This window comes from Eretmochelys imbricata, chromosome 11 (assembly GCF_965152235.1).
Source record: "Eretmochelys imbricata isolate rEreImb1 chromosome 11, rEreImb1.hap1, whole genome shotgun sequence".
Taxonomy (NCBI): Eukaryota; Metazoa; Chordata; order Testudines; family Cheloniidae; genus Eretmochelys; species Eretmochelys imbricata.
The window spans coordinates 49613627-49685715 of NC_135582.1; positions in this window are offsets into that span (position 1 = coordinate 49613627).

Genomic DNA, 72089 nt, shown 5'->3' on the forward strand with positions numbered 1-72089 from the left:
TTGATTTCTTTCTTTCAAAGCAACGGCGTGATCGCTTTTGATCCCCAAACATGCATTCCTCTGTGTACAAACAAGGCTTGTCCTGCAACAGTTATCCATTTTAGATATTTTACTTTCTTTTACTGGGAATGGAGAGAGACAAATGGCAAATTTCCATCTTTCTTAAAAGATCTGAGACCCAATTGTGTCACAAGGCAAAAGAAAATTATTAACTATATAATGTCAGCATTAAAATGCTTATCTCCAGATACATTTGTGGGAGATTTTTAAGCTATTAGTGGTAATGAATATTAATCATAATTCACTTTCAGTTTGAATTTAATAAGTTGTTTTTCTCATACATTGAAAGAGTCGTTTCCAAATAAGTGGTTTATCATTACTTAAACAGCATAAAGACTAGAATTTTAATGGCTTCACTTCAGAATGTGACAGTACTCTCATTATTACACAAGTGTCTCAGACACCTAGCTATCCCTTTTAGCCTTGACCTCACCTTTTTTGAATAAGCACGGTATTACACTGCGTAAAGACAACCTTCCTTTATTCATTTTAAATACACTGTCCTTTTATTTTGGATGTTCTTTTATTTTACTATTATGGGGAAACAGATAAGATCATCAATTTAAGCAGACACATTTAAGAATAGTAGGCTCTGGGTCCCATTTACAGAAATGGAGATCATGAGCTGAGGTTTACAAAAAATAAATAAAATGGGATGTTTTCTTTGAATGAGTCTGATCTTGCATTCCAGCACACAACTCATCTATACTGTATACATGTACCACTATGTACAATAGATACAATAAAACAGACCATGCTGCCATTGTTTGAGACCCAATGCGAACATTGAAATCAATTTGTTTAATACAATGCATCAAACAGTTGCATCTCAACAGCTCCTAGAACTTTAAGGGCCTGATTCAAAGGCCAGTGAAATCAGTGGAAAGATTCCTATCAGCTTCAGTGAGCTTTGGATCAGGCCCTGTCAATGGGCCTGATCCAACAGCAACTGAAATCCATGGGAATTTTTCCACAGATTTCATTAAGTTTTGGATAAGGCCCTTAGATTTTCAGGCTTTGGATAAGAATCATTTAGGCCCATTGTAAACTTTCAGACATACAAGTCTACTCCCGTATATTCAATGTTATTTAAAAGGAAATTATTCTACTTGCTTACACTGGTGTTGTGAGGAACATTAACAGATACTGGCAATTTTACAGTATTTATTAGCAAGTAAATGTTAGAAGTTAGGGGAAAATATACACCAAACCTGCTGTATTTGATGTAATTTTTTCTAATACATTTTATTATTTCTTAGGCCCTATGTTTGTAGCTATTTCAAATACCCATTTCATCTGAATAAATGAAAGAACACTGGGGACAAAGTGTTACTTAACATAAATAAGGGTACTAGAATCTGGCCCATAGATGATATTCAAAATATAAATTGTTGAGATTACAAAATTACTGCAAATTGTTTCCAGTTATCATTCCCCCGTCCCCACCCCCCAAGTCTCCACCCCACCCCCATGCCCTTTCCATACTATTTATCTAAAGACTGTTTTTCCTGGAAGGTGTTATAAAAAGTAATTTTAATCTCTTTGTTCATACCTCTCCTGAACAGTGAAGATGATCATAGTCAGCAGTAGTTTTGTGAAGATGTATTTTAATTAACACCAAAGATCCTCCTGGGTCTCTAGACTTAAAGGCTGGGTTTATTGGACACAATCGTTTATAGTGTAGATGTGAATCATAACCTGAAAGACTGAAGCAGTTTTTATGTTAATAGTGTAATGGGGGTCACAAAGTAACATCACGCTTGAGCCTTGTGTGAAATAAACCATGGACGACTGCATACCAGAAGACTTATACAAAGGCACTTGACTCCAAAACCTCATCACAACAAAACATTTCCAGTTCCTTAAGCAGAATCATCAGCTTGCACTGTCTACATATGTGGCAGAACTGAAGAAGTTAAGGCAGCACTATGAATTTGGGGAAATGATGATGATTCTTTGAGGGATCATTTGGCATATGGTCTCATAAAAGCAAACATTTGTTGACAAAGGTTGACCTTATTTATTCCTAAACTGTGGTTGCTGCTTTCCAACTGGAAATTGAAGTAAGAGAAAAACCAGAGGAAGTGATCCAAGATACAAATCATGTAAACCAAATTAACTCCGTGTTAGCTGTGTCAGATTAAGCATCCCAGTTAAGTATTTTCTTTGTGGCCAGACCATTAGAGAACTTATTTAAAAGGGGAGTTATACTGGAAATACTGTAAGAAAGGACCTATATAACGAGCTATGTGAAAACAAATACATCAGGGACAAAATCCACAGGGAAGAATAAAGCTGTTCAGCCAGCACATGTGAATGTGTGCAACACAGTACCCTCCCAAGAGAGTCTAAAGATACCACTTTCAGCAGAAGCATCCATGTGCATCAAGTGATTCGACTGCAAGATAAGAAATGAGCTTTACCATATCAGGTACTGAACTGAGTAGAGAGTTTACCCATATTTAGCACAGGTAAACTAGAGCAAATTTCTTGGGTGCTTCAACACAGCACAGAGAGGAGATTCATGATCAACGGCAGGCATAGTCTGGATATGTAAACTATGCACAAAGCCAGCCCAAAGGCATAAGTATATTAGGCATATGCATTTGTGTAAGCAAAGAATTTGGTAGGCACTAAGAAGCCCTCAAAGCACTAAGATCCACAGCAGAACAGGATTTGAATATGCAGATCTCTGTGACTAGGAAGTCATTTTACTCTGTGTTATTATTAATTGCCCAGCATGGCTAAGATTCCAGAATTATGTAATACTAAAGCAGGTTTTTACTTTTCTCTGCCTCTCTTCTTCCTTCTTGTATGTATATTCTTGCTCATTCCAGTGTCTATTTTCACCCTTATTCTTCTAGTGGTAATAGTGTTCACTGATCCACTGCATTTCCTGGCCCTCTTACTGATACTTCCAGGTACAACCTTAGGCTTAAGCTGCCTATGCTTTGCATAAGACACAATGAACCCCTGTACCATTGCACCTGCCCAACCCAAGATTCATTCTTTTGCGCTACGACCATGACAACCACCACCACCCTGGCCCCCGCCTATCTTCCACTGTACCAGGAATTTCCACTACTATTTGCTTGGAGGTGGAGGGAGGATGTTATGGTTTTACAGAGTGGTGACGGGGACCTGGATAAAATCCCACATTAACTTCACATATGGCTCCACAAATATAAAAGCAGGCTATACTTCCTTCTCCCTATTGATTTCAGGTATGTCCCCTCTTTTTCCCATTACTGATGTATGTCTGCAACTCCCCATTCCACTCAGGATTTAACAGTAAGTATTGTTCTGTGAGCTATTGCAACAGAACCCACACATTCTACATTCCTCAACTGCTATTCATCAGGATTTAGAAAGGCTCACTAACAACGTGACAAGCTATATTAGGGTTTCTTCCCATTAGCAATTTTTAATAAGTCTTGTGAAAGACATCCAATTTCACAAACTTACTATGGCTTTTCCTCCTCAAGTTCTCAGTATTTTCCTATTCTGCCCTCTATCTCCTGGCCTTTACATGTCCCCAGCCCACTCTGATTGCTAATTAATTATTTCAGCTCAGCAGGAGTCAAGTTAGCTTTGTTCACTATGTTAACTAAATGAATGAGCATTTAAAAAAAAAAACACACTTCATTTTATCAGCCATCATTAAATTAAAGTTCAAGGATTTGACCTATGTACTGTACACAACAATATGTATACATAGTTCTCTATTCCAGTATGTATATCCTTAATATTATTTTGGAATGCTTATTAACATATCTGTCTTCATTTACAGTATAGCAGTTTGCCTTCTTGGACACCAAAAATTGACATAATGAAGTTATTTTTCCAAAGCCTCTATATAGTATTTATAGTCAAAAATGGGACAGATTTTTAACAGCATTCAAAAAAAATAGTTTAATTTAAAGAGACAACCCCTACTCTCAATATGATTTGTTATTTCAAGAACTGAGGTTGTCGTCTTTGGATTTACTAGTGCAACTGCTCAGCAGCTGTGCTTTGCTTCCAAATATTCATGCCTTTTAATTGCCTTTATCATTATTGGTCTTAAATGGTTTGCTTCTCAGTCTGACTTTAGTATGTCTGAAGTGTGACTTTTTGGAGACATGACTCAGCATGGATATTTTTAAATTGTATGAAAAATTTCAAAAACTTGCCAAAGTTCACACTTCTAAATGTCACCTAAAACATTAATTAAAATTCTCTTCCAGAGGGGTCAGAGAAACAGTGTTATACAATAAAAAAAGAAAAGGAGTACTTGTGGCACCTTAGAGAAACAAATTTATTTGAGCATAAGCTTTAATGAGCTACAGCTCACTTCATCGGGCATCTATCCTCGCACATCAGAGGTACTCTGGATGAGTTTCAATCTCTACTGTCTGAATCCCATTTATAAGACTACAAATGCTCTTCAGAGCTACAATAGTGGGAATAAAAAAATACAATGGTAATCAGTCTTAATGCTTGACCACACAAACTGACCAAGTTTCCTCTTGGTAGTGCAACTGGATACATTATGCCTCTATCTAAAGTGTTGGGTACTGCCCAGTTCAGGATACAGGACTAAGTGGGGGTTATTTGCATCTATTCCAGTATAGCAATTCTTATACTTAACAGCCCAATTAAATGCTCATTGAAGTAAAATGGAACCTTTCCATGAACACTGGATCAGGCCTCATATTTCTTTTGGGGAATACTGAAATGACAGATATTGTTGTCCCTTTGACCCAAGTAGTTAGCCAAAATTCAGGGATGTGCAGGGTTATTTCAGTTTGGATGAATCATCAGTGACAGAAGTGAGGCATAATCTTTGCATACAGTTTCATAAACAAAAAAGATTACATTAAGCCCTGTTTCCCTGAGCAGAGAGGATGCAAACATCAGGCAGTTTCCTTGCTCAAAAATTCCATAGTTTGCCATTCCAGGAAGCTCGGTGTCTAGCACTTGCTGTCTCTTTTTCTTTTCAGGGTCTTGCTCACAACTCCTTCTGCTCTCTTGTCCTTTCAGCACACACACAGCCTGCTATCAGGTAAACCCCCGTTGCGTCACCTACTTTAGCTCTGGCTTGGTCATGCAGTCTAGTGCCTGGGTATGCAGTGCCCCCATGTCTACAGCTGGTTTTCCTGTATAATGGCTTCATTGCTCCGCCCATTGAGGCTAAAAAAAGAGTACTTTGCACATATATTGGCTTTGGATCCAAGAACCCCATAAGGGTAGCCATTAGAACTTTTCATCATAACAGTTTCATCCTACTTGCCTGCATATTTTATTATAGGAAGTTATTAACAGTCACTCGAGTTTGACTCCCTGTTCTTCCCTCAGAATATGCACCTATTTCAACAAGTGGAGTTATACACACCTTCAAAAGAGGAACAGAGACCCAAAACATAATATCTAGTGTAAGAGGAAGAAAATATTACAAGTTTTTGTTGATGTTTTAAAGCAGTGGAAAAAGTGAGATTATTTCTTAGACACTGACTTGCTACTTTCTTCCTTCTTCCACTGGTCTCACAACAGATTCCACTACACTAACCAGAGATGACTTTTCTGGATTATTAGCCTGTACTTTGTTCTTCTTGACATCCAACATACAATGATGTTAAATATAAAGAAGAGCTGTGGGTGCAGTTGTGTGTTTATATATGAAATGGAATAGGATGGATAAATGTAAAGTTCTTCTTTAAAAGCAGACATCCGATCCACTAAAGTGTGAACATAAATTAGACAGCAGTGAGTGATGAAATTAGGTCATGTAATTTTCAAAAGAACGATACATTTATCTGATTGGCTTCCCTCTATCGATTTTAGGTTGCAACCTAAACTTTTCTTAGCTGAGGAAAGCTCAATATATCCTACAATGTCAACTGTGCAGTGAATAAACAATTTGGAAAGCACCTGAATTGTTTTCATGCCCTTCAGTGCATCTCTGACCAAATGAAAGATTTATAATCAATGGTGATTTTGTCTGGATAATTATTACGTTGTTAAAGAGCGAGGAGTGCTTTGAAAATGATGACTGATGTGGTGAAAGAGCAATTTCTGGTGTCATCACACCACATAAGCTCCTCGTTTTGAAATGTCTTCATTTCAGCTCAGCTGGACTACATATAACCTTTCTAGGCTTACTTAATGCTGCACCTAAAAGCATTTCAGCCCTCAAGTTCAGGCAACCTGTATGTCAGGCAGGAAAAAAAAATAAAAACAAACCTACACAACTACTCACATTTGTGTTTCTCTGGGGGGAAGCAAACAGTTTTGTGCAATTTGTCAAAAGCCAGAATAGAATTGTGCTTTGATGGACAATTTACGTTAAATGGCTGCAGTTATTGCAGAGCAAAGGATAAAAATCATTTCCAATTGGTTTTTCTCAGATGGATTTAATTCTGTACAATTAACTAAAAATCAAACCTTTTATATTTCCCCACTATCTAAAAGCAATCAAAGAAGTAGTCAAAAAACTTCTCCTTACTTGCTGGGCTATTTCCCCCCCCACTATCATTGGTATGTAAAAGCTACCACTTTGCTACACCTGAGGCTTGGAGAATGCACAAGAGACTGGGGGACTGCTTCAACAAGTGTTGGAGGGGGGGCGGAAATTACCTTTGTAATTGTACATTTAAATGTTACTGTTCAAGGGTTGAAAATAAAACTAGAGAGAGTTTTTCTTCCCAAGGCAGTGTGAATACAAAAAATTCACACCACTTCCCTTTCCAAAATGAAAAAAATAAGAATGATTAGTTGTATACAAGGTATGGACCCAATCCAGTGCCTACTGAATTCAGCAAGGATGTCAATATAGTCTCCATTAGCTGGCCCTGTGTCTTATTTTAGGGTGCTGTTGTATGGTGAGAGTATCAAAGAACACATTCAATACCAAACAGACCAGAACTGTCTGGACCCCGATATGCTTTGGGGGCACTGAAACCCGGGTTATGTCTCCCCTCCCTCCTTGATGAAAAACACCAAGGAAAAAGCAAATAGAGGCTCCAGCCACCAGGAGCCGCTAGAGAAGTGGCTAAAGCAGAAAGCTCTGAACATTCAGAGAACTTCCTAGAGTTTTGACTGGACTTTCTCTGCCCTGTACTGACGGTTTGCTCCCCCCTCTACTTCTCCCTCCCACTCCCTCAGTGTCACTCCACACCTGCCCCTTTCACCCCACCTTCCCTTCAGTGTCCCCTTTCCCTTCACCTCTCTTTCCATGTAGCTTATCCCCCAAATATGCGCCCCCAAAATGATATTTGCCATCACATTGTTCACTCTGCTTGTGTGTTATACCCTTTCCACCAGCCTGTGCCTTTCAGATCTGTTTAGATTGTAAGATTTTTGTGGCAGGGATTGTCTGCTACTCTGTGTTTTTACAATGCCTACCACAATGGGGTCCAGTTCCTGGTTGGTCCTTAGGCACTAGTACAAACAACAAACATTTCCAGACCTCAGTGCTTAAAATTAAGCACCCATATGTATATAGAGGAACCTTAAAAAAAAAAGGTGGAATGATTTTCAGAGGTGCTAAGCAACTACAACTCTCATCAGAAGATGTGGGTGCTCAGCAACTTTCAAAAATCAAGTCACTTACCTAGGAATAGAGGGTACGCTTCTGAAAATGAAGCCACTTTTTAGGCATCTAAAATATGGAATTTCGCAGCCAACTTCAGACACTTGGGTGTGAAGGTTTGGGCCTTACTACTTCCATGCTACCTCCATACACAGCACAGAAAAATACAAAACAAAACCACAATTATCGGTATGCTCTTTCAGGACTCCAATTCCAACCTATTTATAATTTTCACCACTTCCATTTGCGGTGAGCAATCATAAGCTCCTGGGTTTTTTACAGCACTTTATGGTCTCTTTTCAAATTTTTTTCTTCCATTTCTGCTTGAATTAGATGTTTACACACTTACCTCAAGTATAATATACAAACTATCCATTTGCGGCCTGTGCTGAATGCTTGATATTCTGGATCTAGAACCATCCCTCGTTTTTCACAAGTTTGTTTCCAGATGTTCCTGAGGTATGGCCAGCAGTAAGGCCCTTCAGCTGCACCTGCTCAGTACTCCTGACACCCTAACGAGCCAGCAAGGCTGTCTGATGGACCACCCTGCCTGATTGGCTGAGGAAGCCAGCAGACTGGTTCTTAAGCTCAGAAGCAGCAGCTTGCTGGCTGCTCAACACACACGGACACTCTCTCACCAAACCCTATTACTGCTTTGCTCCTTCACAGCTCCAGCCCAGATCCTGCCCTGCACCCACGCCTTGTTCCCACCCTGTACCAGCCTTGCTCCTGCCTCAGAACCAGCCCTGCTCCTGCCTCCCGGCAATCCAGTTCCGACCCTTGGCCCTGATTCCTGACTCCAGCTCTGTCTTGAGCCTGGACTCTGACATTTGGTCTCCAGCCACTAGACCCAACTCCCACTCTGACCACTAGGCTGACTGCTTGCAACTCAGTTTCCTAACAGGTGCACACCAGTAGGACTTGGCAATAAGTTGCATTGGAGGGGGCGGGGATGGGAAAGGAAAAAGAAAAGTGTGTATATAATGCTAACCTCACAGTTTTTGTTCTCTAAATGTCACTTTTTCTGCCAGTCTTTCAGGATTTGTCCCCCTCATGAAGCTAGTTAAGTTGTTTTTGTGGGGGTTTGTTTATTTGCTATTCTTAAAGTGTGATAGCTACAGTGGAACCTTCTTCAACCATATTTTATTAACCCATACACCTTATAATTCACAGAGATAACACAAGAGGCTACGTGATTTACCCAAATTGCTGCCAATGTTAGAAATAAATCCAGAGTCCCTGCTCTAAGCATTAGATTGCATTTTAATACTCATGCTGGTCGTGCAACTAAAGAAGGTCACCACTATTTTAAGCTTTTGACAATTTGAATCTATAAAGAAGTGTGTACAGTATCTTTTCCTTTGATCCTCTCAAATACAGAACGAGCTAGCTGAGGCACTGCCTTTATTTATTAACTTTTTATATGAAAATGGTGTACACTACCTTTTCCAAACAAATACAGTCAAGCTTGATGAGATATATGACAAAAACACAATAAGCCAGATCCTCAGCTAGTGTAAATGGGCACAGTTCCATTGAAGTCCATGGAGTTCAGCCAGCTGAGGATCTGGGAGATTTATGGCCACTGGCTTCAGTAGAGCTAGGTCAAATTTACATCAGCTGATGATACAGCCCTCTTCCCCTTTTAGTTTTATGTATGGTCTTAAACTTAAGAGCATAAAAACATTGATACGCAGAAAAATATTCTAAATATAAGAAATATAAAGTGACAGGATATACCAAATGATATAAGACAGTCCTTCAGAGTCCAATTTTGGTTGGATTGAGTGCAGTAACAGTCTGTCATAAGACTGTTGCCGGGTTATTAAGTTTCCTTCTAAAGTATAGCAAAAACTGAGAGTTATGTATCCTCAGATAATTTTCTAGGTCAAGATCTGATCCACTGCGGGAACTATCTTTAACAAAACATATTGTTTTTTAAGCTGTAATCCAACCGTTCAAGTTCTTTGTGGCTGACAAGAAAAGTGTGTTTGGCAAGGACCAGACATTTTGCAAAGCTCTCTCCAAAAGCTTTGGATTTTGCGATATTATCACATTGAATGATTTTTAGGAAGGCAGGGTTGATCACTTATTACAAAACTTTGAGGGACAACTTTTGCATATTATTGCAAAGCCACATTGCAGTTAAGAACTTGGATAAAATAATGACATGCCATAGTGTCATACACAGCTATGACAGCTCATGAGACTTCATTCCAGCTAAGCATGTTTTTGTACTCTTAGCGGATGGTGTATTTTAGCTTGGAATTTAGAAAAGGTCATAGCAACAAGGGCTCGATAACAGAATGAAACATTTGTAGAGTGGCCCCCAGTTAATAGCAGTTTCTTCTGTCTGTCTCCCCATTTCTGTACCCTCCCTTTTACTCTCAGCAGGAAATCTGTGATCTGTACAACACCTAAATAGGATTGCCTAGAATAGAATTATTTAATATTAGAACAAGGAGAGAGAAGAACCATTTCATTTTGTGGAAGATCTGACAATGGTATCATTCCTTTTTGCAGTCAAAGTTGATAGATTGGCTGTTCACTTATGTTACAACAGATGTTTATTGTCAACAGATTAGCCATACATTTTGCCTTAACCTTGTTCCTCAGACGTATAAAATGCCATCATATATGGTATGTGACAGGGTCGGGCTAGATGGCTATAGGAGAGTAATAGAAGGCAGATATATTAGTCCCAGGCTAAGTAGGTCCCTTTTCCCTGGATAAGGTAACAGGGAAGGTTCCAGAACAATCAGGAACCTTCTGTAGACAATTAAGACAGGCTGATTAGAAACCTGCAGCCAATCAAGAAGCTGCTAGAATCACTTAAGGCAGGCTAATCAGGACACCTGGGTTTTAAAAAGAAGCTCACTTCAGTTTGTGTTGTGCATGTGAGGAGCTGGGAGCAAGAACGCGGATTGTTGGAGGACTGAGGTGTACAAGCATTATCAGACACCAGGAGGAAGGTCCTATGGTGAGGACAAAGAAGGTGTTGGGAGGAGGAAGCCATGGGCCATGGGGAAGTAGCCCAGGGAGTTGTAGCTGTCGCACAGCTGTTCCAGGAGGCACTCTAGACAGCTGCATTCCACAGGGCCCTGGGCTGGAACCCAGAGTAGAGGGCGGGCCCGGGTTCCCCCCAAATCTCCCAACTCCTGGTCAGACACAGGAGGAGTCGACCTGGACTGTGAATTCAGAAAAACGGCCAAGCTGAGAGCTGCCGTGAAGCTCCAAGGCGAGCAAATCCGCCAATAAGCGCAAGACCCACCAAGCTAGAGCAGGAACTTTGTCACAGGTAGCATATCACATTGAAAGGAGAAAATATATTGTTTGCTAAGTGGCAATATCCTGAAATATGCTATTTGTCTGTACACTAAACTGTAATTTGTTTATCTTAGGCCATTTTACCTTATATACTATAATTACTGGTGAGGCCCGGTAATATATTCCTAGATGTGCAAAAGCTCCCTTCAGCTCAGGGAGTGCATTGGGAAGCTGGTTCCAGCTCCATGATTCTGGGGCGAGACCTAACTCTGGTATCATGGAACTACTGCCAGTCTCCTCTAAGGTAGTGTCTCCAGTGTGAAAAAAAGTGTTCTGGAGTTACTAACTCGTGGTAAAATTCTAGTGAAAATAAGGCATCTTGTAATTTTCACTCAAGCTAGAAGGTCTAGGGAAACCCAACGCTCCCTCTTAGTCTTTAACTCTGCCAGCTAACACATATGGGAACTACAGATTGCCTGGTCTTCACTAGGATTTTACCTGGATTTAGCTGACTAGTTAAGAGCACAACTTTTTCACAGTGAAGATAAGGCCTAAAATTACACCACTAATTGTCATAATAGAGCAGCAGGGTATCAGCATTACAGAGCAGAGCTCCATCCTACTCCCATTCCACTCTGAACTGGGCATATACTGGGCCAGGGACTAGGGCAGGGCAGCAGAGGTTCCCAATGATTTCCCATATGCCAGGGGGATTTTCTGCTAGCAATGTGTAACAGGAGTATGGTCCCTTGACCCATAACCAGGCTTGAGAATCAAGCCCTTCATTCCTACAGCTAGGTGAACTGGTTCATTAACAGTCATTGATCAAAAGTCAATCCCCAACATTTTAAAAAAAAGTTATTAATGAAGTGTTCGGTTTTTAATTTTCTTATGTTTCTAAATTTCCTAATTTAACCTAGGACCAAAAGCACTAATACAATGAGGATAGTGACCATCACAGCATTTCTGGTACAGCTGAAATGAGGCTATATTGAAGATCTCATGACAAAGCAATATCCAATGAGATTGTCAGCTCAGTCTCCTACCTAAGGTGGTGTTCTGGATATCTTGAGATGAACTTTAGATAAGCATCCTAACTTTGAGGCACTCATGCAAACCAAAACACAGAACTTTTTGGAGATTCATCCATTGAGAGTTTTCTCCAAGAATATTAAAAAGGACCCATAAATGTCATCTTATGAGGAATTTTGCATTTTAATATTTCAACAGGAGGAAAGCAAAATGAGAAATAAGAGAGCCAGGACAAACGCATAACAAACTACCATTAGAGCTAAGGAAGTATCATTCAATGACACCTGGTTTTTACAGGATAAAAAATATTGAACATAAATGTATTATTTCATAAATACACATTTAATCAAATGCAGGATTTTGACCTTGGGCACTGAATTAACAGTTTTTCTTGACACAAGTCATGGAAAGTCTTTACTCATAAGACCTTGCATTTCATTTACGAAAGTACTGAAACTTTAAATCATAAAGTTTCAGTTCTCCCAAAATGTAGTGGAGAATTGAATAGATACTATCTAAATCCATATTTAAAGTCAATCAAATTGTGTAGAAAACACTCTGAAAACTGTAGCTTATTTATTGAATAAATTACATTTACATTATAAATACTATTCCAAAGATCTTAAGCATCAAATCCTGTATGACAAAATATAAAAGTTTCCAGGCAGAGTTCTTGTACTGAAGGAAAATATTCATTCAGTTTCACTATGTTTATAAACTCCTTAGTCTCCCCATTTAAAGTTTATGTTGCCGTTTAAAGAACATAACCAATTGTACCAATGCATCCTCAGATCCAAGGTTTCTGAATCATGTTTACTGGTACTGATTAAATTAAAAGCTCATTCGTTTGCTCTCTCTCCTTAAGAAGGTTCTGTAGATGTTCTGTGAGACCAGTTTCCCAGCAAATAAATTGAGATGGAGGGGAATGAGGATTGCTCAGCAAAAAATAATGTATTTTTGGAAGGAACAAAACCGATCTGAAGATAAAAGGCCTTTAACAGAAAGATTGAGGCCAAAACCTTTAGTATGTAGCAGATACATCTAGAATCAATTTAAGATGTTCTGTAGACTCAGGTGAAAAAAAAAATTGTTATTTGATCAATGATAGTGTTTCCAACACTATGATTTTCAAGCACTTTCTGTACTGATTCAATATATAACAACATTTTTAACTTATCTAGCATAACAAATGGCAATGAATTAAATCAAAACTATATGATGAAGGCTAACGGGTAGAGCACAACATGAATTTTATAATACAAGAACCACATGCTGCACTTAATGTCCATGACTTTCCATTTCACCAGATTGTGACTATAAATTAATACAGCAGCGATGAGCATCTTATTTAATCCTCCTATCATATGATCTTGAATATGGCAATAGGATATTTTTTTTTTCTTTACAGCATAATTCTGGAAGATGTCACATCATCTGGGTTACAGATCATTAGTGTTACATGGAGACAGTTGGCACTTTCAGGAATGACTGTTGAAGTAGTAACCCTGTCATGCCTATAGCAAGAATTAGGGTTCTGCAGACAGTGTCTGTGCTGTATAACAGGCATTATTATATAATGTATCACAAATAGTAGCAAAATCTACCTCGACAGAATTTGAAATAATCTGCTGAGGTTTTATAGCATTTTCAATGTTATCTGATAGGACTCAATCACATAGTCCTTGTTCATTCTAATCCTAGTCTTATTAGGACCACTCACATGAGTAAGGGCTGTAGCTTTGGGTTCATTATTCTTGCCTACAGGAGGGTATTTAAAGAAGGGAATTCCCAAGTGGCAATTGGGAACACCAGTTCAATTCCACCAGTATTGCTGTCTGGCTCTGACATCCATCTTAAGCACCATTTAATTAAATCTGCTCAGAGCAAATCTAATTAAGGCTGTAGTGTAAGCAACTGAGAGAGCTGTCTACTCCAGGGTTACTAATGTTGCTAACACCAGTGTAGCTGACCCTTGATTAGCAATTGTAGGAATTTGTTAGAAATATCTATCTAGACAAGATGTTTGTCCAGATCTGTTTTCCAGTTCTCTCCCTTTCACCACTCAAAATGCAATACAAGTTCTTGAACCGGTGCCAAAAAAAGTTCCAGTTTAGGTACCTAAATATAAAGGACCTGATTTTCAGAGCTGCAGCTGTCTTTACCTCTGAAAGTCAGGCCACACACTTTCTTAGATGTTCTGGATCACTGAATTTACTTAGAAAACTCTGACCTGAAATAGTAGTTTCTTACAATATTAAAAGGTATTTGGAAACTCAGTTGGATAATCTTTCACAATGGGATCCCATGCTGACAAATATCTGTTTTCAGTGGGATGGCCACCTCCAGGAGCCAGGCTCAAAATGTTAGCTGTAAGTAAAATCTTTTTTAACTCATTTCCAAGTTTATTCCTGCAGGGAAATATATCTTAAATTGTGACCTTTCATGCTATTGAGCCAAGCAGAATGGACACCATCTTCTCTTCTTTTACTACAGTTTTCAAGGAAACCATTTAGTAAGTTAAAATTCCAAAGGGAAAGGCATGTCCCAACAAAGCGACATTACTTATTAGTAAAAGTAAAATGAGAGATATGGAAATAATCTGGTGTGCATTTAAGTTAAGGCCCTGATCCAATCAAGCACTGAAACTTGTGCTAAACTTTAAGCACAGTGGGAAATCAGTCTAGATCCTCAACTACTGTGATTAATGTAGCTCCAAATTTCAGTGGAGCCACACAAATTTACACTGGCTAAAGATCTGACCTATTCTCAGTTTTCAATCCAGTTGACTATTCATGTATTTAAAAAGTTCAGCATATGCTTAAGTGCTTTTCTGGAATTGGAGCCTAAAAATATAAAGTCTGGGCCAGACCTCAGGTGGCATAAATTACCCTAGCCTCATTGAAATCTAAAGCTATACTAACTTACACTAGTTGTGGATCTGGCCCTTAATGTAAATATCTTAAGATATCAGCATGCAGATACTGCAACAGATTTAACGAGATAACCTGATGTTGTCGAGAAGATCGATGAACAGGGGAAGTTTACTGATGACCCATGACTGCTTTTAGATTCAGGAGTGAAAACAAAGAATCTGCAGGCACAACAAGGAGAAATAGGATGATGTAGCAGAGGTAGTAAAAGAGGAAGGATGTATAGTAAAAAATGAATGAAATAGAGATACGTATGCACACCCCCAGTAGCTTTCAGAATTGAAGGTCAGTGAGGGTGATTCAGTGGATGGGTTTATATAACACAAGACAATAAATAGAGGTAGCTATAGAACTAAGAAAAAGAAATTTTAGGAGGCGGCGGCTCACTGGTGTCAAAAGAGGCAAGCAATCAGACAGTGATTATTCTTTCAGTGGCAAACAATATTACTGGGAGTATTGACAAGCTAGTCAAGAGAACGAGAGGCAAGTATGGTGCATATATAATTGAGTATGTTGGAACAAATGGCAATCAGACATATTCAGAAGTTTAGAGTTTAGGCACCTCAACTGGACAAAGACAGGAATTTAAGACTGCGTTTTCTGTTATGGTACCACTTGCTGGTAAAATTGCTGACTTCAACAGAAGATTGTGCTGGGTCATTTATAGCCAGTGCGAATAACTGGGATTTTTAGACAACTGAATCTTTTTGACCTTTAGCGGCCCTTCTGGTCCAAATGAGGGGTTTTTTTATTTGTGGATGCACATGTGTGAGTTTAAGAGCCCATTTTCCCATACAATTCAGGGGAGGAAGAAAGAAAAGCCAGCTATAAAACTGGATTTTTTTTCTGGTTGCCTTATCTTAAAAGTGAAAACGCTAATGTTCAAGAACATTTTTACACATCACTTCTCTTCCAATCCTGTTTTTAGAATTTTTCTATTTTAAAGGACAGAGTTTTAAAGGCTAGGAAATGGCAAAAGCATATCATTGCTTAGAAACCAGCCCAAGACACTGCATAGCGCATCCTTTGTTGAGGAAATGCTTAACAAGTTGTGAGAGTCAGTAAAAAAAAAAAAAAAAAGCCTACCCGGAAAAGCATAGTTTTATTCCAGACTTGAAAAAATGTGGCATGCTTTACTGTATTTCCCGTCTCTGCCACTGAAGCATTAAGCACAAGCCTTTGCAGAAGCATGGCCTAAGTACCCACACTTAAGGTTATTCGCAATATAAAGGGATAGATTATATAGGGTGTGACAGTTTGCTGTGTGAAAATGCGGTCTTCAGCCTAGGAAGCTATTATGGTTGCATGCAGCTGATTGTCTGGCTATGCCAAAAGAACGACAGGAGACATTAGATATGGGTTTAATCAGGCCGCAACTTAATTATTAGGCAGATGTCTGGGACTAACCCAGCAGATAAAATGTGTGCAGTGCAGGTGCAAATTTATGTCCCTCCAGGAGATTCACTGCTGGGACCTAACCTATTCCAGCCAACTTTAGGGAGCATGGGGAAGGGCCTTCCACAGCTCCCACCCCTATTTATCCAGGTCCCTCCAGCAATTCCCTTGCCAGGACCTTACCACTTCCAGCCAGCTACGGGGGCGGGCGGGGGGAGCTTTCACCAGTTTCCCCCCCACCCCACCCCTTTGCATCCAGGTCCCTCCAGCAATTCCCTTGCCAGGACCTTACCGACCACCTCCCCTTGGATGAGGGATTAAGGTGAACTATAATGGTGGGGGTTGGCTCCCTGCTGTACCAATCATAGGAGTCCCCAACTGCCCCCGGCTTGCTCAGTTACCAAGCACTTCTCCTTAATTCCTTTATCAAACCATTTTTTCATTCTTTTGTGCCTTAATTTATGGAGTACCTGCACTGAACATCCACTGTACACTTAAATAAAGAGTTGCAACATATGGCCTACCGCCCATCATGCTATGCATGAACTGAGCCTACCTGAACCTGCTGTAAGGAAGGTGAAAAAAACCCCTCTGCACCTGGCCAGTATGGTGGTAAGGGAAAAATTCCTTCCCAGCCCGCCTTAGTGGAGCAGCTAGCGTAACGCCCACAGCCGATATAGCTAAAAACCTGTCATATTTGTGATTTAATTAGGGAGCAAGGGTGGGTGCTGCCCAGCCTGTTCCAAGGGATGAGGGGAGGGGCCAAAAGACTGACCTTTTTAAACCTCTCATTCCTAGGTGGTGAGTCATCCACCATGCTGACTGTTCTTTCTAGCAGTTTTATGTCTCCCCTCCTCCCCCAAGCCAGAAAGCATTGCCCTCTTCTCCTGGCCAGCCAGCCAAACCCCTCCCTGCTTAAAGTGCAGGGTGGTGATTGTCTGGCTATGCTGAAACAATGACAGGAGACATTAGATATGGGTTTAATCAGCCACAACTTTATTATTAGATGTCTGTGACTAACCCGGTGGATAAAATGTGTGCAGTGCAGGTGCAAAATTTATGTCCCTCCAGCAGATTCACTGTCGAGACCTTGCCAATTCGGGGGGTGGGTGGCAGGGGCTTTCACCATCTCTCCTCCCCCGCTTCCCTTTCATCCAGGTCCCTCCAGCAATTTTCTTACCGGGATCAGGTCCCTCCAGCAATTCCCTTGCTGGGACCTTACCGTCCACCCGCCCTCGTAGGAGTGGTTAAGGTGGACTATAATGGTGGGGGTTGGCTCCCTGCTGTACCAATCATAGGAGTCCCCAACTGCCCCTGCTTGCTCAGTTTCCAAGCACCTCTCCTTAATCCCTTTTCCAAGCCATTTTTTCATTCTTTTGTGCCTTAATTTATGGAGTACCTGTACATCAAATATGACCTAGCAATGTTTTCTGATGATGCCATCATAACAAGGAGTTTATCAAAAATACTATTCCAAATCAAATCTTTCTTTCTATAACCCCCAAAAAGGAGACAAGCCAAAGACTCGAAGAAGTCTACTGTCTACATAGTAGGCACAGAGATTGTGTGGTAGTAGACAGTAAACTCTAAAATGACGATGAGAAGAAGAAAGGAGGAAGACCAAAGAATAAAAATATACTGCAAGCCATTCCAGAAGCGTCTGGATCATTTAAGAGACTAGACTTGTAAATAAAATGTAGCTGGATTAACATGATTGTAAAACAACATCTACTATACACACACACGCATGTGCACACACCCGAGGCAGAAAACACGCATTTACAGTTTCACAATGATGACAAAGGGCCAAATCCAAAGCCCAAGTCAATGGGAGTTTGTTGGCTACAACGCGCTTTGGATCAGGCCTGAGGAGGTTGATGTAAGAGCTACAGAAAAGTTATTGGGGGAAAAAATCAGTTCACTATATGGCTGCATTGAAAAGAAGAGAGAATATTGGAATTTAGTCCACAAAGAAAGCACCTACAAGACAGTGCAGAGAACACTGCTGAGTACACAAGGCGGTGGTCAGATTGATCAGTGTGCAAGGGAGTCATGTGACACCCGAGTTTCATGCCGAGAGTTGCGCCAACCACAGATGGGTAGAAAAGCGTTCAGTCATAAAAAGTTAGCTCTGTTTCACACTATTTGGCACATAAACGATTCCTACTGAGTACGTAGTTTGTAAGGATCTGTTACTGGATAAGCCGGAATAAACTCAAGCTTGGCCGTCCTAAGAGCATATAGAAGGTTAGGGTACTTTAGACATGTCTACACGAAGGCCAGACGGCATAATTTCCAGTTTGAAGAGACCCCCACGCTAGCACTTGTAGAGCTAGAACACTAGAAATAGAAGTGCAGTCGCCGTGGCCTGAGCTGCCAGCCACCTGAGTACATGCTCATTCAATACACCCGGCATGTACTTGGGTGGCTACCTCAGGCCCCCTCACCCTTGCCTCTTTGCTGCTTGCACTGCTGCACCCACACTGTATGTGTGGCACACTTGTGTCTCCTTGAGCTGGAAATTACACCTTCCAGTTCAAAGTGTAAACAACCACTAAGGGAATAGCCTTATGACTCTGGGTGACACAGAGGCCCTTGGATGGATAACTACTCTGTGTCAGCAATTCTTATCAGGCGTGACAGACTCACTGCACCCAACAGACTTATGATATATACCCACAAGAGGTCACAGAGTATCAACGGAAAACTAATAACTCACCAATCATTAGAATTGTTGCATGATGTATGTACGTGCTACGCAAAGAGAGTTACACATGTGCTAGAATTATGTTCTTAAAATATGTTTAGCAAGCAATACATAAGCCCAGACTACCTTAAACAAAAGAATACGTATTTGCTTGTTTGACCAGTCTGGTCATCAGGCACCAACAATGAAAGTACATTTACCTAAGAGGTAAACAGACCCAGCAAAACAGTGAGTGAGGGAGATAGTTTCAACTAGAAAGACCAGGGGTCTGAACCACAAATGATAAGCAATTGAATCAACTGATTGTATACACTTTTATAATACAGTAATATGGTAAAATGTATGCATTAACACTACATGACCAATTATGGATACCTAATGCTTTAAAATCTGCGGCCAAACACAGAGAGAAATAAGTTCTCCCCCACACAGGAGGAAAGGTAACTATCTACCTGTCTCCACCATAAATTAAGCAGGGTAGAATCAAAACAATGAAAGCACAGTTTACATACAAATCACTAGGGGAACGGAGACCGCACTTGCAGGAACCTTTCTGCCTCTTGAAGCAGGGTCAATTAACTTTGGGAAGATAGCATGGCATCTATACCCCCTCAGGAAAGGGAAGCTAGAGCTAGGTTTACTTTCCAAAGAATACATTTCAGAGTTTTAGTGGACTATAGCAGAGTGGTTCCCCTTTCTTTTTATCTATCACTAAGGGGAACCAAGGGACTGGAGCGCTTGAAATTCCAGAACGTTAGGTCTTTCATCCAATGGGGAAGTCTCCTGGAACTAAGTTTAGGTAAGAAACTTGCTTAGGAAAAGACTAACTTACTGAAATTAAGTATTAAGTCTTAGAAGCATATTTTTACTTTTTATTTGCTTGTAAGCCTTTCTATCGTTATTCCTTATACTTGAACTCACTTAAACCCTCTGTCTTTTTAATTAAACAAACTTGTTTTCCTTTTTACCTAAACAACCCCTGTGCTTTGATTGAAATAAGCATGTTTGTCCAGTACCAATTAAATTAATGAGCTGCACTGTATTGACTCTTTCAAGGAACAACAAATTTAACAACTTCTGTGAGTGTTCCAGCAACGGGCTGGACATGACAGGGCAGGTAGTTTTGCAGAAATCCAGAACTGGGGGATCGGGGGGTCACTCTGTAAAAAAATAACTATGCAGTAAAAGCCAGGGTCTGACCTGCATGCTTGTAAAACTGGTTATTGGTGTCAGAGCTATGGAGCATAACATTTAAGAAATCTAGAGTTGCAGGCCAGGTGGTGACAAAACCCCTTACTGGTCTGGGTTGAACGCCAAGGCGTCACACCCCGTAGAGGCCAGGTATAATAATAAAGTCAGTAATCATGGGATGAGCCGGCTATTCCCCCTTTACAAGTTTTATTTCTAATCTAAACCAAAAGAGAGAGAGAGAGATTGAGCTTCAGGGGTCATGTTAAAAATGGCAAAAGCACTCTGGAAAAATATATTCCAACAATGCTTGAAATTCCCTTTGGAAGGGAGGAAAAACAGTTGCCTCTGATCATGGTAGCATTCAAAAAAATACAGTCAGGTAGCAAACGACCAGTATTTAAGGTTTGGGAACAAAAACAAAAAAGAACTGTTTCTTTTGCTCTTTCACAAACACACTATGAAGAAATCACAGTCACAGCTGGGTCCCAAATAATTATATTTAGTAAATATACACAAGACTAGAAGACCAAGCAACATATTTACGCTATTGTTCTGACTGGTTTCTCGTGGCTTCTAAAAAACAGAAGAGTCCCACTAGAGGGCTCACAAACTATTTAAGAACATACTTCCCAATTCTTATATCCAAAAAAGTAAAATTGGGTGTGTTTTTTTGTATATTAATAAGAATCATATTTATTTAAACATCCCCTGAAGTATTAGAATCCAAAAACATAATAGTTCGTAACTACTGTAGGAGAACCAGAAAGTAAAACTGACCCCAAAGAGTTTAATTAAGCCATCTAGTTTTACTTCCAAGTTGAGCAAAATCCAACACATAGTGACTTTCATCCACAGATCTCACTTCACACTGGATTCAGTATGGAGAAACTATGTGGGACCCTTACCACCATTTCAGCCCCATAGTGAGGCTGAGCAGCTATAGAGGTCAGCCGAGAAACTGCACAGGAAACCTCTGCACTGCTGAAAGTAGGAAGCCTGTATGCTGGCTGCAGTTAGGCATGGAAAGGAATTCAGGCTGAAATATTGCTTATGAGGGTCAGTGTTTAGTAGTCAGATAATCCATGTGGCCTTCTCATTGGTCAGGAAGGGATTCCATCCCCTGACCCTTTCAGCATTCGCCTCCCAAACCTTGATTACACCAGTTTTTACTTGAAGTGGAGACCATTTGTGAATTTCATCCATAAGCTATGGCACACAAGAGGGTCCAGATAAAGTAATAAAAGAACATACAAATATGAATTGAAGGCCCAGCTAGACTTTCCAGGTTGCATGGCAGATGAGAGATTGAGAGCCGATGGGCTCTCTCCAGATCAGGATATTTAGCAGATAGTTGCCTTAGTCTCACCCCTGGCTCTGGAAAGACTACCAGCCTTTTCCCAGGAGCTCTCTCAGCTCTCCTTCCTGGATGATACCTGCAGAACTAGACTCCACTAGACATGTGACTGGGAGTTGAGTTAAAACTGCATTCTCTCAGTCTTCAGCATAGTTAAGTCTCTCTGGTGATTTGCTTCCTGCACCATCTAGTTGCGGAGGTGATTTGGCCCTCGAGCTAAGCCCAGAAAGTCTACTCCTTCCACCATAGTCAGAGGACAATGGAAGACACCATTCTTCCATCCTCAGCTCATGCTGGGAACCCAACAGTCCCCATCCTGCCCTGTCTTTTCCCCTTAACATCCAGAGTCACCGCCTCATCTTACCAGGTGGCACTATGGGGGGGACCCAAATTCATCCTCTATCAGCTCCCAGCCCTGGGAACCCATAAGAAGCTGAAGAGTCACCATACCCAAACCAAATACAATACAATAAAAGACACTCATTCCCAGGGCCTCTTCCTACAGTACCAGCTTAGCTAGCTGGCCTCCTGCTCTAAGAACAGCTGACTTCAGTCATTGCCTCCACCGGGAGAGGCAGGCCAAATGTGGCACAGGTTCAGGTAAGCCCTCAACCCTCTTCAAGAACCAGCTCTGAGATACACAGTGGTAAAACATATTGATGGGTTTCAGAACAACAGAAAGGGGATGAACCTGTTCCAATAAATTGTCTTTTTTCTAACCATTACATGCTTCTGTCAGAAAAGAGTCAGATGTTTTCAAGGCAATTCAGTTTAACAACGGCAAATCTACATATTTTGCAGTTTTGTATTTTAAGTGATGGCTCTTCTAGATGTTTTGTTGGTCATTCTGTGATTGTGAAAAAGGTGTTGCAAGACACAAGGTTTGTGTGACTGCGGGAAGAATTATCTGCATTGATTTGGAGAATGGCATAAGCATTCCTTTTCTTCACAAAAGTAGTAACCCTTACTTCTGCTGCTTATTCTGGCAAGGAAAAAGGAAGAGTGTGAGTGTGGAAAGAGGAAAAGATGCAACCGGAAATACATCCATACCCTCAGATGGTAATATATTTCATGAGCAGAAAACAGAATGGAGTGGTTAAAGCGGGAGAGTTCTCTGTTTAACTAGACAATATTTGAAAAATACCCAAAACAGGAAAGGGAAAAAACACTAGAAATTTGTCAAAATTTGTTTCTCTAGAAAATTTGCACCAGAGGCTCTTTAACAGACTGGTGACACGGCAGTAAGAATTTACATTCTACTTCTGCATTCACAGTCTAAAAGGAAAAAGGTTTACCTGTGAGTGTAACATAACTATCAACACTCACACTTCACTATTGCCTTTCATTTTGCTTTGTTTTCAAGCACATCTCCCAGAGTGCAATCTTTGTTTGGATTGCTATAGTTCTGGAGCTTCTCTAAAGGAAATTCAGTGAAGTGCCATCATTAATGCTTTTTTAATTAAATATTAAATCTGCTGAGGCAGAAAGTATATGAAATGAAGCAGTTTAGCAGCAACCTAAGCAAAAGCTGAGTAAACACATAAATAATTAGAACATCATTTCTCTCGCTTTTCCCTGGGAGACAACTAAGCTGTATCAAAGAAATATAATGTATCTGGGTACTTTAAGACAGATTAGATGAAATTTAAAATGTTTTTCTATATACAGTACAAGTGAAGTGCTGATTGTTTTATTTATATTTTCATGTTTTCTGAACGCAAGGGGAAATTATTTCCTCTAAAGTTGCTAGCTAGATCTGAATGTTGCTTAATAGCATTTCATTCTGCAGTTTCTATTCTTACGGTCACCAACCAATACAAATAAATTAATTTTTTCAGTGATTGTTACAAAATTACAATATGACAAAATTTCATATCGATAGAGCTCAGGAAATAATTCATGGTCAATACCACATTTAATAGATTTCAACTCTTTTTCTGTTCATGCGTGGCCTGTGAACAGATTGAATAACAAATAAATCTGAGAACTGCATATTTCTGTGAATAATTCTCAGCCTATTTAGTTCAGGAGCAATTTGTGAGAGTATTTACAGTGTGAGTTGTTTTGATTTGACACACAGGTCATGTATGCGTATCAGATTCCTGACTGAACGGGTATAGCTGTTAGAAAGAGGTTTCTGGTACAAATAGTAATGATTATGAAGTCAAAATTCATTTCCATTAACTTTTTTTGCAGTATTTGCTCAACTCTATACCACAAACTGGGGCTAAGTGAGCTAAATTGGTATAACGTACATAAACAAAGGTTGGAATAAGATGTAAATTGTATTAGCAGGTAGTTTATTTTTATTTGCATTTCCTACTACATTCCTCTTTGGTCCATTGTGGTGAAAGTTACAACAACTTAGACTGAGACCCACTTACACTTCCCTCCTGATGGGTAATTGACTCCACCTTATATAGTGGCAAAATCTGAACCTGTAATTGACCAGTACTGCTCTATCAGTTGGAGCAACAGAGGAGGCTTGAGTGAAGACAAGGTGAGGATAAAATGTTCAAAAGCACCTAAGGTCCAGATTTTTAAGGTTTTATGCATTACTGTGCTCAGCCTTGTAATGCCTAACTGATTTAGAAGCCTAAATCTCACTTTCAGAAGTGATTTAAAGCACTTAGAAATTTAAGTACTATTCACTGTCATTGGGATTTTGGCTCTATTTGGGAGTTAGGCACTGCAATGCTGAGTGCAACAACGCCTAAATACCTTTAAAATTCTGGGTCTTAAGACTCAGGATCCTAAATCACCATTTTCAAAAGTGACTTCAAGCCTAAGTCTCACTTGAAACTTGTGTACGCTGCCCCTCAATTCGGACTACGGGGTGTGAATAGCAGTGTGCTGCAAAGTGCAGCTCTGTAACTCCTGCATATGGACACTGCGGGCGTAAATGGAAAGGCTCTTACAGTACGTCTACACTTCATTAAAACACCCATGGTTGGCCTGTGTCAGCTGACTCGGGCTCACAGGGCTAAGGCTGTGGGGCGAAAAATTGCAGTATAGGGTTTTGAGCTCAGGTTGGAGCCCGGGCACTGGGACCCCAAAAGGGGGTCCAGCCCAATCCTGAATGTCTACATTGCAATTTTATAGTGCCACAATCAACTGACCTGGGCCACCTGCAGGTGTTTTATTGGTTGGCAGTGTAGACGTAGTCTTAGAGTACTCCTCTTCAAACAGGATATTAATGCAAACTAAGAACCTTTTCGTTTGCACCTGCAGCATCCACATGTGGGCGCTACAGAGCAGCTCTTTGGTGAGCACTGCTATTCACACCCCCTGTAGACTGAACTGCAGGGCAATGTGGACACAGCCTTGGCTCATAAGTGCCTAAATCACTTTTGAAATAATTCTACCCACAGGGATTTTTACCGCCAGGTTAGCCAAATGTGGTCTACTGCCACTTCAAATTCAGGGTTTTATTCTAACTATTTACTCATAGGTTAGACATCTTTGTAGCTCAATATACACAAGCAACAGGCTAATACTGATGTCAGTCATGCTAATAAAGGCAATTCAACTACTCACATGCTTAAAAGTTAAGCATGTGCTTAAATACCTTGTAGAACCAATGCCTACATGAGCTAATTAAATAGAAAGATTGACCTTTAGAAATAAAGATGAGGTGACTTTTGCAATACACAATTTTATTTGTTATGACAAATCAGTCATCTGTTGTAACTCATCATACTGTATCTAATACTTTACATCCCATTCTAGTCATGTAGTACTGTACTTAATGAATTAAATGTTCTTAATCCTTGCTTGTTAAGTACTGCTGCTACCATACTATGCTGCTTAGTGACTTAATTACGTTAGACAGACTAAATTGTTTCAAACGAATTATTACAAAAAGGTCCTCACTAAAATGGATTTTATTTTTCCCTTTCTGCTTGCTGCCAGAAACCTCTCCCAGGGCCTTCTACATTTTCCCCCTATTAAGCAGCTAGCTGTATGTCATTGAGCCTATGAACCTTTGCAGTAGCTTGCACTGTTTCTTTCTCCCTTTTAAATGAGGTTTAGGGAGATTTTGGACCTCTAAGCAGTAAGTTTTAGCAGTTTTCTCTCAGGATGAGTGACACCAGTATGGGGATGGGGCAGAGTGCCATAAATTAGCCCTGCCTGGGGTGCCTTCTAGTGGCTGGCTACAGCATGACAGTGCATGTCTCACTTCCTCTTTTCTTCCAGAGTCCTCAATAACTCCACACCAGCTTTCTACGTATAAATAGCTCTTGCTGGATTAATTTGTTACAAAAAAGTCCGATGCATATAAATCTTAACAAAAAGTCCCACAACCGAATCCAGAATTCCCCAACACAGTCTAAATAGTTCACTCAATCTGTCACGTCCCAACAGCCCATTTGACATGCCAAGTGCAGCTCCAGCATCTCTATGCCACTCCTCTCTCTGGGGCAGTTCTGGCGTCTCTCACCACACCTTACTTCAGCCTCTCTAGTTGGGTTCTTCTCAGGTATGGTTGTAGCTCTCACCCAGAGATATCAGTGGTCTCACCTGTCCATCATTCTCCAGCCTTCAGCTCTCTCTGGTCTTCTGGCTCGCAGAGTGGGGGAGCTGCCTGGCACACTGGGGCTGGGGGGGGGCAGCAGCCGCCCTGAGCTGGGGGTGCTCTGGGAAGGCTCCTGCTGGGGAGGGGGTTGGCCGGGGCCTTGGGCACAAGGGGAGGGACCAGGGGCTAGCCTCCCACAACGGCCAGGTCACCGGCCGGCCATGGATGTCTAATTGTAGTGTAGACATACCCACTGAATTTTGTTGGCCCTTCATTATTCTGTCACAGTTTCCCAAATAGTCTCTCCATTAAGTGTCAAGTTTCTGCTATAAAATTAATGCTCAAAGGCCACGCTGAAGGTTACATTCAAAACGGAGGTTAAAAATACAACATGGCACTCACAAAACCAAAGCTGATACAGACATGTGCACCAAATTATCATATACTCGACTGACTGACCACTATGAATTGAATTAACTGAGATCTTGAAGTTTTATGCAAGTCTTAACTTTACCCAAAATGGGATTAATCACCTAAAAGTTCAGCAAATTGCAGGCTCAGGACCATAGTGTTAAAGTGAATTTTCAGCCTTGGTTTTGTGGATCTTAATTCAGACTTTCTATGATTCTATTGACATTATTTGAACAGACCTGTTTTAGTGCACGTGTAAATGTCATAAGTGGTACTAAAGTTCTTCCATTATAAACCTCTTGTTTGAGGTGAACTATGGTGAATGTGCCTGGATACTATTCCAATCACGGAATATGTTAGCTGGACCTGGTTGTACCACCTATCGTTAAGGTTGCCAAATGTTTCCCATTATAGGGGCTTATTTTCAGTTGCTCAAAATTTTTACTGGAGAGTTTGACCTTAAGTTTTCTATGCTGGGTCTCTGCCTTAGGCTGATTTTTAAAAAATAAATACATACATACATACATACATACATACATAAAAGCTTCTGAAAAAACAGTTCAGTCATTTTGAAGAATGAGACCAAAGGAAAACACATTGTTTGCCCATGTTAAAAAATAGTCAATTGTATTTAAAAACTAAATAAAAAAAGTAAAGCCACATTTTGCTTTTCATAATTACCCTATATTAGATAATCATGCTTCATTTTATATTCACTTCATCCAACTGATAAAACAATGTAATACAACATTATCCAACTCAAACCACATAATTATCCAACACTTAAGTAATTACAGGGCAGAACACTTTACTAGCCACTTAAAAGTTTCAGAATTATTTGACAGTAGATAATTAAGTAAGTAGACTGCAATACTGTCATAAAAGCATGTGAAAATTCATTATGGAGAAAAGTACAAACGAAAGATGGTTATATTTTCTCTTTGCCAAATGTCCTCCTATTCGTCTTTACAAATATAAAGACTTCTCTTGAGCGTGGCACCCAGAGAGTAATTTCCAGGAAATTATCTTGTAGCATGAGAACAAACAAAGACACTTGACATCCTAATGTGTGTCTGTTTCATGTTACCAAAATAGATACCTTATGAAAAACAGGAAGAAATTAAAATTTTGGTGAGAGAAAAAAATCAAAATTTAAGGACCAAGAAATCCAAGACTAAGAAAAGCTGAGACCAAAAAAACCAAACAAAAAAAACCTCATAGTATCCAGTTTAAAGGATGGCTGAGAGCGAATACTCAAGCCAAAGACTGCTTTCTGGGGAAGGAAGTGTGCTGGAGCACAAGGGAGATCTAGCCAAAGATTGCTAGAGAGACTGGTTCTTTAGTTCAAGCTGTACAGACTCATGTTTTTAGTACTGGAAGTCCTTGAGTATGGAGATTACCCTAGTATGAGCCAAACTGAAAGCCATCACAAACATATTGGCTGTTCAGTCTTTCTGATTGGATGTGTAAAAATAGAGATATTTGATTTGGAAGAGGTCAGTAATAGTTGGATAGACACTAATCTGCTCTTTTGCATATGCAGTACTGTACCGCCCATTCAACAAGTACAAGAAGATATGTAAAAGCATGTGCAAGAAACAAAATGCCTGAAGTTCTAAGGAATTGTTTTGCTTTCCGCAATAGTTTGGTGTATAGCACTGTTAGTCTGTATAGCATATGTGGGTCAGATATTTTTATTGAAGATTAGTTTTATTCTTTTTAGTTTCAGGTTTCTTTCACAACACTTAAGAGGCATTTATTGATCTGCCTGTCATTTAGAGGCTACAGACTCATTGGTCTGGGAAGAGAAAAATAAATATAGCTTTCAGAGAGGATTCTATTCTTTTTTTATGAATACTCTATTATATAAACAAACATTTTCAAGCCTTGAATTGTTCTACAAACTAAGCTTTCATTATTTCGGTTATAATATTGTATCCCTAACTTTAGAAAATGTTCTTTCACAAAAGGTGTTCTCGACATTGAGATTTCCAACCAATGCTCTCAGACCACAGGGGCAGAAATTAGAAACTTACAAAAGTGTTCCAATATTTCCTTTTACCACTCTAACAAAAGGAAGGGGGAAAAGAGAAAATGAAAAAATGAAAAATAACCACCACCTGATCATCATTCATTCTATTGCATTCAATTATTTAAAAATAAATAAGGGAAAGGCGAAAAAACATTTCTAATATTTTTCAGAACTATTTGCTTAAAAGTTTCCCATAAAAGTTTTTCCAAAAATAAAACAATCATTCAAAAAAAATTCCATTTTTGACCAGCTCTAATATTTACAAATTGCTTTCATAACATCTGGCAGGAGGTGCTATAGAAGGTATATAGGTGCTATAGGTAAATCTAGCAGTCTTGTCTGTCCATAGATAAAACCTTGTGTACCAACATTTAGTGTTTGTGAACAATTAAAAAAAAAAAAAGATGCAAGAAACTGCCAGTCTGGAAAATGCTGGTGACTTCTACTTTATTCAGAGCTAATGCGCTGAAGGTTGAGAGCTGTCTGCTGTTGGTCAGATATCATAAGCATTCCATTTATTATGAGTCTTACTGTACGCATTAGGCTTCCAAGAAAGAGTAAATCCACAACTACTACTAATTAAAAAATACATTTTAAATAGACTTGGCCAAGGAGATGGGATTTATACCCAGGTTTTGTGTATCCAAAGGTTTGGCTTTTAGGCTAGGTTATAGCTCTTCTCAAAAGAATATAGCCCACCATCATGAGTCAAAATATCACTAGTAAAATCCTGGCTTTCTGGAAAGTCAATGGCAAAACTCAGAGGGGTCAGAATTTCACCCCAGAACATGGTCTGGATACATCATCCCATCTGAACTAGAAAATGAGCAGCTTCTTGTCTTTGGGTAACACCCTTAGCATTTTGGTTGCATCAAAGGATATCTCATTCCCACCATTGAAATGTGAGAATTCAGGAATGGCCCATCTATACTTCCAACTTTCAAACCTAATAAACTCCACAAAAAAGGCAGGCAATACAAAATGCTCCAATTACTGAAACAGAAGACAGAAAAGGCCAAATTGCTATACATCAGAGGAAAAACCCAGAGCAACCAAACAGTGGAAAACCCCAATTTCATGCATTATCCCCTAAAAGTTTTAGAACAAGTTTGAAGAATATAGACAGCCTGGAAATACTATTTTTGTTCAGTGTGAATTTAATTTCCAAGTGTTGGAAATGGAGAGTGTGGAATGAGCAAAACCAACTCAAAGCAAATGCCTCAGCCATAAATGATTGAATATTCAATGTTGTAGCCGTGTTAGTCTGTATCAGCAAAAACAACAAGGAGTCCTTGTGATACCTTCGAGACAAACAAATCTGTTTGTCTCTAAGGTGCCACAAGGACTCCTTGTTGTTTTTGCTGAATATTCAATGTCTTGATTTAGTCATGTTATTGACATTTGGAAATTTGTCTGCTTCCCTCTGTCAAGGAAGATGTGGCCCTTAACACCCCAAGGATCTGAGAGCTTTCCCCATATACATAGATTTATCCTCACGACCCTTTTCTTTAGGGAGGGAACTCTTATTTATTTTCTTTTACAAACAGCATGGAAAGTTTAAATGTCACCATTTCTTTACTTTGCTTTCATTGAGTACCACTTTACCCCTCAAATATTACCATCAATTCATAGAACTGGGCAGGAAACTTTTCTCACCCCACAGAAGTTTGAGATGAAACATTTTTCCCTGTTCCAGATCAGGACAAAAAGTTTAAAATCTCAAATTTTCACAAACTGAACATTTGAAAAAGATTTCAGTTTGAATCAAAGTGTTTCATTTCACAATTGTGACCTTTAAAAAAAATTCTCTCTAATTACCTCAAATTTTAAAACAGCCATTTCAAGCAGAAAACTAGAAATTTTTTGGTTGTGGAAATGTTAAATTAACATTGAAAAATTCTATACTTTTTGAACATTTTTAGAAGTAGAGAAATGTGGCAAAACAGACTTTTCCATAAAAAGTTTCAGTTTTAACAAATCTGCATTTTTTCATGAAAAAATATTTTCTGGAAAAATTCTTGACCAGGTCTAACACCAAATTCAATGGGAGCACTTAAGGAGTAAGTTACTACTCAACATGAGTATGAGTATCAGAATCTGACCCTAAGGGCTTGTCTACATGAACATTTAGTTTGTGGCAAGTGGGGTGTGAATCTACCCTGCACTAACCCTGCATGCCAACTGTCTGTGTGGGCTATGGATGCACATTAACATCAGGTAGGGCATAGCAAGCTATTTTGGGGTAGATTTATACCCCAGCTTGCCACAGACTAAAATCTCATGTAGACAAGGCCTAAGTGACTTACCCATGGCCATACATAGAGTGGCCGTGCTTCATCTGAAGAGAGAGAGAGAGGTTGAGGTAGTACAAACTCTTTCAAAAAATCTGAGAACAAGAACAAATCAGAGTGGAGGGTTTACAGTAGCTAAGGGAGAGACATGTGTATAGTTACAGGACAGTTATCAAGAATCCAGATAATCACAGAGCAATTATGCATATTCCTGCACAGTTTGGCTAATGCCTCTCAGCCAGACTACAAGGATTCTCAAAATGATACAGTCAAGATATAATGGTTCAATAATTGTGTAAATTGGACACTCCAAACCAAAACACAGGGAATTATGTAACTGGAAATAATTGAACAGTTTCAGGTCAGTAACAGCACAGTATCCCTGCCCTCTGACTGTTGGACACAATTCCATGTATGATCACTAATAATTAATACTTTCCAGTTATATGCCACTTCTCTCACCCCACTTCAGAAACTTCAATTTACAGTTCCATTTTAATAAGTTAGAAGCAAGAGGTAATTCTGACCCATTGTTCATGGTTACATGCACATGTCAGTACGTATTTCGATATAAAACATTATCAAGTATTTTATTATAGGCAGGGCTGAAGGCATCACCTATTATTAAGGTTCCTAACTCTTCTCATTGTAAGACCCTGTTTTCAATTGAAACTGAACCATTCAAGCTGAAATTTTCCAGGCTGGGTATCTACCTCTGGCTGAATTTTTTTGGAAAATTTCCATCAAAGTGGTTGTGTCATTCCCAAGAATGAGGCTAGGGAAACAGACATTGTTTTGACCATATTAAAACATTCTGGTGACCTTTTTCTTTTAAATGCTCTAGTCCCATGCTTTGGAGCAGAGACTTCAAATTAGAAAGGGGGTAACAATTCTGTCAGGTATGTGCCTTTTGTCATCCCCATGAAAGCCATCCAAATTTCACCAAATGATAAACCTTGGGGGAAAAAAATCACCATTCATACAACCTCAGTCAGGTATGCTAGAAATTCACAGCTAAAAATCTCTGAAGATTCCATCTGGACTGGTCATGCTCTATCCAAGGACTGAACAGCATTTTCCCTGCAATTGCATCTCAAGGCTGCTGTGTGCCATCCCAGGTTTCAGCAACTGAACTGAGACCCTGTTTCTCCTCTGTTCTCAAAGTCCCCCACCTCAACCCCTGCTGGGGCAAGGCAACTTCGAAGAGGAAAATGCCTAATTCAAATGCAAACAGTACAAGGACCAGATTGGAGAGGGTCAATGAAGTAAATTGGAACTGGAAATTGCTTGTGGGGCATGGGAGGGAGAATATGGACTAGGTGTTCAAGGAGACCTGGGATCCAGAGTGGCAGAGGAGACTAAGACTCACTGAGCAAGGAGTTTGGGAGAAAAAACTAATACAGGACGAGGAAGCTGAAGAGGGAGACTGGGAGCCAGTGAGGTTCAGGAACATGGATCGGGGGAGAAGGACAAGTGTGACTGAAGGCCAATGTGGGTAACAGACATATCAGATGAGGAAAGGGGAAGGGTGAGGAATGGGACTGGGATGAGGTGCCCGGCATATGTATGTATGTATGTATGTATGTGTGTGTGTGTGTGTGTGTGTGTGTGTGTGAGAGAGAGAGAGAGAGAACTAGGACAGAGACAAGTTGGAGGGGATGGGGGGAAAAGGGGTCAAGCTTGACTTAAGTGACTTGACCAACATCACATAGAAAGTCTGTAGCAGAGGCAGGGACAGAATTTCAGTTTCCCAGGGCAACACTCAACTGCTTTAACTATAACAGCATCCTCCCTTCCTACAATCCTTGGCCTAATTCATTCAGTATACAGCTTTCAACTTCTACAACAAGAAAGGCAGGGGTCCTATAGACCACAACTCCCCTTACCATACAACTCTGATTCATCCCCAAATCAGATCCATCCCATGCATTGAGGGACACGGGTCCTATGGAAAAAGTAATACATGATCATGTAATTGAAGACTATAGCATATGCACATGGGGCAGCAAATTATTTAAAGATCTTTTAATATAGTCTGTGTGTGTGTATAATATATGGTGCAAGATATAGGCTCCTTGGTAACTTCCCAGATTTGTCTCCACTTTTTGAACTGCCAAGGAGTCAGATTGATCTAGTATGTAGCAGTGCCCTTGGAAAAATAGCAAAATGCTTGTATTCCCATGATGCAACATCCACTCACTAAATTAATACAGAAATGTGGCTTAGAGGATGTAGATTTTCCTTTTTCTGTCATAACTCTAATAGGGAAACAGCCAGGCACTCCATAGGCAGCAGTCATCTGAAGCACAGTGAGCAACTGCAATCTGCTGCTACAGCAGAGACGACAAACCACAAGTGTCTTAGGGACTTCACTTATTTACATACAGGATAATTCTCGGGGCTGGCCTTTAGAGGACAAGAAAGACTCAGAATTCAAGGTGTTTGAGTTAAGACAGAAGAGAGGGGAGAGAGAACAAAGTTATTTCAGGATTAAAAAATAGTTATTGCACCTTTTACAAATGAAAGAAAAGGAGCCTTTACCTGCCCCTGTGACTAGTCAGTATTAGCATTTGCAGTCGACTGTAGTGCTCATTGTTGTCTGATGTTTGAACTTGTGTGTTCTGAAATATGCTGGGAAAAGATGTTGCGATGACTGCCTCCCTGAAGCTCCCAGAGAGGAAACATGCCTCTCATGGGGCTAGCCTAGTGAACAGAAACAGAAAGTAATTTAAAACATTCAGGATGCTTTTCAATATTATTTTTATAATAGTCCTTGAAGTCCCCCTCCGCTCTTTTTTCTATTGTCTCTGGTGGTGTAGGTGCCTATCAGCTTTCAGCACACACACACCTTTTGATACATATGACATGCTGCAAATACATCAGAAACTACAAGGGGAAACATACATTTATCTATGGTAAGTAGCAAATGCAGTACAAACTACAGATCTTGAAAATGTGACTGATAACGTGAACTCAAAGTCAGCGACAGAGGAATGTTGTTAAGAGCTCCTTTAGAATATTACCTTCCCTCTTTGTGGAAAGTGGTAGCACTCATGAAAATGAGGGAATAATACCACCGACTAAAGATGTGATGTGGATAAAGATTCTTTAGGATGAGTTTTAGAATTACTAAACTCCTCTCACTTATGACCTTTTCTAAATTTGAACCTAGGCCTCGGGAGGTGAAAAGGTAAGGAGTGTGTGTGACTTCTGACCAGCAGATATTACCCTTTACAGACAGTGAAGTGTTCTTGACTCAGTGGTAGGCCCTTACTTACCTGATCCTACAAAACTATTCAAGATTCAGACGCAACAAACTTTGATAAGGTGAAGTAGTCACTGCTCATACTGCTACTGCATTCATGAGACGAGTTTTATGGCATTTTATGGTACAGCTGGTAGGGAAAAAAAATTCACCAGAACAGTTTTCTATTGGAAAATGCAGTTAGGTCAAAATCTAAACATTTGTGGGAGTATCCTGATTGAAAATTTATCATCAAAAATGTCATCAATTATTTGTTTCTATTTTATCATTCCATTCCAACTTTAGTAAATTATGATTATGTATTTGATGTGTAAATTTAATATCAAAATGAAATTTAACATTATGGAAATATTGAATATTTCCAAGTCAACTTTCTTTAGAGTTTTGATTCTATGGGAAATTGTGACTTTTTGTCACAAATCAGGACAATGAAATATTTCAAAGTGTGAAATATTTCCATTTTCCAATAAGCTCTGTTTTACAGCTTGGAAATTTCTCTACTGAGCAGAGTTAAAAGAAAAAAGTATCCTGAAATGCTTGCATTTTCCACTGCTTTTAATGTTTATGTATTTATTTATAAGGATGCAGGGATTTGGACTAGGGCATGTGTTTTTTAATTACTCTGAGGCTCCCCTTGTCATTTTAATTAGTTTGGAGTTAAGTTCTATATTGAACAATGTCTTGGAAGTTTTCATATCTTCATTGCAGTACTGTATTGCTTTGGGGATGATTAAGCTTTCAACAAGAAGCCTGTCATCTAGGGAGGAACTAGAGTTTCATCTGTTCACAGAACATATAGGGCTGAATTTCTAGGATGCGTGGAGGGAATAAGTAGAATCAATAATATTATAAAAGACCACCGCTTAGAGGTAGTCTTGATTTACCATGTTTGCAGATTTCATCCCAATCTGTTACTTCCTAAGGTTTTTTCCCCTCTAAGAATCAAAAGAATGTTAAACTTCCCTAAATTAGTGATTATTGATAATGTTCCCTTTGTGTCTTAAAGAAACATTGCCAAGACTGGTTGACATAAAATTAGACCTGCCAGCTGAATGCATATCATATACCTCCTCTTTTGCTTGTGTACTCCATACGATCTAGTAAGGTGTTGAAATCTTCAGGAGTTTTCTGTCTGGACAATGTATTACTCTCTAAACCCATATACAGAGCTACCACGGACATCAGTGGATGCACAGATCAAGGGCACAATATGTAAGCAGCAGCACTTGTCTGCTTCATTGTTTTGTGCAGACAAGCACAATAGAGGATGAATGGTGATGAAAATGTCCCACATATATTGTTTTAGATTTTCAGTTCATTTTCACTTCAGGAGCATCACTAGAAAGGTCAGGAAATTTGGAGATCCCAGACTCACCAGAAAGTGAAAGACATGCCCGGATTGCAGAAGCATATTTCAGTCCTTATTGTGTGACACAAAGTCCCCAGCCAGAACACACTCCAGCACTGGACTGTAAGGCAACACAGGTGACCTCACTTTATTGCCCACCACAACTCCAAAAGCAGCATCGAGAACAAGAAGGTGAGGGGGAATTCAAGTAACAGCCTCTGCAGAGATCTCCACCAACAGCCACTTCCCCCTGCCCTCGGGGAATACTCTGGGACAGTTCTTACTGTGTTCTGGAAAGGTTGGTTGGTTTTTAAAGGGACATTACATCACATTCATCTCTCTGGAGTGGCCCAGGAGTGCTTCATTCACTGCTCTCCATTTCAGAGAGAGTCATCAAACCAGCCTTCCCATAAGGAATGGCCTCCTTCCTCCCAATTCCAAAACACTCACTCTCTTGGCCTGGATCATGAGAAGATCTTTCCCACAATCAAATAGAGCAAAGTATTATTTTAGCGCAGCTGTGTAAAGCAAACATAGAAATGTATCACAGGCTAATCACAGCATTCTTAGAAATCTGAAAATATCAACAGAAAACTGTTTCACAATTTCCTCAGTTCCTCACTGCTACTGTCAAGCCATTGTGTAGAACGCATATTAAAATTTAAAAATAAAAGTCCTGCACTTATGCTGACTCCATTTTTAAACCATATCATATAGTACATCCTATAGAAACCTGCGGTTTACTACAAAGAAAACCCATAAAGGGAAATTGAATGATGTTCATTACAAAAAAATAGAGTAAATTTCCTTTAGAACCCCGAGTCAAGATCATTCTGACTATCTATAACTAAGATCTTGAGATGCTATCTTCTCCCGTTGGAATTTGTCCGACAGTTTCTCAGTCTGGTTGCCTCCTGTTAATAGTATCCAAAAATTCTGTCTTTTTGGTCTCATTAAGTTCTATATAGAAAGGAAAGCTTCCTACAGGCTTTGAATGTACTAATATTACATAGTATCATAAACATAGGAATATCAAAGAAATTACTTTTAAAACAAAGTTGTGTCAATACTCTTAGCATTCCCCCTAGGCACTGACGTGCAAATTTTACTGCCTGAGTAGGTTATAGTCTCCTTTTTCATTAAGGGCTATTAAAATCACTTTGGGAGCACAGGAGTAGACACTCCTATCAATAATGGACCTTAAATACTTTGTGAATTGACTTATAAAAGGTGATTTCTGTGCCACGTTTATGAATACCGTGGGGATCTAACACAAGGCCAAAGTACATGTAATGCAAGTAGCTGTGCAATTTTAAAAACAGAAGCTGCATGGGCGATCCTGTGATTGTACATATCAAGCACTCCTCATCAGATGATTCGTGTGACCCACAATCCTAATGTTAACAGATTTGTTCCAGTAGAACGTGCTTACAGAGTGTACAGTCTGGCAGTGTTTGACAGCCACATGCATTCAAAAGTCATGGGTCAAACACTAAAATTGGTTGAAGAAGTCATAATATATTGAAAATATTATTCCTTTTGAGCTGATTTAGCTTCTGATGTTTGCGCCTTTAGGGTTCACTTTTTCAAGCTATCTTACCCCTCATAGTTACAGAAATCTTATTTTTTTTATTTTAAATGGAAGCAGAGATTCTCACATAGTCACGTGACTCCAGGGCTTTAAGAAAATCTAAGCATTACAGGACTTGTAATGACCTCACAAGAGCTGCCAACAACGCACATCCCATTTTGATAAGTGGTAATCCTCTGAAAAAGGATTGATTGGGTTCTGTGTCTCACTGTGGTACAGAAGCACTGGACCGAATTAACATGCAAGAGAAATGGGGATTCAAGATACAAGACAACTCCATTCTCCAATTTCTGTGGGGGTATTTTTTGATTGCTGGTCACATTGCTATCTGCATTGTCCGCTCTGCAGTTAGTACATTGGTAGAACTTCCAGCAATTACTTCTTTTGAGAACAGCCACACAAAATTCCCTCTGGATCAGAGAGAGGGAGATCCTAAGAAACAGGAAAAAAATCTACTTACAAAACAGCTAGATTTGGACACTGTGGTCTGTCCCCAAGTAAAGGACAGCACATTGCTGTATGGCCCTTGAAGAAGTCTGGAAGTCACAATCTTTTTCCCCATCTCTCTCTAGCTCTGGCGAAAGAGTATGCTTCAAGAGAGCTATATAGTCATACATATGCTCCGAACAGGCCAGCATCGCTATGCAGTTAGCCATTTTGGGGCGCAAACTGAGATAGCACCACCTCCTCCTGCCCACCTGCACAAGCCTGATAAGCACCATGCTCAGACAGTGGTCATATGATATATCAGCACAAGGTAGCAAAGATTAACGTCATAGTCCCCCCAACTCCTTTGAGTCAGTGTGCAGCATCGGCAGCAGTCTGGCTCAGATATCCTTCAATATTCATTGTGCCGAGAATAGGACTCAGTAGCCTGGTGATTTGCACCTAGGAGGTAGAAGATGTGGATTCAAATCCCTCATCAGAATGAGGCTGAGAGAAGCTTTGACTCCATATTAGCTCCTTCAAGGTGAGTGCCTTTAAAATTCACTTCTCAAATTCTACAGTTTATTTACTGAGCTCTGGATTGAAAATATATGGTATCTGAAGTCTGAACTGTATTGATTTTTGATCGAGCAGAACAAACATACCCATGTGACTTGGCTGGATCAGTGTAATTTAGAACCACATTTCCTATCTAAATCCAATTTAAAATTCACTTTCTATGAATATTTGCTGAAAAATTGTTGTTTCTGTTAATACTCCTGCCTGTTCCCATTCACCATAACATTCATGGATTACAAACACAAATGGGGTGAGAAACTAATCAAATCATTTATATATTTGCTGGAGTACCTGTGGTATTCATCTTACTCTACAACTAACCATGCAGCATTTAGTAAATAGCATGTTGTTTCAACTCCTACCTCCCTCCAACATAACAGGCATAAATGGGATCATCAGGCTAAGATCAAGGACAATATATGTCTATAACCAACCAATACACCTGTTACCCCAGGATACTGTGGGCCACCACAATTTTAGTTCCTCTTTAGAGAGAATTCTAAAAGCCAGTTTCTTAAGTGTCCCTTTTAGTCAACAACATGGTACCATTCCCAGAAGTGATGAGTTTGGAAACAACAATTACTGAATTACAACTTCTAAGATGTTGACACCTACTAGCATGGAGAGTTGGGGAAAATACTTGATCTGTTGTATTAATTTAGATGGCACATATAGCTCAAAGAGTCAAAGATGTCAACATAACCCAGTCATTGTCCAACATTAAACAGTTTTAAAGAAAGTCCAAGGTTTGATCCATAGAGACCTTAGCCTGCTTGGTACCATGGCAAACATACTATTAAAAATCCTTTTAACATTTTATTAAAGAGATACAAGAAAACAATTAAAGTATTAAGTAAGGCTTTCATTTTAACAGCATCCCTTGTTCCCTGTTTCTTTAACTGGAGAGAGAGAGTTTTTAGAACCTTTCCCCGACAGTCTCTTCTATGGAAATAATTATCCTTTTGGAGAAAAGAAAAGAAGTTTGTTGATGCTGGAGCTGCGGTTGTTGAGGTCTGATCTCTTCTCCTAGAAAAAAAAACCCACACAAAAGGAGAGAGAACAGAACAGCAAAAATAGAAAATGCAGCTTCTGTCCCTGGTGTTGACTCTTGCCTGCAACCTCACTGCTGGAACACCACAGGCACAGTACCCGAGACCTAGCAAACTTGTACCAGCATTGAGTTGCTTAGGGCTTTACATTTAGCAGTTTCTTTCTGGTCACAGGTTTATAATAGTGTTGCAAAATATACAGTCATGGCTAGCTCAGCGAGCCTCTTATTAAAAGAGAAGGAAAAATGAGAGAGAGATAGGAAAGAAGACACAGCGGGGAGACAGCCTCATATCCCATGTGGTTTTTGGGATTCAGCCAGAGCTGGTAGAAGTGTCGATGTCATCTGGGTCCCTGTCTTTGGCCTGGTCTGGTCAGGGCATCTGAGGATCAGAATGACAGAGGCCTGAGGTCACAGGAGATGGTGGGGGTGGCAGCCATGATGGTGAAGCTTGCTCCATTAGCCAATTTTCAATCAGACAAACTTTTCCAAAGTTTGTTTTTCAGGACGCCAAAAGGGAGCGATAGGTAAATTAGTCCATCCTCTCATTATTTTGTCCACCAATTAGGACTAATTTCCGACTCACCAGTTTTGGTTCATTGCTTTCTGGTTCCACTTTTCTTGTTTACCAAGCATGATTTTAACATAGTCCTTGAATTTTATCAGTAGGCCTTTTTGTTTGGCTAGTTCAATCTGTCTCACTTTTGTACCTTTTAACATCAACATTTGTTATTGAATCACTATGAACTTTCACTCCCTTTTTATTGATGATCTCATAATTAGGGTAAATTTGTAGGTCCAATTCACAGCACACCAAACTCAGGACCTTGGCACTCAAGTTTTTGGCCCAATTCCGTTACTGATCAAATATACCAGTTGTCCAAATACCTCTCCATAAGCATAGCACATTCTTGCCATTCTGTATCCTGCTTACCAAGGAACACTCTTTGGTTACGGTTATAGAAATGTGCAGAAGAGGCAGCAGAAGTTCAGAAGCAGTTAACAGGAGCTAATGATTAAGTACAAAACTTAATCCAGCCAAAGCATTTTCTAAGTATCCTCATTAAGATCTAATCTAAGGATAATTACTAAAATGCTATAGGGGACATCCCCTAGCACCAACTAACACTCCCACCAATGGTCAATAACACAACTGTGACCTATAAAACTCAAAAAATCATTTGAAGTCAAAGTCTTCAGCTCCTTCAGCCCTTCCCCTGATAAAATTAAAAAAAAGTTTGGCGCTGGCAGTTAAGTTGATGTGCTGTACAGAAACTGATGAAGATGCATAAAATGGTGTGTTTTATTACTGTAATTCCCACATGCTACGGTGAGAGGGTGATGACTCAGAAAACCCAGCACTTTGATTGAGTATGGATTTGTGCTTAGAGGGAAACCATTCAGGCTAAGATTAAAATTCATGTGGTAATGAGAACTCATACATTAGTTTTTCACAGCCCTATTACACACTTGTTCCCATCATTTCTAAAACATTTTCTTCACTATTTTCCTTCCTCCTGGAAATAATGACCCTTTTTTTCAAGCCATTTTTATAATTTCTGTATCAAACATTTTATCTTTCTTCAAAGTAACTTCGAATGTGCAAGCTGCTAAAGTTGTTGAAATTTGGCGCTCGGAGGAAAAAACAAATTAAACAAATTTGTTTTAACCCAGTAGGCTTATAAATCTTTCCTTCAGCCTTCCACAGCTCCAACTGAATGCCGATCTCTCCAGCCTCACATACAGATTTAAACTTGACATTATCTACTGAGTCTTGAAAAAAGTCCTGCATACCAAATTGAATTTTTAAAATGGATATGGCTTTCCAGTAAGGAATTAATACATTACATTAACTTGATATGCAATGGAATAACATTATGCTCAAGGAACTCATTTATATTTGTATTCTTTAGGTCACATTTGAACTTCAATAGTTAAGGTTTACATGTTAGAGTTTTGCCAATTTTCAGTTTTATGTTTTTATATAACTAAACCCCTTGTGTATTCATTTGATTGACAAATAACTATGCTCAACCTAGATACTTTTTAATCTGATTAGGGGTCATTGCCTTGGTGGAAAATAATAAAATCCAAGGGAGGTGAAGCATTAGTATATCTGACTTTTACCTAGGGTTTAGTTTCAATCCAGTTGCTTGCCACTTTAATTCAGCCTTTCTCCCCCACTTCATGGTATGCAAATATTTCTCCTCTGAGCCCCTACGGCCAATCCAGAGTTTGAAAATAATCAAATAGAACAGTGTGCAATTTAAGGTCCTGACAACAAGTACAGAAATGTTGTTTTATGCTTGAGGGAACTGTGCACAAACCATCTGCTGCCTTGGTGATTCCCGTGATGCCTGTCAAAGTGAGTATGCATGAAAAGGCAAGGAACGGAAAGGGAGATATTATCACGTTGTTTGGTGCAAGAACCTGAGAAACTTCAGCATCCCTGCTGGACATCATTTCGATAATAATCAGATCCACATGGAATATTGCAAGCTCACCTATTGTACATGGGGCCCAGGGGAGCATCCCCATTGAGTATTTTCATTAGGATGATGTCATTATGTATTACACGCACAGTGATTTAAAATATTAATATGATCAAGTGGCCCTGAATCATGGGAAATGATGGACAGAACACAAATTATGGTACTGTTTTTGTTATCATCAAAGAAGGTCTATATAAAGATGAGTTTAATTCCCCTATAACCTTACCACACCTTACCCTTTCTCTCACACACACACACACACACACCCACCCACGACGGGGGGGGGGGGTAGGGAAGAGAAAAAATACACATCTAGAGAATCAGACGTTTGTATTTTTAAATCACATCACAGAAATCCCCTGAACTGTATCTAAGAGAATCAGATCTGAGAAAATTAAAGCATAACAGGAAAAAATAATTCCTACAGGATCATATTTTACCTGAAAGAAACATACAGTATATAGATTCCTTCAAGTTATACTACAGAATTGTGGCTATTACATTTATTCTAAATAGAAAACATAGTTGTACTTAAAACTTGGGCTATTTGCAACTAAATGTTGTGTTATTCACATAGACGAAAAAATGTATTTATGTGTAAACAGAATATTACATTAAAAGAACATTAAGGTTGCAGAGCCAGGAAATGCTTGTATCAAGGTAGCCTATATAATCTTAGCTATAATCTTAGTTCAGTCCCCTGATGCATATGTATTATGCTACAGTCTTTCGTTACATGATTCTGTGCTATTTTTGCCACAGTACCCTTGCCTCATTTGGTGCACAGGATAGAAGGTGCTTTCCTCCTGAGCAACCTAATTGAATCATGGGAAGAAAGCAAAATATTGGTGTGTGCCTACCCCTCCCAGCTTGCTTACTGCACTCTGAAGACAGAATTATTAATTTCCTTTTACGCTTTCCTATGGCAATTATCACTATAGTTTGAGGGCTTCACAAATATTAATTTTATTTTCACAAGATGTCTATGAGGTGAGTGGATGGTATTATCTCCATTTTACAGATGGGAAACTGAGGCAGAGAGATTGAGGCCAGAAGCTTCCACTGATTTTGGGTGCCCAATTTCAGACACCTAGGACCTGATTTTTCAGAGTACTGGGCATTATATAGCACTTGATGTGCTCAAAACACCATTCCAATTGACTTCAGTTACAGCTGTGAATACTCAGCATTTCTGCTGAGGAACATACAACTAGTAAGCACCTGTGAAAATGTGGTTTAAGTGATTTACCTAGCATCACACAGGAACTCAGTATCAAAGGATTCTCCAGGGTTGCATTCAATTGCCTTGACCATGAGACTACTCTTCCCTTTCCCGCAGTCTTCTGCTTCACTCACTACACTACACCTCCAAACTTCAGGAACAAATGAGGTGGGGGTCTTCAGATCACAACCTTCTTTACTGTATAACCTTGATTCATCCCCAGAATAGTTCCATCCTGTCCACTGAATGAGGCACAGGTCTTTTGGGGAAGAATAGTACATTAACATTTAGCTGAAGACTATATCATAATGCATACACATGGCGGGGGGGGAGGGGGCGGCTGACAACATTGCACAGGTATGTCCGAATTTAAATGCTTGATTTTACAGTATTATTGCTCTTTTAATACAGTTTTGCATATGTAATCTCCTGGGTTTTAAAAAAAGCAAAATTGAAAAAAGATTTTAGCTACTACTATAGTCAAACAAGTCTCTACTGATCACATGTGAAATGCAATTTTTTAAAGCCTTATAAAGCTGTCATCTTTGGGCAGATTTTCATAGAGATGGCCAAAAGCACATCCCTGACACAAAGGCCATCCTCTTGCCAAATTTCAAGTCCCTACTGCAAGGTATGGGGGCACTAGAGTTGTTCAAAGTAAGCTTTGACAAAAAACCATGAGCAAAACGTATTTTCCTTGGTCCCATTCTCAGAAATTGCTGAATATTTTCTTTCCAAAAAAATTTCATCTTGAGGCTTGGAAAATTTCAGCTTGAACATTGAAAGTTTGGGAAAGCATTAAGCAATTGAAAACAAAGTCTTATAATGGGAAGAGTAAGGCAACCTTACTAATAATACTTTCCTTGCCTATTTTACATATAGTGTATGTGACACACACCATACAATTCATCTACATTCTCTCCTGTCTGCATGTCGATATGTAAATAGATGTAAATGGCAGGGGCTGTAATAAAAACAGTCACAGTAAGAGTTGGTTTTGCATTGAACACTGTATACAAATACAGTAGAATATTGAAATCCTGACACAGGTAGTATCTTCTTGGTAGGTTGCTTCCACATACCAGGCTTTCTGGACATCAGGTTGGAATTAATCTCCAAATTGACTATACCACTTAGTTTGGAATTGTTTCCTTTTCAGGCTGCTCTTGGGCACATGCCTGCCTAACGGTGGGCTCGATGCTGCCAAGTGCTGAACACCTTGGCCCAGATCCCGCAAAACACTAAAGAATGTGCTTAATTCTGTGCTTAAAGAGTTGGGGGCTGTTAATAACGGAAGGTTTTAAACTCTTTCTTCCACCTGGTTGCCACTGTTCTATGTAACAGTGGAAAAAAAGCTTAGGAGCGGACATCCTGTCACTAACTCTTGGATCTGGTGCCCCGGCACACAATTATTTTCAGCTATTATCATATTTGCCTGCTAATTTCACTCTATTTCAAGAATATTTGTATTTTGCAAAAATTGGCAAGGAGTTTGTTTAAAGTTATCCAATGTACAATCCAACATTTTGGTACCATTTCATGATTAGGGCAGTTCCGTGTCACTCCACTCACTGAAGAGGCGACTGGGATACCAAGGTGGCATCAAGCATCTGTCTAAGATAGACCAGCTGCTGGCATCAAGCCTTGTTCCAAGTTCCAGTGAGTCCTCCTTCCCCGGGGCGGTCGATGCTTCCTGGCAGAAGAGGGACCCACAGCATAGGGAACCTCCAGCATATGCAATAACTCACCCATAGGAGAGCAAAGGCAGTGACAAACCTAGAGACTACTGATGGAACATGAAAATTAGAAGGCACACTGAGAATCAGTATGGTGCTATTCACTCAAATTCTCACCTGCCCATTTTGTCCCCAAGAAACCTGCCCCCCCTCAAAAAAAGTAGATATTATACATATAAATGGAGTAATACACAGAACAAAAGTAAGTCGGTTTCCCCCCTTCCCAAGAGCAATATTCCATGACCCATTACCCCAACCCACCAGCAACTCACATTCTTACTCAGTTATACTGATTGGGATTGTATGCGCCTAAGGACAAGTACCTTGCCTTCTTATGTCTATGTGATTTAAGACACATGATTTATGGTAATATTAATGTAGTAATCAGGAAGTGGGTGGGAAGAAAAAAAGATCTTTGGGGGCTAGAGATATGGTGGATTTAGGATCAGAGAAATTGACTGATTGGGGATGGGGTGAAAAAGAAGGTGTCCTGGTTCTGGATGAAGGCAGGAAATAAGAAAATGGAGAGAAAGTTTATAAGAACTTCAGCATATGGACAGGGTGGGTGAAAACAAAAAGGATATAGCTTGGTTAAAGGAAGAAGGTTGGATTGTATCACTGAGAAAGAGGAAAGAGAAAGACCTCAGAAGTTTGGACAAAGCATTTAGATATCTGGACTTTCAGACTGCTGAAGTAACTTTTGAGTTGGCTGATATTTACAGCTTAAGACTTTTTCCTTTCAAAACAATCTTTTTATAGACTTGTCAGAACACCATCACAACACTTGATAGAGAACAGATTTTATAATCAAAACCAGAAAACCTCACACAACAGCAAAAACCAATAAGTTCTCATCATTGCAAATGCCCTTAATCTTTATTATTTACTCAGATGTTCTCTTAACTATACCAAAGCTGTTATCCTGGGGTAATAAATCATTTTTCATGACAGGGACCATATGGTATTTAATTCACTGATGACTCAGTTTTTCAACTGAGCTGTGTCACTTTGACAGTAAAATAAATGCTCCACAGTGAAAACAATCCTTCTGAAAATTCATACTATACAATTCTCTGGAGCAACAAGTCTCACACTTGAAAAAGGCATAGCTGTAGGTTATGTAATGGAAGGATTGCGACACTTTGGGGTTCAACCCAGACCAGTAAGGTGTGTGTCACCATCTGCTATGCAACTGTGGGTGCCTTAAATGCTATGCTGCTGTGGCTCACAGCCCTGACACTAACTGCCAGCATATGAGCATGCAGGTCACACCCTGCCTTCCACTGTCCAGTTACTTTCTGCAGGGTGACCCTAACACACTCCCAGTTCCAAATTTTCCCCAAACTGTCTGCCCTGCAGCATCCAGTCCTCTCCTGGAACACTCTCTGAAGTTGAGAGCATTGCTTTTTTAGAGACCCAATGCATTGCAGCCTGTTAGCTTAACAGGGGTGAACACCTTTCCCTTCAATCAGTGCACTGAACTGATTTATAGTAAAAAAGAGTTTATGCAACAAAAGGACATAGGATTAAGTGATACCATGTATAAGATATAGAGACAGAAAGGATGACAAGCAAACAAAAGTAAAAACAAGTTTCTAAGACTAAAACCTGATTTAACAAATTAGACTCTCTTGTTCAAAGAAGCGTTTCTCACCAAGCCTCTTTTCCAGCATGGGTGACCAGACTATCTGGCCAAGACCCCTCACATATCAAGTGCTCAGTTTCTTTGTTTCTTCAGGTGAAGGATGCCCATGGCTTTCTGTCCATGCTTACGTCTTCCAAAGTTCAATGACCTGGCTTCAGGAGGCAGGTCTATTATTTTCTAATTTGCATTTTGGCCCTGTAACTGTACAAAGGTACATATTAAAATGCACAGTTAAAGGGACAAAACCGAAAATGGATATTTAAAATGGGGTATAACATATATAATGATACAGTATATAGCTACTTCAGAGATTAAAAGAATCTGCCTCTACAATAAGCATGTATAGAGGGGACAAGTAAGGTACCCTGTTCCTCAAAAAGGTACATACTTCCCCCTCTTCTCAGGGACAGCATGGCTACAAACATGGCAAAGACTCTACATTTTCACCTTTCTATAAGTTTTTCCATGGAAAGAAAAAAATTTTAGCCCTGGCTATTTTAAAATGATGCTGTATCTATTAGATACTGTGCTTCCATATGGAAAACCAGCAGTCTTACCCTTGTGCTACACTCTGACAGAATTGCAGCATCTGGACCTTTAACCATTTCATTTTTACATAGGCCATTTTACAGCATTTGCATGAAACTCTGGTTCTGCGAGTGATTTGTTATTCTGATACCAGTTGAGAAGAACTTTGTGAACCCAATGTAATCTTCCAGTTGCATTTCACATGAGGAATAAATCATGGTCAGTTTACTGCACAAGTTGTACTTTGCTTCAAAATTACAACATGAATGACATTCTAACAGGAACAATACTCAGTTTATCCAGATGAAACAAACATTTACTATTTCATTTTTCTTAACAAAGAGTGAATGTACCATCTCAATTTTGTTAAGCTGATTTATTGCAAAATTGTAGCATGTTGCAATAGTCCAGCGCACTGTATTAACACACCGGTCTTGTAGTAGCAGGTGGAACATGGTGTTCAGGAAAGCAAGCAAATTCATAGTGCGATATCAGTTGGCAACTTTAATGCAGTTTGTCTCCAATTTAAGAAAGGAGAGAGAATAGAAACGTGGTATAAATAATAGCAGGAAATACTGCTTTTGAATAGGCCTGGGTAGCCTACGCCCTACTTCAGGAGGCAGAGGGGCTTACATAAAAGTTATATGTTAATCATACTCCAGTTCCCGGTGGATGATTACCAGGGCCTCACAAAACCATGATGGAAATTTACTGTGCTTGAAATCTGTTGGGCAGTCTCAGCAGATATACAGAGTACTGAACAGGTTATGTGGACTTAAGGCCCCTGTCTGAGACGGGTTCCCTCAGGAACGGATCAAGATCAAGATGGGCTGGTGGGAGAGTGCTCAGAACCTTGCATTGCCCCTGCCTTTTGAGTGAACAATGCCCTATAGACAAGGCTTGGGAATTCTTAAGGCTTGCAGTGCTGCTGACTCTCGATTTTATTTCAAGACTTGCACTGAAGTCAATGCAGGATCAGGCCCTTTTACGGTATTATTGGTGGTGTTTTTATTCAAATAAAAAGCTTAAAACATTTGTTAAAGAATTTCAAGAGGGCAGATTGATTCATCACCACACCATTTACAGCGGAACAAAGAACCTCTCATTTGAAAGAGAATTCAGTAGTCCCCGCTCAACTGGAGTGATTGGAACGCTGTGATACACTAGATCTTTGGATGCCACATGTCAAAGCCAGGGTCTTTGGCATTGAACTCTCGAGCCATGATTCGGACTGAGGCTCACAAGCAGCCCTTTAATGCGTCTCCCGCGGCTCTTTGCGGCACATATTAGAACGTTGCGTGGTTTACTTATTAACCGATCCAAGTTATTAACTAATCAGGGTGCTTTCACTGCATTATTAACCAACTGTAGCTGATAAAATACTAATACTTGATCAGTCATTTTGCTGTGAGAAAAATTTGAGAGCGAGAGAGTAAATGAAACAATGAATTCGCCCTGCTGTGGCTCTTTTGGGTAATGTTGATCGCTACCCTGGCTCCTGAACCACTGAGGTCTGAGTATCACCGCATTAGACGCTTGATCACATTAGGAGTTCCCATGGACACTGAAGTAGTCAGCTCAAGTGGAAGGATTAAATTACTAGTGCCTGTGCTGGCAAAAAAAGAAAAAAGTATCAATTACTGTAAGGAAATGATGAAACCATACAGTAATTCCCAATTTACCTGTATGGAATGGACCTCATTCTATGGGTCTCATCATACCTAGTTCCTTGAGTGCCCCCTTTAGCCCATATTTCTCTAGTAGAAGGTATTTAGATATTGCCTGCAGCTCCTACAAGCCAGAGTTCAGTTCCACAATCTGTTGGCTCAGCTGGGGCTGCTCCATACTCTCATTCAGATGCTGTGATTGACTCACACCGGCTTCCAGGCTCTTTTCTCTATTAAGCTACACACTCCACCCTACAGTGCCTGTTCATATAGGTCCTACATCTGCCCTTTAAGAGGACAGTAGCTCTGTCAGATCAGGCTAGTCTGGGGCACCTTGACTACAACTATCTATGGTATTTCCCCCTGTAAAACCCTTGGAGAACTGTTGCCTCTGTGCACCTAAGAATGTTTCTTTCAAGCCACTCTGCATCATCACTGCATGCAGCACAGTGTCTGTTGTTTTTGTTCACCTCTCACTATCACCTATTTCAAAAGTGGCTGCAAATTCTATTGTCCAATAAACACTAGAACTACTTTGCAGTTTTATGTTGTTCACCTGTCTTACATTTTTGGTGATTGCTTTCAATATTGGTCTCCACAATAAATGTAACCAAACTAAAAAAAGGTATTCTGAGCTGAAACCCAATCCTGGACTTTTAAACAACCTGAGCACAGTTGATGCCACTATTGAGAAAGTTAACCCATTCTTCCCTAGTTCTTATTTATTCCATTATTCTGAATGAGGTCTTGTCTTTTGGTATTCACAGTAGTCTCACTCCTTTCTATGGCTCTGTGTGTGTGTGTTGAATTCTCATTACTTCCCCAATTTTAATCTCATCTGTTCACATTTGTTCTCAAATGCCTTTCTTCTTGTGTGGTTTTTCAGGGGAAAAGGGGGCGGGGGTGATTACTTCCAAGTTGACAGTGTCCCCAGCTCTACCTTAAACAGAACTAATCAGTTTGGTTATCTCAAAGACTTACTGTAATCCAACAAACAGACCTTACACTAAAGCGAAGGTGGGAGAAGTTGTGATTTTATAGACAAAGCCAAAGGTTAGAAGCAGTCAAGTAATTTCTCAGATCCTCATGAACACAGCATAAGCTCAGAGATTTGTGTAGGTATTTATTATGTTAGCACCAACTATCATTTTCAGATCTATTCCAACTTTTAATATGTTTACTTATATTATGACAAAATATACACATCAATATACACACACCATTAAATAGATACATACACACTGTATATATTATATTACACAAAAAGCTAAGTCAAAATAACTAAGTTTGCAAAATCAGCACTCCTACAAAAGGTAGGAAATGCAGATGCAACCTTAATTCAGCCCCCTTGTGCATGTGCATTATGGTAGTCTTTAATTAGATGATCACAAAACTACTTTTGCACAAGTCAGACCTGTTCTAGGGGTGAACAGGGTTGTACAGTAAAATTGACTAACGCTTTTGACTTTAGTTTCTCTACCTCAGTTTCCCATTTGTAAAAAAGGGATACCACCCTCCTCATAGGGATGCTGTGAAAATAAAACTAATATCTGTAGAGCACTCAAGCAGTAGTGGTAAGCACCACAGAATAGTCCACAAGAAAATTCATTCTGTCTTCAGAGCAGGGTTTGAATAATGTGCGGTAAATAAGGCCCACACACTGAGCAACAAGAAAACAAAATTCTGCGTAGTTGCTCATTAAGTGAGCACCTTCCAGTCTGTGCACTGAATGAAACAAGATACTATGGAAAAACAATATGTGATCATGTAACTAAAGACTTGTATCACAATGCATACACACAAGGAATCCAATTTAAGGTTGCACAAGCAACCTTAATTCTGGAATTTCTGAACTTCTGAGTGATTGACTTTGTAACCTAAATAACGGTCTCTCAGCTTAGTTTTTTGTATATTATTTCCTGAGCTTTTTTTTAAAAAAAAAAAAAGCTGAAAAAACAAATTCTGTTATGTGGCATCATGTTGACACCCAAATGGTCATCAGCAGGGCTGGAACCTTTACAGCCACTGCCACAGCAAATGGAGTAACTGATAGCAGTAGTAGGTTGCTCTATACATCCTCTATACAGACTAGCAACCAGCAGTAGAGGGGATGAAAAACAAAATCAAATTTTGCCAGTAAGTTTCACAGTTATTTGTTAACTTGATCTCTTCAGTCCCATTTTCTCCAACCCATACCTGTCCCAGTCTCCCTTCTTCCACACCGCTGGTTCCTCATCCCAGGCCACATTTCTCAGGTTTCACATCCCAGTTTCCTAGTCTAGTAAATCCTAGTCTCACCTCTCCATACTCCCCATTCCAGTCTCTCTTCCCCATCCCCCAACTCCCTACCACACACTGTCAGTCTTCTTGCCAACCATTCACAGGTCAGGCCCAACCTTGGCTCTTTCTCCCCAATAGAGCTGGGCAAAACTCAGGGATTTCCAGTTCGGGAGAAATTCCAGCATTTCAGAATCTGGCTTCATTCCAATTTGAAACTGGAAATTCTGGAAACAAATTGCTTGACAGGGCTGCCCCGGAGCCACAAACCCTAGAAACCTGGTGTCCCCAGTCCCAAGGTTGTCCACATATCGGGCATGGCTGCTGGGAACCTTGCTGAGCTAGCAGGAAGTTAGGTTTACCACAGAATCCTGGCAGGCAGAGTTCAGAGAAAGTTTGTCAAATTTTTTCAAGAAAAGTTTCAGCTTTAACAAAGCATCATTTTCTGATGAAAATAACCAGCTCTAGTCCCCAGTCTCCTTACCAAGCCAGACCTAGGCCTCCCCATCTGAGCCCCTCGCTCTCTCTCTGGCCCCCACCAGCCCCTTCCTCCTTCTCTTACCCCTAGTCTCCATCCACAGTGGTTCCTTGTCTCATTCTCCCTGCGGGAACCCTTCATCCAAGCCGATGAATTTCAAGAACCTGCTCCAAAGCATGAGATGGCTAGAATTTATCAAGAAGTCACTAGAAATGTTTTAACATGAGCCAAACAATGTATTTTCTTCTTGGAAATGACTACTGATGTTTTCCAAAATAATTCAGCCAAAGACAGATACCCAGCATAGGAAATTGCAGGCCAAATGGTTAAAGTGTGGCAAAGTTACCAAGCAACTGAAAATAGGTTTTATAATTAAAGTGTTGGGCAACCTTAATAGGTGGTGCTACCAGCCCTAAATCACCTTTCATCCAATCATTTCAAAACACTTGACCAACCACAGGTATTCTTATGAGGCTTAACATTATAAAGTGTTATTAGATCCATGTTACAAAAATATACAAAACTGAGACAAAGAGCGCTTTATGGTCAACTGCTAAACAACCAGTGGGGCCGCTGGATGATCGAGATACAAAAGGAGCACTTAAAGACGATAAAGTCATCGCGGAGAAACTAAATGAATTCTTTGCTTCAGTCTTCACGGCTGAGGATGTTAGGGAGATTCCCAAACCTGAGCCGTCTTTTGTAGGTGACAAATCTGAGGAATTGTCACAGATTGAAGTGTCTCTAGAGGAGGTTTTGGAATTAATTGTGAAACTTAATAGTAACAAGTCACCGAGACCAGAAGGCATTCACCTAAGAGTTCTGAAGGAACTCAAATGTGAAATTGCGGAACTATTAAGTATAGTTTGTAACCTGTCATTTAAATCAGCTACTGTGCCCAATGACTGGAAGATAGCTAATCTAACGCCAATATTTAAGAAGGGGTCTAGAGGTGATCCTGGCAATTACAGACTGGTAAGTCTAACATCAGTACCGGACAAATTAGTTGAAACAGTAGTAAAGAATAAAATTGTCAGACACAAAGAAGAACATAAATTGTTGCGCAAAAGTCAACATGATTTCTGTAAAGGGAGATCATGTCTTACTAATCTACTAGAGTTCTTTGAGGGGGTCAACAAACATGTGGACAAGGGGGATCCAGTGGACATAGTGTACTTAGATTTCCAGAAAGCCTTTGACAAGGTCCCTCACCAAAGGCTCTTATGTAAATTAAGTTGTCATGGGATAAGAGGGAAGATCCTTTCATGAATTGAGAACTGGTTAAAAGACAGGGAACAAAGGGTAGGAATAAATGGTAAATTTTCAGAATGGAGAGGGGTAACTAGTGATGTTCCCCAAGGGTCAGTCCTAGGACCAATCCTATTCAACCTATTCATAAATGATCTGGAGAAAGGGGTAAACAGTGAGGTGGCAAAGTTTGCAGATGACACTAAACTGCTCAAGATAGTTAAGACCAAAGTAGACTGTGAAGAACTTCAAAAAACTCATAAAACTAAGTGATTGGGCAACAAAATGGCAAATGAAATTTAATTGGATAAATGTAAAGTAATGCACATTGGAAAAAATAATCCCAACTACACATACAATATGATGGGGGCTAATTTAGCTACAACTAATCAGGAAAGAGATCTTGGAGTCATCGTGGATAGTTCTCTGAAGACGTCCACGCAGTGTGCAGCGGCAGTCAAAAAAGCAAACAGAGTGTTAGGAAACATTAAAAAGGTATAGAGAATAAGACGGAGAATATCTTATTGCCCTTATATAAATCCATGGCATGCCCACATCTTGAATACTGTGTACAGATGTGGTCCTCATCTCAAAAAAGATATACTGGCATTAGAAAAGGTTCAGAAAAGAGCAACTAAAATTATTAGGGGTTTGGAACGGGTCCCATATGAGGAGAGATTAAAGAGGCCAGGACTTTTCAGCTTGGAAAAGAGGAGACTAAGGGGGCATATGATAGAAGTATATAAAATCATGAGTGGTGTGGGAAAAGTGAATAAGGAAAAGTCATTTACTTGTTCCCATAATATAAGAACTAGGGGCCAACAAATGAAATTAATGGGTAGCAGGTTTAAACCAAATAAAAGGAAGTTCTTCTTCACTCAGCACACAGTCAACCTGTGGAACTCCTTGCCTGAGGAGGTTGTGAAGGCTAGGACTTTAACAGAGTTTAAAAGAGAACTGGATAAATTCATGGAGGTTAAGTCCATTAGCCAGGATGGGTAAGGAACGGTGTCCCAAGCCTCTGTTTGTCAGAGGGTGGAGATGGATGCTAGCTTCACTCCTTCTGGGGTACCTGGCATTGGCCACTGTCAGTAGACAGGATACTGGGCTGGATGGACCTTTGGTCTGACCCAGTGTGGCCGTTCTTATGTTCACTTCCAACCTCCCATCTTCCACTCTCACACACAGATTTCATTCAGAGCTAGGTGTTTAGGTTTCATAAACATGAGATGCTAGTTGTGTGTGTGTGTGTATAAACATATAAATATATATATATATATATATATAAACATATATAAACAGACAGCACCTCAAAGCTATAACCTGCCCTCTGAATGATAGGGGAAGGGGATTTGTAATCCCTGATAACATGGTACAATTTCCATTAAAGCATTACCACAATCTGATTTCACAACTGCCACCATACTAATATCATCTTTGGTACCACTGCCTAAATAATTATAATGCAGCTCACGGGACTAGTTTGATAAAGGTTTAAATGGAAAACAAAGTTCAGTCAGTGTCTGCTTCCAGACCCTCTTCCCTCTATACTTTCAGACCTTCACTGCTATACTCTCTTCCATCATCCATAGACTCTTCCCTATTCAGAAATCTTTTTCTGTGGCACTAGGCTCATCTATCTCAGTTGTCGAGCCACTTCTTCTTCAATACCTTCTCTTTGATACTACCTAGCCTGCCTTCTGATTTCTTCTCCCCCTCCCCCGCTCCACTTGGGTAAGCTCCCTCACTATTTAAATAGAAAAAGTGTAAATGCTGTATTTAATACAAATACTCATACACACCTAAGAAATATGCTTCATTGAAGATTTCTTCCATCACGTGAATTTAGGAAAAGAGGGGGCCAATTGGAAGCCACCATTTAATTGAAAAGTTGTGTAGAAAATACCCAGCTTTAAATGCTTCTGTAGATATTCCAGTGAACATTGAGCTGCATGAGATGAGACAGTCCTCTAAATATAGAAGTTATGCACCATAAAAATTTGTAATCTCAAATTTAATTAAAGCATGCTTCTTGCCTTGGATAATCATCATCTGTGCTATTCCAACTATGTGGTATATATCTGATCATTGTTTACATTCAAGGATACAAAAAAATTGTGTCTGATACTGAAAAAAAATCCGGTCCTAGGTCTCTCAAAGTTAGTGAGATCTTTTGACCTTAGTTTGTTAGTATGAGTACATTGCAAGTCACTTTCTGATGATCTCTTAACTGTGAGATAATGTTAACATGAAATAGGGTGGGTTTTTTTATTAATTTAATCTGGTTGTTTATCATCAGCCGTTGAAAATATAAGAAATACGGTCTATTTAACCTGCCACTTTTTAAAATGTCCACTCTGATATAAAAGGTTTCAGAGTAACAGCCGTGTTAGTCTGTATTCGCAAAAAGAAAAGGAATACTTGTGGCACCTTAGAGACTAACCAATTTATTTGAGCATGAGCTTTCGTGAGCTACAGCTCACTTCATCAGATGCATACCGTGGAAACTGCAGCAGACTTTATATATACACAGAGAATATGAAACAATACCTCCTCCCACCCCACTGTCCTGGTAAACCAGCAGGACAGTGGGGTGGGAGGAGGTATTGTTTCATATTCTCTGTGTATATATAAAGTCTGCTGCAGTTTCCACGGTATGCATCTGATGAAGTGAGCTGTAGCTCACGAAAGCTCATGCTCAAATAAATTGGTTAGTCTCTAAGGTGCCACAAGTACTCCTTTTCTTTCTGATATAAAACTATGTGTGAAGCAAAGTTACATGGAGTGCAGTCCTACATCAGGGAAAATTCCATATTCCAGGTCCATATTTTAGTTACTGCAAGTAGCAAAAAAGACCATTCACTCAAAGTCCTTTAAAGTAATTCACTGGAAGTCTTAGCATTAATGCACCATGAGAAATACCGTAGCAACAACTAGAAGGAAACTTGGTTATAAATCCATTTAATGATAGTAAGGCATGAATACTCATTGTAGAGCAAGAAATGAAATGTTACAGATGAGACAAACTACTATGAATCTTTGGTTTCTGAGTAACAGCCATGTTAGTCTGTATTTGCAAAAAGAAAAGGAGTACTTGTGGCACCTTTGGTTAGTCTCTAAGGTGCCACAAGTACTCCTTTTCTTCTTACTATGAATCTTTCATTATTCCATTAGAAAATATTGTAATCATGAGAGAAATTCTCGCCGCAATGAAGTCAATGGCAAAATTCCTGTTGACTTCGGTGGGGCCAGGATTTTGCCCCATATTCTTATTTTCCATGCTCAGATACCATGCCAAGGTCTTAAGTGCCTTAAATCTCCTAGTGTGAAAAATAAGGGTATGTAACACATTTTCAGAAAGTCATGGTAACAGTGGCAACTGGGCATTATAACAGTCTATCCAGCTTTTAAAGTTTAATATTGATCAAGGTGGGCGGGGGGAGGGGGAGAGGAGAGGAGGTCTCAAGTAATAGAAGCTGCAAACAAGTATTTCCTAGGTAACACCGAGTTTCCACAAACCGTTCCTTCAGATTGATTGCACTTTTGTGGGGAGCATGCAACTTGCTGTAGCTTCTACGACTACTGTGGCCACAGTTTTATGGAGAGGAAAAGTATCCTATGTAACCACTCCAATTCCTCTTGCATCCCCACTACAGTCATGCACTACAGGGGAACTTATGGGAACAGTATGCAATGCACACCGTTACATGGCTGCTGCAGTTAAACATCTTAACTCCTACAAGCAAATGGGAAGAGAGTGTGTAGATGGGTTACACTTATCACAAGTAAATTTGGACACTCCTAGTTAAACCAACAGCATTGGACGGAACAATACATAATAGGCAGGGTGCAAGATTGCCCCTCAGATAGGACTCAATCCACAGTTTTGTCATTACACACCAGAGGCCAAATTTGTGTGTTAATTTATATCCTATGCAGTCCCACTGATTTTAATGCAATTGCACAGCAGGTAAGTAGGCCCAGAACTTGGACCCTGCTGTTTTCACAGTTTGTCCTTTCCTAAATAAACTGACATATGAAGGGGTGCTGGAACCAGTGGTGCTTGGGGCGGGGGGAGCGGCGTGGCAGAACCCCCTGGCTTAAAATGGTTTCCATCATATACAGGGTTTACAGTTTTGTTCAATGGCTTTCAGCACCCCACATTATAAAAATGCCAGTGCCAATGGGCAAATGTGCTAAATTATGCAGTGATCAGGTGAATGACATAGGAAAAGATCTACCATGAATAAGGGTGATTCTTCCAAACTAATTTCACTTGACATGAGGAACAGGTTCCAAATCAGGTCTCAAGAAGAAGAGTAGCACATTAACATATGTTACTATGCCACCTGATCCTCAGTGATTATACTGATGATTCTTTTATCACTCACTTGATAAGAAAGCAATTTGAATATTCTTGATAATGTATTGGTAACTTTCACTGTGGAATATTTTTGTGGACATTAAAATAACCTGATAGCAAAAGATCACACAGTCTATTAAAGTCCCAACATTTGAAAATACCTGCGAGGAATCTTGATATTTGTTTTGTTTTAATTTAAATGAATCTCAAAAGGAAATACTATTAAGACACTGAGAAGAAAGGCCTTATTTTAATTCTCCCCGCCCCCCCCAAAAAAATTTTTCTAACCTAAATCTAGGTGCCAAAAAAGACAAAAGAAAAGAACTATTCACTCAAAGCATGAAGACATACGTAGGATGTCATTTTCATCATATATATAAATCAGATCCCTCTGAAATCTTCCTTCCACCTATAGACTATTCACTTTCCATTAGTTCTGATTATTTGCTCATCTTTACAGATGCAACTTTAGTCGTTATCTAGTATATACAAGTTATTACCCCCTCCATTTCTGACTCTACTTTTCTTCATCCATTAGAGTCTGACTTTTCCTCTGGGACCACAGTGCTATTTGATTAGAGTTTTCATCAATTAGTCAAACAAACAGGAGGAGGTGGTTCACACTCCCCCCCCTTAGCAAATTTGTTCATAATCTTCCCTGGACAATAAAACCTTCAACAAAAATCTTTCCCCCACCAAATAGTCATCATTATAACAGTGGCAAAATATACACTAGTGAAAGCCAGAATTACAGAAGGACTTAACTTGTCTTTTCATCTTCATACATTACATACTTTATGCTTTCTTCGAAAAATAAATCTGCTCTTGAATTAGGGAATAAGTAAGTGACAATGTCAATGTATTTTATATGAAGAAATTAACTAAACCAGTCTCTCCTTGCAAATGACAGTTCGCAGTAATTTATCAAACATCTACAGCATAATATCGCCATAATGTTCTGGTATTGGTCAACTATCGCCAACCGGTTATTCATAAAGGTCAGTTGAACATGCTGATATTAATAGCTCTATGAACTAGAGTTGAATGTGAGGTGTTGATTCATTGGTGGACCTTAATGAGTATAGGCCATTCTGAATTTCTATTCTCCGAGAGATCATAAAATACTATAGCTTAGAGCAATCACCACTCTGCCCCGAGGGCTCTCTTTCATGCAGGGCTCCAAAGAGTTCAACTGTCATTCCTCCTGTTCAAAGTGCATGAGAGTCTTTAGGAGGCTTAGTAAAGTGACGTGGGTTAAGAGTTTTCAGTAAGCTGAAGCACATGGCCTATCTCCATTTCATCTCACTCAGATGGAACAGTGAAGTGTACACATGTGTGTCACTTTCTCTCTCTGTAGCAGGGATAGAACAGACATAGGTGAAATCATCTGTGTTAAAGATCGGTCCAGATCAGGATGAAATGACAGCAGGCTGGAGAAAGCAACCAGAGGACATGGCATAAATTCTATTAGTGCACTTCAGTGTGTTCACTGATGGTCATTCAAGATCAAAATTTAGGAACCTGATGAGATTCCCAGTTAATTTTAGATGATCAGAGAGCAGCAGTGACCTAGGTGACTTTCCATCTGCACTTGGCCCAGGGGATCATGACCTTCTCTCGATATCATCATCCATGCCTTTTTTGCTTCAAGATTAGATTCCTGCATGATGTGTGCCACATGGGGTTACACTTTAAAATCGATTCAGAAATTGAAACTAGTTAAGTGATACAACAGCAGCTACAGCTCCTTGCTTGTGAAATGGTGTCTCACCATCAGCTAATACCAGAGCTCCTGGGTCTGCTATGTGTTTTCTGAGTGGCATTTTAGGTGCTGTGAAGTCCTAAAAGCATGGCAGTTCCCTATTAAAAAGGTTACCTCTACCCCATACTCCCATCCACCCCCAACCTGAGTGGTTGCTACCACTAACAACCGCCCAGCCTCTGCTTCACTCAGATCTGTAATCTGAGGAATCGTTTTTGACACCTCCCTCTCCCTTGTACCATATACCCAAGAAGTTGTCAAATACTGCCACCTCTTCCTCACAACACCTCAGAGTGGTCCTTTATCTCAAGTCCTAATCCATATAATGTTTGTTGAAGTCCTCCTCATTTCCTTTCTTAATTCCTGCAAATTCCTTGACACCCAAACTGTCCTCCTTCAGTTTGTACAACACCATCGCTAAGATTGCTTTGCTTGACGATCCTTCTCAGTTTCCTCACATTCTTCAATGCCATCATAACTTTTCCCCTCCCTGCTTATCTTCTCTTGTATGGTTCACATCACCAACTACACCCTCTGCTCTGCCAATAATGCCTTGCCTTATCACCTCACACAAATGTCTCCTTGTCTTCTTCCACACCTCTCCTATACACGAGATGCTGTTCACAAGACCATTACTACCTCCATATGGAAGAATTTCAAAAAACCCAGTCTGCCATGACAGCTACTTTTCCCAGAGGTAACTTACAACGGCAAATGTAAGTTACAGTCAGAATTACTTTATATGCCCTAGTTTAATGTAATAACAACTTTACAGTACCAAAATATGGCTAGTGGTCTTCTTGATCCCTTTTCCCCTTCCAAAGATTTCACCATCTAAAGACAGAGGAGCAGAGACTGTGCTTTGTTAGTGTTCAGAAAGTGCCTAGCATATTGTGGGTGTTATCAGAATTAAAATAAATAATACGTCAATCATCTCAGTGAGCATTTCACTGATTTTTAAAAGTACTGCAGCACAGTATAACGTACACCATACAAATACACTTGATTCTGGGCAAACTAGAGTAATTGACAACACTGCTCATGGAGAATGTAAAAAGATACAAATTGCAAGTAAAGTAGGTTCCATAAAGATTTTTGTGATATATCTGCCTTGTTTTATTTTTTGTGTGTGCTATACTATCCACAGGCCTCCAGTTCCAAGGGACAGACAAAAGTCCCATGCATAGTTCAGATACAGTATACACGGAGAAGCAGGATGATCCCCGGGTGCCCAAGCCATGAGCGTCTTATGTCTGAAGTCTCATTCATATTCTGCATTACCAGCAGAAAACAACTTCATGGATTTTAACTTCCCTGGAATCTGGTCTTCTTTACCTTCCTTGAGAGCCATGGCAGCATCTTTCTAAGGAACAGGAAGCCTTGACTAAAAAAGTTTTGGGGGTATTACTTACCACCTTCAAACACGGTCTCCCAAGCTAAGTATTGCAAGCTGTACTAAGTTTCTTCCTGTCCATGTGGTTGCTGTACACTTTTCTAAATTAACTGTGGCATGTGGAATGAGGTCATCACTAATTTTGTTACACAGGTGACATGAGTGAATTTCACTGCTATCATGATTTCAGCATAGTACCACACTTTACCTTTGGTCAGCAAACATGATATCCAAGGGCAACAGCAACATAAGTTGCTATGAGAAATGACAAACCATCAAGCCTCTGTAGAGGCCTGCCCTATATGACAGCAAAGTGAAACACAGACAATGGAACCCACCATCCTCAACTTCCTGGTTTGCTGAGAGGAGTAAATGATTTGAGAAATAAAGGAACATGTACATTAACAACCTTTAAAATACTAGCATTCATTCTTTGCCATACTCCCTTATTTCAGTGGGATTTGGTAGTGTGAGCAGAGCAAGTCAAGGATGCTTTTTTATCAAAGGATATTTAGGTGGCACCTGTATGAAGTTAGAGATAAGTATGTGTTTCATCCTAGCTCTAGAAATGAGAACTTTCTCTGCCAGCGAAGAACAAAAAACATATGAACAGACCATAAAACCTGCTCTCAGTTAGGAATGTAATCACTCATCAGGTCATTAAAAGAATGATGGCAGTGACTCCATATTTAGGTACAACCATTTCCAATACAAGCCTGATTTTGACACCTACCCAGTTTTGCGAAAAGGCTTATTCCCATGCAACATTTAAGTGAAATCTGTGTCCAGAGAAAACGTTCTGAGGAAGTGAGAGTGGACAAATATTGGGATTTTCCTTGATCTTGATTCATGACTGCCCAGTGCTGCATAGATTTATATAAAACTGTGATTTAATGTATTGCTATGATGAACCACCTTGAATTTCTTTCCATCACAAGTCATTCAACATTCCCCTAGGCAGTGGTGGATTAATGCACAGATTCATGAGGCCCATGCACAGGAGTCCCAGCCAATTTAGGGGCCCCTGCAGGAGGGCTGGAACCTGGGTAGAAGTGGGGGGTGGGGCATTGGCGCCACACCCTTTGCTCCTCCTCTTCCCTCTGGGGCCCTGCCCTCAGCCATAAACTGGAGCCAGGCCGGGATAAGAGCCTAGATCATTGTGGGGAGCCCCCAGCCCTCCACAGCTGCCCTTGAATTTTCCCACTCATCCCTTTCAAGCACTCAGCAGTTCTTCAGGATAAGTGCTGTGGAGGGACCAGATGTTGCTAAGTATTTCAGTGGATAACACATAGTGCGCTGTTATCTTTTCCCCTTCATGAACCCTACTACCCACTCCTAAGGCATCTGGGCCCTATGCTGGAAAGTGTTCCTTGATTTCTCAGCAGACAGCACACAGTAACTGTTAGTTCTGGGGAACTTCATCCTCTATTCTTTTCCCAGACAATTCCCCCTGCACTAAGGCAGGTGAGGTGGAACAGGGAGGATAAGAGGCTCTGAAGTTTTGCTAGGGAAGTCCTCCCCTCCAGCTCTTTTCCCAAGCAGGAGCACAAGGAGCATGAAGGCATAACTCATATCACTTCAGTGGGGGCTTTGGCTGAGTAAAGACTTAAGGGCTGGGCCAAGACATGGATTATCTTCAACATATTTTGCCTTCTGGCACATCTGTCTCATTGACATAACGATACTTGGTACTAAAGTTTGCTTTCTGCACCCACTTCACCTGAATTCAGTCTGTGGCCTGTACATGTCCTCCATTTTGTACTATTATTACCTGCTGCCTCAGTAACAGCACCACTGGAGTGATGCTTGTCTGAGGAGAACAAATATGGCCTTCTGGAGGCTTTCTGATTTACATGCATATAATTGGGGTGCGGGGGGCGGGGAAGAGAGAATAGGATTTTCAATCAGACACACTGTATGTGAAGGGAAGGGGAGATTTCTTTCTGAATGCCCAAAAGGCAGAGAAATTGATGTTAAAAAAAGAAGAGACTCTTGCTATATCTGCTCAGTATACATTTTCTAACATTCCCATCTTAGAGTTAAATACACACTTTGGAAAGACAGAGGGCCAGATCCTCAGCTGGGTAAGTCAGTTTAGCTCCATTAAATTGATAGAACTTTGCCAGTATACAGAAGCTAAGGATCTGGCCCAGAGAGATGGCTCATTATAGGCTGTTCTGGAATCTCTCCCCTTGAATCTTTATTTTCTGTACTCCAGTTTTATTTATTTATTTTTGCAATACTCTGTACTGGGTATCTCCATTATAAAAATATCAGCTAGACTGTGAAACTAGCACCTTTGTGGGAAGAGCTGAAGAACAAAGCATCCTGTTCTATTTTAAGTGATACATTTCCACAAAAAATGAAGACAAAAAGGATGCCAGCTTCAGCTGTTCCCCAAAAAAGGATCAATACTTCCAGACAGACAGGGCAGGTGGTTGCCTAGAGCAGCAAAACTCTAAGGCAGCAAATGGTAAGTGACTGTTTATGGTTTAACTGTGGGCTGTGAAGGTCAAACATCTTCCAGTTTGCCTAAGTCAGGAAAAGCCCTAGAGCTGCCCAAGCTAATGAGAATTTTTGTAGAACTATAGCAAGTCCCTGTGATAGCTCATTTTAAAAAGTCTCAGTAGAAACGCTGTGAAAAAGAGGGGCATTGCATCCAAAAAAGGCAGGGGAAAAAAATCTTGCAGATCTTCAGTTCATTTGAGCATAATTAAAGTAAAATATCTGTGTGTGTGTGCGGTTCTGGTCTCTAAGCACTTACTACACAGGTGAAATCCTGGAGTCAACAGGAGTTTTGCCAATGGGATTTCAAAGTGGTGAGGGTTTCTCCCCAATGTTTAAGGGACCAACTCCAGCTCACCTTTCTTAAATGAGTACTGTAGTTCTGTTGAAATCAGTGGGACTGTTGACAACAGTAAGACTAAGAGGATTTGGCTGCATATAGCATTTATGCTCAGAGATACTAGACTGACCAATGGGCCACTTCTGAAAAAGAAGCTGAATGTATAATGCCAACCTATGTCTTAACTTCAGATATTCATGAAGTGCATGGCCATTCTGCTCTCAGTTACATTGAGTAAACATGTACTGCTTTCCTTTTTGGAATTCTTATAAAACACTTGTATAAAAATTCCCTACAACTATTGTTTACTCCCCAGATACAGGCTTTGTGATTTTGCACATCTTAAGCTTGGAGCTTTGTGAATCCCAATTATAAGAAATCTGTGAAATTCTGCCACATTGCTCAGAGTCGCATGGCCATAGACACATACTGCTCCTTAAATTCAAGTAATGGTTCACACGTCCCCTTTTATCCCTCTGTGTATCTAGATACTTCTATGGTTCCTACCATAATAGTATTTGAGCACTAGTACTAATAAAGTTGATACTCACAGCCCCATTGTGACTTAAAGTTTTATCATATTCTTTTACAGGAGGGGATGAGACAGAGAGAGAGGAAGTGACTTGTCCATGGTCACACAGGAAGTCTGTTGCAGAGCTGAGTAATGAATCCAGGTTTCTAGTGTCTATCCAATGCCATAGTCACATGACCATTCTCCCGCACAACACTGAGATGAGCAAAAATGTATGCAATTTATGTTAATTTTATTAAAATTAAGACAGCGGTCAGATACTTCTGGGATCAAGCAATAGGCTCAACTTAAATACTAAAATAGATTTACCTTGAATGATGCCAATAGTTACACAACTTCACGTTAAGAAAATCCTCCTTTATGTAACCACCAAAATTTTAACTAAAGACAAAACTAATGGCAAAATGAATAACCCCTTGCTCAGCTACACACAACACATTCGATAAATGGCTGACTTGGCTTATATCAAGCTATATGGTTAGCTTCCCTATAGAATTCTGATTGACAAACCAACCTAAAGATACCAGTTTTATTTATGGTAACTCTCCATTTCATATGTGAATGTATAAGATAGCTATACCATGCCTTGCCCTCCTGTCTAGATGTTGACTGAAGTCAATGTTTGTGTTATCCATTCGAGAACAGTGTGGGACTGTCCCCCTCTAGTGGCAATAACTGGAGCAATAAAACCTTGTTTTTTAGCACTGCAGGCTCTGGGTTATGACTGTGCTGACAGCCCAAAGGGGGTTGCTTATAACTTGGATAACTGTTAATATTTATTTTGACTTCTCAGAAACCATATGTACTTTTGAAAGTCCTCTTTTAATACTTAGCAATTATACAGTGCTTCACATCTTCTGATCACTATCCAAACTAAATAAGCCTCAATACCCTTATGAAGAAGGGACTGTACATAATTATTCCTCTACCTCATTTTGTTTTGAACAGTTGGAAAAACAGACAGTTTAAATGATTTCTCCATTGCCAGACAGAAAGCACTCAGAAAAAGAATCAATCAGTTCCTAGCTCCCAGTTTCCCATTCAGTTAACTTCAAGTGAAATTCAGCCCTGTACAAAGGGTCAGCACAAGGGTTATGCTCCACTTAGAACCTATTTTGAAGATTTAAGTGGCACAATCTTTGACTGACCCTCACAGCATCTTTCCCTTCTAAGCATCCGTGTAATATTTGTACAATTTCTTTATAAATATTTCATTCTTTACCATCCTTGCATTAATGCTCTTCTGATGGATTTCCAAGGCTTCAGCAGTACTATTCACTACAGTGGGATTGATCAGACTAGCTCTCAAATTGGCTGTAGTAACTCTCTGTGAGTATGCTGGGTAATTGGATGAATTAAAAACTACCATACAAGAAAGGCAAAGTTCATCTTTTCTCCTGTTGTCTTCTCTTGAGAAAGAGCCCTTCCTTTCAACCACAAGAAAAATATGTTCCAGCACAATTAAATTTTGAAAAAAATATTATGAGATTGCATCTTTAAGTAGCACTAAACACTACAGGCCAATTAAGACAAAGGGTGTTTTAAGGCATCTAGCAGCTGTATCAATTTGTTTTCATCTACTCTGTTTAAAACATATTCAGATTTCTTACCCAAGCTAGACTTTATTTTGTCGAAGTTCCCTGCTGACATTCTGAGTACAGCTGAATAATTCAGAACACATTAAAGTTTTCTTCAACAAGAACATTGAACGTTTTCTTCTGCACAGATTTGCATCACCTCTGCCTCTAAGAGGGCAATTCTCCTTTAACCTAGAGTACACAGGCTTTAGATTATCTAATGTATCATTCAGGCATTTTAATATAGATGTTGATTTTCAGTGCTAAACAATATTGGCTAAAGTTTTTTTTTCAAATCCCATTGGTACAAGTTAATGCCAAGCATTAAAATACTCTTTTTTGATATTGTATATAATACATTTGCTAATGGCTAAAAAAAAAGAAAAGTATTCAGAAACAAAAATTGCATGACATTAAAAGCTAAGCCTTCCCTGACTCAGAGTTGTTTACTCCTGACCTCCCCTTCTTTTTACTAGACAAAATCTTTCCTTTCTGACATCCCTTTTATCTAGATCTAATCAAACTACTAATAAAACATAACCTGCTCTCCCTAATCAATGCAGTACCTCAGAAATTAAACAGATATTCAGTTTGTTTGAGGAACCTCACATTAAAAATGATTGGTATAATTCTATAGCCTTGAATTAAAAAAAAAAAAAATTAAGGAAAGCAACCTTCATTCAGATCAAGAAAGTGATGACCCTAACACTGAGAAAATCAAGGTTAGAATTCAGATATTTATGATTCAGCATGAATCATTCCTCACTTCTTTTACTCATACTGTAGTTGTTTTACAGTCATACTTCACTCTCACCAATATAAGTGCCTGTTAACTACAAGTGACAGAGCTATGTCCCTGTTAAAAATGTAGTTCTTTCACCCCATATCCCCAGGAGTTTTTTTTTGTTTGTTTGTTTTTGTTGTGGCAGTCTGAGATAGAAACAAATACTTATTCTGAATCTAATATTATATTTGTGTTCTCAGTTTCTTTCCCTTTCATGTTGGATTCTAAACTGGGATTCATAGGAAGATTTCAGTCTGTTGTGGAAAACAGGTCACATCTGTTTGGTTCAAACAGTCTGAGGTCCTTTTATTGAATACAAGCATGCAGGGAGAAGGAGACAGAGATGGTCACACACAGGTGCCACCCTGGTCTCTCTCTCTCCTGCCCCTATAATACCAGTCTTACATAGTTTTTTTTACATTTAAGTCAAATGATACATTTCCTTAATTGCTTTATCACTCAAGCATTGTTAATAAAGCCTTATAAGGAGCCAAAGTAAACAGTTTCATAATTAGCACTGTGCTGACGCACTTCATTATTATCAAGTTCTGCGGTTTGCTTGTAGCAGCATTTTGTCTAGGGGCTTTTGCAGGTTGGGCGGGGGGGGGAGGATTGCATATAATGGACAGCTAGGGACTTGAGCTAGGCTAGAGGTTGACGTAGTTTGTTATCTGGGTCAAAATACCACGGACCAGTATATGCAAATGCTCTTAGCTTAAGCTAAGTCTTACAGGATGCCGGCCTGTAGGCCTCTTGCGTTACCGCTCTTGCCTGTACTGCATGTAGTGCCTAGAACTTGTCACAGAGTGGGATGGGGTCAGGTTCAACAGCAAGGTTAAAAGCCATTTCCCCCACAAGTCTTTGTTGTAATATCTTAAACAAGGACATCCATAATGTTTCTTTTGTAATGGTGGGCTTTTGTAAGTTCCAGACCTATGAGAGATTCAGCAGAGAAAGTCACTATATTGTGGACGGCTCACCATGCAAGAACTTGTAGATTAGAGAAAGAATAAACTCACAGCATTTCCTGACTGCATTCTTCTGCAGTGCATTCAGTGCTTAAAAAGAGCCACTGCTTTTAATTTCTCACTTTCCCTTGACCACTCCATCAATTGAATAGAGCCTTTGTTTTTAATGAAAATTGAAAGGCACAGGAAGTGCTTTGATCGCCAGTGTTTCCACCTGTAGAACAGGTACACAAGAGTAGCGCATCACTCCAAATGCATTGTTGAGAATGGTAACAGTGTCATATCAATACAGCTCTCTCTTCTGTTCTCGTCTCTCAACATCTCTCCCCAAAACCACACCAAGAGAAGAGAATCTTTTCTTCAAGTTGAACTTTTATCACTGAGTAAAGTTGCCTTTATCTCTGTCAGTAATGATCCCTGGATCCCTGATGGGTAACTTACATTTAACTGGCAACATTCTGGGCTACTTATATTAACTGCAACAGTCTGAACAGCTTGAACTTCAATAAAATGTGCAGTAAATGACTGAGCTAATTTAACCTCATTAATCCTCAGCTCAATAGAACCATTTGATGTCTGCACAGCAGCTTGTACACAGTCTATAACGTAAACATTCCCCTGTAGGAAATCAACGCCCAAAATGTGCTGCAACTCTAGCTACAGTATTGTCACTGTTGCGTAAATGGCTACATAATTGCCATGGTTTAACTCTAGCTGTACCGCATGATTCACACACTTTATTCAATCTGGTTAACAAGGAGAATAGTTCTCTCCAGAATGGACGTATCTTGGTACTTTCTCCCTAGAATAGTTCATATAACAGGCATTAATTTATCAAGAAGCATGGTTCCAACTTGCATCACCTGTCTCTAGCCACATTATTAGTATAGTCTAACTAATTTGAAAGTTAAATGGTATTTGAGATACCTTAGCTAGCGAAGGTAACATGGATGACTACTGCATCTGTCTCCGCAAAAACCATTCATTGCACCAGTATTTGTAATGCTTAACTTCTAAGAGACAGTCTTAAAAAACCTCTCAAGGAGGTTAATCTTCAAAAACTATTAATAAGTAGTCTTTGTTAAACTTAATTGGACACACTAAAAAAATCTTGAAATAGGCTATACACTCAAAGTTACTACTGAACCAAGATCAGATATCTGATTTTTTTCTTCATTCAATTAATATAATTCAATAACAACTGGACTTCATTACTATGACTCTAGTTACATAGGGACCATATTACTGTGCGGTATAAAAGTTTTTATTGGCCTGGCTTGGGGATGTTTGTGTTACTCACAAGTGGCTTTGCCAAAGATAAGCCTTTCAACCTAACCATTTCATAAAATCATAAAAATGTAGGGCTGGAAGGGACCTTGATAAATCATCAAGTCCAGCTCCCTGCACTGTGGCAGGACCAAATAAACCTAGACCATCCCTATCCAGTGTTTTTTTCACCTTGTTTTTAAAAGCTTTCAATGATGGTGATTCCACAACCTCCCTTGGAAGCCTATTCCAGAGCTTAACTACTCTTGTAGTTAGAAAGTTTTTCCCTAATATCTAACCTACAGCTCCCTTGCTGCAGATTAAAGACTTCCAAGGGAGGCTGTGGAATCCCTCTTTGGGCGTTTTAAAAATAGGTTGGACAAACATCCGTCAGGAATGGTCTAGGTTTACTTGTCCCTGCAATAGCTCAAGGGGCTGGACTTGATTTCAAGGTCCCTTTCAGCCTACATTTCTATGATTCTGTGATGGGTTCGGTCACAGAGACCCCCTGGGGACTGTCACCTGGCGTGCTGAAGTTACCTCTGCACCCGTTTTTCCCTGCCAGCTTGGGACTCCAGAACCCTGCCTTGTTGAGCCAGACCTGCTAGCCTGCTGCAACACAGATCCAGGTCTGGTCCACGCCCCCAAAGCTGCAGAATTTAACCAAAAAGCGCTCAGCAGGTCACCTATCTCCAGCACCCAGATACCCAGCTCCCAACGGGATCCAAACGCCAAATAAACCCGTTTTACTCCTTATAAAGCTTATACAGATTAAACTCAAACTGTTCACCCACTATATCACTGATAGAGAGATATGCACAGCTGTTTGCTCGCCCAGGTATTAATCACTTACTCTGGGTTCAATAATAAACAAAAGTGATTTTATTGAGTATAAAAAGTAGGATTTAAGTTTTTTCAAGTAACAGACAGAACAAAGTAAGTCACCAAGCAAAATAAAGCAAAAATATGCAAGTCTAAGCCTAATATATTAAGAAACTGATTACAAGTAAAAATCTCACCCTCAGAGATGTTCCAATAAGCTTTTCAGAGATGCCTTCCTAGTCTGGGGCCAATCCTTTCCCCTGTTACAGTCTTGTTAGTTTCAGCAGACATCTTAGGTGGAAACTAGAGGTTTTCTCATGCCTGGAAGCCCTTTGCTCTGTTCCACCCCCTTTTACAGCTTTGGCACAAGACGAGAATCTTTTGTCTCTCTGGGTTCCCACCCCTCCTTCTAAATGGAAAAGCACCAGGTTTAAGATGGATTCCAGTAGCAGGTGACACATTCACATGTCCTGTGAGACCCCAGCCTCCATTCTTCCAGGGCTGACTTACAGGTAAATAAACCATTTACAACCAATTGTCCTAGTCAATGGGAGCCATCAAGATTCTAAACCACCATTAATGGCCCACAATTTTCATAATTACAGTAGGACCTTAGAGTTATACTTCAGATTTCTAGCTTCTGATACAAGAATGATACATGCATACAAATAGGATGAACACACTCAGTAGATTATAAGCTTTGTAATGATACCTTATGTCAAGGTTCCTCCCCCACTCTGAACTCTAGGGTACAGATGTGGGGACCTGCATGAAAAACCTCCTAAGCTTATCTTTACCAGCTTAGGTCAAAACTTCCCCAAGGTACAAAGTATTCCACCCGTGGTCCTTGGAATGGCCGCTACCACCACCAAACTAATACTGGTTACTGGGGAAGAGCTGTTTGGACGCGTCTTTCCCCCCAAAATACTTCCCAAAACCCTGCACCCCACTTCCTGGACAAGGTTTGGTAAAAAGCCTCACCAATTTGCCTAGGTGACTACAGACCCAGACCCTTGGATCTTAAGAACAATGAACAATCCTCCCAACACTTGCACCCCCCCTTTCCTGGGAAATGTTGGATAAAAAGCCTCACCAATTTGCATAGGTGACCACAGACCCAAACCCTTGGATCTGAGAACAATGAAAAAGCATTCAGTTTTTTACAAGAAAACTTTTAATAGAAAATAGAAGTAAATAGAAATAAAGAAATCCCCCCTGTAAAATCAGGATGGTAGATATCTTACAGGGTAATTAGATTAAAAAACATAGAGAACCCCTCTAGGCAAAACCTTAAGTTACAAAAAAGATACACAGACAGAAATAGTTATTCTATTCAGCACAATTCTTTTCTCAGCCATTTAAAGAAATCATAATCTAACACATACCTAGCTAGATTACTTACTAAAAGTTCTAAGACTCCATTCCTGGTCTATCCCTGGCCAAGCACAGCATACAGACAGACACAGACCCTTTGTTTCTCTCCCTCCTCCCAGCTTTTGAAAGTATCTTGTCTCCTCATTGGTCATTTTGGTCAGGTGCCAGCGAGGTTACCTTTAGCTTCTTAACCCTTTACAGGTGAGAGGAGCTTTCCCCTGGCCAGGAGGAATTTCAAAGGGGTTTACCCTTCCCCTTATATTTATGACACGCCCCCCAAATCTCAGCTAGGGTGAAACACTGGCTGGGATTTCTTCCTGGAGCTCTAGGAAAAACAGAGTTAATAAGACACATGCATCTCTAAATATACTACCAAGTACATAAAGACTAACAATATTTTCCACATCTCAAGGACGATTTTAACCAGTTGACTCTGGGAAACTTTCACGGGAGAGTGCATCAGCCACTTTGTTAGAAGCTCCTGAGATGTGTTGGATGTCGAAATCAAAATCTTGGAGAGCTAAACTCCACCGAAGAAGTTTTTTGTTAGTTTCTTTGACGGTGTGAAGCCACTTCAGTGCAGCATGGTCGGTTTGCAGGTGGAAACGCCGTCCCCAAACATATGGGCGTAGCTTTTCCAGAGCGTAGACAATGGCATAACATTCTTTTTCAGTGACTGACCAGTTGCTTTCCCTCTCAGACAGTTTTTTGCTGAGAAACACTACAGGGTGGAATTCTTGATCAGGTCCTTTCTGCATTAAAACTGCTCCCACACCACGCTCGGATGCATCTGTGGTTACTAGGAACGGTTTGTCAAAGTCTGGGGCCCTTAGTACAGGGTCAGACATGAGTGTCGCTTTAAGCTTGTTAAAGGCCTTCTGACACTTTCCGGTCCACTGAACAGCATTTGGCTGTTTCTTTTTGGTTAGGTCTGTCAGTGGGGCAGCGATTTGGCTGTAGTGCGGTACAAATCGTCTGTAATAACCAGCCAAGCCTAAGAAGGATTGAACCTGTTTCTTTGACTTTGGGACAGGCCACTTTTGGATAGCATCCACTTTGGCCTGTAGGGGGCTGATAGTTCCTTGACCCACCTGGTGTCCAAGGTAAGTCACTCTGTTTAGGCCTATTTGACACTTCTTAGCCTTAACAGTTAGTCCTGCCTCCCTTATGCGCTCAAGGACTTTTTGTAGATGTTCCAGGTGGTCTGCCCAGGAATCCGAAAATATGGCCACATCATCAAGGTAGGCGACTGCATATTCTCCTAATCCCGCTAGGAGACCATCTACAAGTCTTTGGAAAGTGGCGGGTGCATTTCGCAGCCCGAAAGGGAGTACATTAAATTCATACAGCCCGAGATGTGTGATGAAGGCTGACCTTTCCTTGGCAGATTCATCTAGCGGTACCTGCCAGTACCCCTTTGTTAAGTCCAAGGTAGAGATGAACTGGGCCCGTCCCAGTTTCTCTAACAGTTCATCTGTGCGTGGCATTGGATAGTTGTCTGGGCGAGTTACAGCATTCAGCTTACGGTAGTCCACGCAAAAACGTATTTCCCCATCTGGTTTGGGAACTAGAACCACTGGAGATGCCCATGCACTTTCAGAGGGGCGGATTACACCCATCTGTAACATATCCTGGATCTCCCGTTCTATAGCAGTTTTAGCTTGAGGAGACACCCGGTAAGGTTGGACCCTAATTGGGTGAGCATTACCTGTGTCAATGGAGTGGTATGCCCGTTCAGTCAGTCCTGGGGTGGCTGAGAACGTTGGCGCGTAGCTAGTGCACAGCTCCTGGATCTGCTGTCGCTGCATACGCCCAAGGGTCATGGAGAGGTTCACCTCTTCCACACCACCAGCACATTTCCCTTCGTAGTAGACACCTTCAGGCCACTCAGCATCATCTTCTCCCTGGGCTGTAAACTGACAAACCTTTAATTCTCTGGAATAAAAGGGCTTTAGAGAATTAATATGGTACACCTTAGGCTTTCGGTTGGAGGTGGGGAATGCTATGAGATAATTAACAGCTCCCAGGCGCTCCTGGACCGTGAATGGCCCTTCCCACGATGCTTCCATTTTATGGGCCTGGAGCGCCCTTAAGACC